Source organism: Triticum urartu, chromosome 2A (assembly GCF_056163025.1).
Source record: "Triticum urartu cultivar PI428250 chromosome 2A, HENAU_Tu73, whole genome shotgun sequence".
Classification (NCBI taxonomy): domain Eukaryota; kingdom Viridiplantae; phylum Streptophyta; class Magnoliopsida; order Poales; family Poaceae; genus Triticum; species Triticum urartu.
This window is the reverse complement of record NC_141874.1, coordinates 13,330,277-13,393,252: the sequence shown is the minus strand read 5'-3', so window position 1 is coordinate 13,393,252 and position 62,976 is coordinate 13,330,277. Positions and strand designations below refer to the sequence as shown.

The following is a 62,976-nucleotide window of genomic DNA, read 5'->3' as shown; positions in this document are numbered from 1 at the left end:
GATGCCACTGCTTCAAATATGACATGTTTGATGTGACCTTGGTACTAGTAGAGAAATGCCTAAACACATCCTATGCTAGTGGCGCGCCACACACTAGCCACTGGTATTATTCAAAATAAATGTGGCGTGGCCAAAATTGTGGTGTGCTAAAATATGCCCATGCCACTAGTAAGCTAGCCCCAGGGGTGGGACATGGCCCGAGTTACTAGTGGCATGCCAACATATAACAATGGCACTACTGATGTGTTGTTGGTGGTGTGCGAATAGTTTGCATGCCACTGGTATCAGCCAACTCAATTAAAAAAAAACGCCGACAAAATTTACTAGTGGCATGTGGCCTAGAAGCGACGCCACCAGGCCCGACCCAAAACCAAGCCCGACCTAGCCCGCTGTCCTCCTCGTCCTTCATTCTGTCTCGCGTCTCTCACCCGACTCTCTCACTAGTGACAATACATTTTCCCAAAGAATATACACTTCTCTTTTTGCGAGATCAGAGAGAACAAACTTTAGCTATGTGATGTTCACTCTAGAAGGTGGAGGTCAGACTGATCGACAGTAATATAAGAGAAATGGTAATTCGATTCCGATTCTTTGCTCTTCAATCATGCATCACAAGAGCTATGCATGGATGTCAGTTAGCGAGCAATATGCATGTGTAATAACCAGTCAACCAATAGTTTGAGCGTGGGTAAGTCGTCAACATCTCCCGCATGCTCATGGAAGCACAGGACTGAGACTAGCATGAGCCGTTGCCTGCAGCTAGTGCGTGTGTGGAAGAGAATGGATCCGGACACTCATGCATCATGTGCCACCTGCAGGCTGCAGCTAATGCGTGTGTGGATGAGAATGGCTCCGGACAGTGAACGTACGGGTCGACGGACACCCACAGAAAGAAAGGAAACAAAAAAAACAGAGGAAAGCATTGAAAAGCAAGAAAGAAAAAACCGAAGAAAAGAAAAGAAGAAATATGTGTAAAAGACGGTTCTTTTCCTTCTAGTAGGTCGCGTCCTACATATTGTACACGGACTCGATGTTGGAGCAGTGGCTAAGAGTGCTACCAAGCAACGAGGAGATCCCAAAACCGGTCCCTCGCGCGCACCTATTTTTAACTATTTTGTCGAAAATATGCGCTAGTGGGCCAGCCCGATTATCTAGCACTCGATGAGAGAGGTCCTTCTGCCTCGCTGAATGTGAGGTATAGCACTCGTGCAATTTCAGAGTAAAATAAAAAATTCGGATATGACGCTAAAAACCTCGAGGAAGCTTGAAGTGGGCCTTAGAAAAAAAATAAGCTACCTAATGTGGGCCCTCTAGGGAGCAAGGATTGGTGACTAGCGTCCTTCTCTAGCCGAACTGCGCTAAGCCCCTCCGCCCCCCCCCCCCCCCCTATATCTCTGTGTGAAATGAGGGCACTAGATAATGGGGCTCAGTGGACTCTTGTCCACAAACACGTCCGGACGTGTGGGCGGACAGTAGCCAATGGAGCCCATATTTCTGCCTGGGCAACGACGTCCTCATTTCCATGCATTCCCATACACATAGATGTAAAAAAAATCAGCAATAAATAATTCAAATTAAAAATGCATAGTTAATTCAGACATAAATACCATTCAGAGGATAACGATCAAATAGAAAACTAATGGTTTCCTACATGAATCCAGATATGCTTCACAAGATCATCGAGTAGTTACACATGCGGTTATTAATGTCGAAGTTTTTGACGCATCTATAGAAAGATGACGATATGCTCTGGATTTTCTTTTAGGAGGCGAACATGTATAAAATATCAGAGGTATGGCGAGCATCGTCAGCCTCTTCCTTTACATTTATGTTATGCATGATCATACAACAAGCCATCACTGTCCACAGCATCTCAAGATCCCATATATTTGCAGCTCCACGAACAATACCCCAACGAAGTTGGAGCACTCGAAATGCCAACCGCAAGGTCTCTTTAACAACGGAGATCGCTGAAGCATGTTGATATCATTGTGAGACCCTGGCATGCCAAATCCGTAAGTCATGTGGCGTGGCTTCTAGTCCGCATGCCACTAGTACATTTTTTCTCAAAGAGTACACACATTTTTTTGGCGGGATCAAATAAACAAACTTTAGCTATGTGACGCTCACTCTAGAAGGTGGAGGTCAGAATGATCGACAGACGACAGTACTATAAGAGAAAGGGTAATTGGATTCCGATTCTTTGCCCTTAAATCACGGATCACACGAGCTATGCATGTGTAATAACTAGTCAACCAATGGTTTGAGCGTTGGTAACTCGTCAACATCTCCCTCATGCTCTTGGAAGCACAGTACTGAGACTAGCAGGAGCCGTTGCCTGCAGCTAGTGCAGAATGGATCCGGACACTCGTCCATCATGGGCTACATACCTGCAGCTAGTGCGTGTGTGGAAGAGAATGGATGCGAAGACTCGTGCATCATGTGCTACCTGCAGCTAGTGCGTTTCTGTAGAGGAGAATGGCTCCGGACAGTGAACGTACGGGTCGACGGATACCCACGGAAACCCGGACAGCCTCAGTGCAAAATTCCAAAGCAAGACCGAACTGGCATCGGTATCAAATTTTGGCATGGCCAAGAGACTGCAGACAGGAGCAGTTGCCTCGGTTGGCTCCCATGAATAACACATTTTAGTGATGATACTTCCAGGAGTTTACTTCTGTCGAGTTCTTAATTTCTCTAACCTCTAAGCTCAGTTCAAAGCTAGGACACTTATTTTGAATCGGAGGAAGTAACATTTAGAGCATTTACAACTGGATACAACAAATCCGACCCTTCAAATGCCCGTGGACGCCGGGCAGTGACCGATGAGACCTCAAATTAGCGTTTCCAGAACCAGATACCTCAATTACGAATCCTCAAATCCATACAATTACATGCACATGAAACCTAAACTTCAGCGGACGTTGTCCGACAGCTGGCTGCGCCCCTTGAAATGTCGGTGCGATCGTCGACGAGGTATAGTAGGACATGGGACATGCACCGGCTCACGGGACTCGAGGCGCCGCCATCTCCCATGCCCTACTCTTCCTTGCCGGAGGTCGTCACCTGCACGTTGCCGATCAAAGTGAGGTCGACGATGGATCCGTCATGGTCAGAGGCCAAGAAATCCACCACGAGGCGGTTGCGGCACCTGGGGTTGTCCGCCATTTGAGGCGAGTATGAGGCGGCCGGCTGTAGATGCTCTTACTTCTGATGTTGAAACTTTCTGATAATAGACGGTTGTGTGCAACAATCGATAGAGGCCGGAAATGAGAAGGATTTCCATAAAACTCTGATGGTTCCTTCTCTGAATGAAGGAAAGACTCCATGTGAGCTAGCTCAGCAAAGGCCTTCTCTGACTATGCCAATCTGGAAGAGCTCCTGTAGATGATCAAGTGAAGAACGTCTCTAACTGAGTATCCAACATTCACTTAATTTGCTCTCCAGAATGCATTGAACATGCATGAGGCGACATGAATGGTATATGTGGCCACGTGGGGCAATGAAAGGAGTCACTAATTGATTAAATAACTAGTACGTCAAGGATCCTGGCTCCCCGGCTGTCCTATAAATACCCGCACAACTAACCAACAAAGATGCACCAAGCAAGAGTGTCTTCAAACACAACTGTTAAAACATCTGTCCATTACCTATCAGTTCCACAAATTGCCTTCTATCCTACTTCATATAACACCCTGCCCAGCTCATGCAATATGGCTCTTGGTACTCTGGTTATCATGGTCACCATGCTGGTGTATTTTCTCTGGAAAAATAAAAGAGTGCTATTGTCCCAGAAGCAACGGGGGCGACGATGCAGGCTGCCCCCGGGGCCTGCGGCACTGCCCATCATTGGCAACATGCATCAGGTGATTCTGAGCAAGCCGGCGGTGTTCCGATGGATCCATGGCCTGCTCAAGGAGATGACACAGACATCATGTGCCTCCGTCTCGGAGCTACTCATGTCATTGTTGTAGCATGTCCACAGATAGCCTCTGAGGTACTACGAAAAAATGATGAAGTTTTTGCCTCCCGTCCCACCACCTTCGCCTCGGGCATACTCAGCTTCGGGTACAAGGGCTCCATCTTCTCACCATACGGAGACCAGTGGAAGAAGATGAGGCGTGTCCTTACTGTTGAGATTCTCGCCTCGTCCATGGAGCGAAAGCTCCACCACCTCCGGAAAGAGGAGTACGACCACCTTGTGAGGTACATTAATAAAACTCATTGCAGCGACATGGCATGTCCAGGCAACATTGTCAACGTCCGTCATGTAACCCAACACTTCGTTGGTAACATGATAAGAAGGCTTGTGTTCGGTAAAAGATACTTTAGTGACCTACCAGCTTCATCCACTAGTGGGCCTGGACATGATGAGGTGGCACATGTTGCCGCTCTCTTCACGGCCCTCAACCATCTCTACAGCTTTTGTGTGTCCGACTACTTCCCTGCCCTCATAGGCCTCGACTTGGATGGCCATGAAAAGGTTTCCAAGGTTGCCATGCAAACAATCAACCAGTTGCATGATCCTATTATAGAGGAGTGGATGCGTGAAAGGTCATCCACTCTTGAGAAAGGGCCCCGAGACTTTTTGGACGTTCTGGTTCATCTTAAAGATGCAGAGGGACAACCAATGCTTTCCCTAGAAGACATTAGAGCACAAACAGCGGTTAGTATGTCATCTTAACCTCAATAAAAAGTTTCTTCATTGTTCTTCGATCCATTTTATCTGTGTATTGACCTTTTCTGTTGCGTTATACTGATTACTTTATTTATTCTCAAATCTATGGATGTACCTAGGAAATGATCTTTGCAGCAGTCGATAACCCATCTAATGCGGTTGAGTGGGCACTCGCTGAGATGATAAACATGCCAGAGATCATGCAGAAAGCAACCGACGAACTCGATGCCGTTGTCGGTAAAGATAGACTGGTGCAGGAGTCTGACATTCCTCAGCTAAACTATCTCAAATCGTGCATCCGGGAGGCCTTCCGCTTACACACATACCATGCTCTTAACGTACCCCATGTCACCATGGCAGACACAACAATTGCTGGCTACACCATCCCCAAGGATAGCCACATACTTTTAAGCCGGCTTGGACTTGGCCGCAATCCCAAGATTTGGACTGAACCACTGGAGTTTCACCCTGAGAGGCATTTGAACACTGGGAATGTACTTCTCACTGATCCAGGCCTACGTTTCATTTCATTTAGCAGTGGGAGGAGGGGTTGTCCTGGGATTTCACTTGGTACCTCTATGACAATGATGTTGTTCGCAAGGATGTTGCAGGGATTCACTTGGACAAAGCCTCCCGACGTTAAGAGTATGAGTCTCCAAGAACGCAATGCGGGCCTTGCACTAGCTGAACCCCTTGTTCTGCAAGCTACACCACGATTGGCTGCACATCTCTATATATGATCCAATTAAATAGATTTAATATGCGTTTTCTCATTTATGTGTCAATAAAATGTATCTGGAACTAGTGTATGTTACATGTTTCTGGCGCTACGTTCAGTTCTCTTTTAATATTATGACACTGCATGTGTGCAGAAACAAAGAAGCAATCGATGGTTGCATCACTAATGTAATGTGTGTACTTATCATTATGTAAAACAAAACCTCTGTATTTTCCATTATGGTGTACCATGAAATAATCCTTGGAATTGCACAAAAGTTTTATGTTTATGTTGTATACATGCCTGGCTGTACAATTTTGTGCCCAGCTTTGACCCCGTCTTACAATTATGTCATTCATGCATCAATATGTTATGTATTGCCAACTTATTGTTCTATGAACTAAGTTTTTTCATATTCTATTAACTAGGGTTTTTTTGTGAGAAATCTTTTCTTCTGAGATATAAAAGCTGTATCATGATGCATTTTAGTAGAAAGAAACTTATACACAATGATTAACGAGCCGGGCAGGTTCGCCATCACCGAAATGGCAAAAAAAGGGAAAATGCTCATCCTAATCAGGCTCAAGGCCCGGTTCATTTCCCTTTGAAACAACCAAAATTCTGAAGAACTAGACTGCGGCAGATTCTGCTTAATATTCAAGTTAAACAGGTTGTCCGAAGAAATGGCTTGGTGCTTGAAAACGATGTGAGAATTCTAATTTTGGAAGTAATTTTCTAGTTTTCATACGTTTAATGAATTGTATTATGCAGGACAGTGTATTGTCAGGCTAGTGGTTATTGTTGATAATGCTACGAGTAAGTTCTTGCTGTTTGGTTTGTACTGTCAGCTTTTCGTTTATTGCTGCAGGTCCTTCATTTCATTAATTTCACTTCATTTCATCAGTGCAACAACAAAGACAGAAAGAAAAATTTATTTCTGAATTACGCGGGCAAAGTTGCTATAGTAATTATACTTTTCGGCATAAACTGCAAACTGGTCTAAATAACAGAATCATCGTTATCCACAGGTGTTTATGGAATAGACTACCTACATGTGGCATAGATCATATCATACATCGTACAATTTGCATCCATGCAATGAATTCCATATCTAGTATTGCAAAAGGAAAAAAAATATCAGTTTTAAGTAGACTATAATAGGTGGGGATAGAGTTTCCAAGTTTATATTGTACCAATCTGCTCGTTTTTCTTTTAGGTTGCATGATATTCATTGCTTTACTAACTAGGGAATTAAAAAGGTGATTGTTCCTAAAGTATTTTCAGTTTTTTCTTAATTTTCTTAGATTAATTGTGCATTTTGTTGACTTTAATTTTTATTTTAATCATTAATTTCATATTATAAAAATGTGATAAGTTTTAATTTTGCTGGAAATTATAATCTAATATATTTGTATTGTTTTCTAAACACTTCTGGCCTTTCGGTTTATGTCTGTTTCTTTCTTTTTAAATTTTTGTCCAGCAGACAGTCAGACCTGCAAATCCGTTGGAATGCAATTTTTATCCGTTGTTGATTTATTTTATGTGTTTTCAAAAATTTAGTTATCTATATATTTCTTTATGCCCGGTGATCTGTCATGTGTTGCTGACGATTTAGTCGATGGTTAACTATGAATCCCTAATCCAATTGTGGAGCGATGTTAACACCAAATACAAAATAGTACATGTCTCCGGGGAAAGGGCAGGTCTGAGACTGGGACTCGCAGCCACCTCATTTAAGAAACTCGCACCGTACGTGGTCCTTACTCACTCCTATGGACTCCAGGGAGCCTTTGGTTACTGGGTGCAACCAATGGGAGATGGTAGCTCGGGATATCTTCAACCGGTTCGGATGGCGCTCGCATAACAGGATAGGAGTCTAGAGAGCTTATCCTTTTTATCTTCATTGTGCCGGTTGATATGGTTCACATGTATTTTTTTCCTTTTTTTGGTACTTTGATCTGCTCCGTTTTGTGAGCTGTAAGACTTTTATGATGATTATGGATTGTTAATAAGATGGATGCATGCATCATCATGATGCAGAGGCCAGGGGTATGCCTCCATTTAAAAAAAAGAAACCTCATTTAAGAAATAACTCCAACTGAGCTTAGAGCTAGCCAAGCTCGAGTTTTATTTGTTTTACAAGTTCTCTTTATTAGTTTCATTAACTTTAAAAATATGCAGAAACGATGTTTATAAATCATATGCATATATGTATCTGAAAAGGTATTTTTGAAATATGTAATTTTGTTGATTTCCGAAATATGCTATTATAAATTTTTGCTGGCTGATATAGTTTTGATGATGGATTTATTAATTCCTGTTTATAGCCTGCAGACGCGGAGAATGAATAGCTTGTGTTCTAGCTGTGACATGTGATCGCGCGGGCGAAACGCGCGGGGTTGAATCGTCGTCGGGAGCACGTACCTACGTACTAAAATGTCGGAGGTGGTCACATCTGCAGCAGCTGGCATATGTGACACCAGTACGTGACGTACATCTGAAAAATGAGCAAGTTAATCATGTACCGTATTAATGAGTGGCTCTGCGTTCGTGGATGAGAACGTCCACAAGATTAGTCGTCTCACAATGCGATTCGGTGTCCGTCGTAGCTCGTACGTAACTTGTCCATCATTGATTGTGTAGGATGTGCTGTGGATTGGACTGGAGAGAAGGCTTCAGGACCTTAACGTGTGATCCAAAACACGACAGTGAAGAGACAGACGACGGCGATGACAATGCGAACCTGTGCACCATCGAAAGGTCGACAAATCGAAATTCTCTTGGCTGTTCCAGATGCATGCAGTTGCCAATTTCAAATCGTTGAGAAGGTTTTTTTTCTTCTGTGACACCTATTAGCTCGCCTGTGCATTTTTTTAATGTAAAGGCGGTGAGTTGTTGCTCTCTCTTATGATTTCTAACTAAACTCTCCTTCCCGGGCGCTCCGGCGGTGGAAGGGTGGGGGAGGAGGAACCCCTCAGATCTGGCTGCCCGGTGTGGAAATAGGGTGTGGGCTTGCGTGTAAGGCGGTGCTGTGGTTGGGGCAGCAGCCTCGACGCGTATGGAAATAATGTCCTCCCAATCCTTGCTCCACCTCAACGACGGCGCTCCGGGCTTCAGCGCTGAAGGACCAGTCGATGTTTGGCATGGTGTTGTTGTGGAGGCAACGATGGCAGCAGTACCGTTGGCTGTTTTGTCCTCAAGCTTCGCAGGCGTCGTGGCAGCGACTTATGCAGCACCACTGGGAAGCTTCAAGAGTTTGTGTAGGCTTTGGGTGCGCTTGTTTGTTTTTGTCCTAGGGGGCAGTGCCGGTGTGCCATGTTCTCGTGCTTCCGCGTCGGCTTGGTTAGCATCGATGCTCTCAACGCTTGGACGTCGAATTTGGCTACAACAAGTTCATCTCTAAGATGTTTGACGGTGCGCGTTAGAGTACAATGCAATGCTCGCCCAAATCTAGAAGTGGGGAGCCTACCGGAGCGGCTGCGATGGCGCACCATCGGGCCATCTAGGAGATTGGAGGAGTGAAGCATCCTAGGGACCTAGTTGTAATATTTTTCTTTTTTAGGGTTGTCTTGTAATGTTGATCTGTGGCTAATAAATCTGGGGGTCTTTTGGGAAAAAAAATCTACTATACAACCTTATTTTTTTTATAAACATATTGTTTTCTAATAGTTTCTAGCTTATACTAATTTTCCAAAATTTATGATCTTCTTTTATGTTTGTCTCTGTCTTTTTGCACTGGAAGGGCCGTCGAGTATGCAATTCTTGTCAGGGTACCAAGAGGTAGTCGCGGAATTCATAGTCAGGTTGGAAAATCATCTTCTTGGATGATCACACCACTTTGATGAAGATCAAGGACGAGCCGAAGGCGCGTCGCTGTCATCGCCCCTCACCGAAGCCGTACAAACCTTGTTGTAGTAGATAGTGGGGAAGTCATTGTGTCAAGGCCTCATAGGGCTAGCGCACCAGAGTAGCGACCATGGCCGATGAAAACATTTGTAGTTCAAATGGATCAAACGTGTAAGCACCCAAACAAAGACGAAGGAAGACCGGTTCCAAATAGATCCACCAAAGACTAGCATAGGACGAATCCCATGAGATCCGACGGAGACACATCTCTACACACCCTCTGACGATGCTAGACGCACCATTCGGACGGGGATATAATGTGGAGAAATTATTCCTACTGAGGGACATCGTCGTCTCCACACAACCCCAACCAAGATGTTAAATCTAATAAAAAAGGCCATCAGTGGCGTTGATGGAAGGGAAGCCTTGGGTACTTTTGTTGTGGAGGAGGAAAGAGAATAATTTCATGATATTGATCATGTCACCTTGATTAAGTAGATGGGCGGCAACGAAGAACGCTATAACACTAACTTCTTCAAATTACAAGATTAAACTTTACATTCCTTATGGATCATTCATGCTCATGCACGATTAATAGTTAAGCTTGGGAAAAATGTATGAGCGGATCTTACACGCTTCGTTTCCACAGTTGGATCTTGATATTCCGAAGAATGTTCTTGGATTATCCCTTTAAATTTTCTATGAAAGAGTAATTAATTGCAATGCGCAAATCTGATATTTATTTTGTATTTCTTTATAGATATGCCTGAAAAGTTCAAGATTATGATATCTCCTAAATATGCTCGTGGAATAGCAATTTTTCATATGTGGTACATCACCAGACGAGCATCCAGAAGGAACGATGAGCACTGGTACTACGTCTGCCGCTACAAGCCCTAATACGCATGATTGAACATCTATTAAGGAAGATAGGTGGCACTGGAAATGGCTTGCCATTCCGAGTCACCGAGCTTTGTGAAGTCTACCATTCCATAGTAGGCACTATATCCAAAGTCCCTATAGTTATAAACATCGTCTTCGTCACCTCCATTTAGGTAAGCGGTAGTACTCGATCAATCGGATTAGACAAGTACAAAAACGACCATTAGAGGAGATCAACAGAGATGATTCCCATAGCTAAAACCTCTAGTCATGTAACATCCCACTTTTCCAAATTAGGATGTTAATAGAAGCATAGCACCTGCATATCATTGTTTCATGCAATGTTGGAATGTTCAAACTGGTTTTCAACTCAGACAAAAGCGGAGATATGACTTCTTGAAAGTAATGTTGGAATACCTTTGATAGAGCTTCATTGCATATACGGGTCTTCTAAAAGAAATTATGGGGACTATCTGAACCATAAAGTATTGTAGGAAACTATTATAAAGGCCCGTAATAGATATTCTAAATAAAATATTTTTAAAACATGCACGTGAGCTGAATTTTGTTCCTAAGCTCAATATTATTATTTTGATTTATTGTGATCTGTATGTATTTTTCTAAAATCGGGTTGTCAATTATATATATAGGCCATAATGAATTTAGGAAAAATATTAGAGATGCTCTTGTATTTGGACCGATCGACACCGTCCTGATAACCCAAATCCCAGTCCACACAGCCTTTAGAAAACTCCTTATAGGTGTGGTCACATTAGAAAACTCCTTATGGGGCTGAAAGAAGTAGTGTGAAAATTAAGTGTGTCAGAATCTCAAACTATCCATTATCCATGGCTGCGCGATTGAATGAGGAACTACTAATCCAACTTCTGTTAGATTGGCCAGCAAAATATCAACCCTTCTTAGTGTATCAAATACACATTTGTACATGTCTCCAGGTACAGGCCAACTTGACTGGGACACACGACCAACCTTGGCTCGTCTTCTAGCTGTGAGCCTGTGAGTGATTATCAGTCATGGTCATTGGCCGGTCTTCAATGGTTTGGCTACATATGACCGTGTACTGCAGAAAGATTCTCTGTGAGGAAGAATCAAAGCAACCACGCTCGCTCTATCACGCATTAATTATTGGTAGTCAGAGGACGTGCGAGTGTCATAATTTCACTCTATATATGGCTGCTCAATTTGTGGTCATGTACTGCAAACAAATAGCCTATGTTTGTGGACGAGAGAAAAAAAGAGAAGATTCAAAGCAGCATCGGTATGGACGAGAGAAGAGAAGATTCAAAGAAACCACACCCGCACGATCGAGAGTTGATTTGTGGACGTTAAGAGCGCGTACAAGGTTGTCACATCTGATGTACATATATATCACACGAGATACCTCTCTCCTGTGCCAACATATATGGAAACTTGGAAAGTGAGAGAGGGAGACATGTACGATGCCATGAAAAGGAGCAAGAGAGAGACATATGACCAAGCAAACCTCTCAGCGATGATGCTGCAACGAAACGTTTGGTGCATAGTTCATTTTATAAGAATCGCTAAAGTTAGCTGACAAATTTCATTTTTAGGCTTAGAGCCGAACTGTTTGTTCATCTATGTTGGTTTCTCCCTCCCAACTTTTATGTCGCTATAAATGCTTGAGGGTGGATTTAATGTTTCGTCTCCCGCTAAAAAAAGGAATTAATGTTTGGTCGTTATAGCCAACTAGAAGATACCCCGCGCGTTGCTGCGGGAACGATTATATAAAATGAATAGAAAATTTGGGCTTATAGAACTATTTTTTCAAGGGAAAAAGATTTACATAACATGTAATATAGATACATGAAGCAATTTAGTAACCCTCCTCAAGTGTTCCACTATGAAAAGAAGTAACATTCTCATAAGCCATCTCGGGCGCTGAGAGAAAGTGTTTACAAACTAATGGGTGGAAGCATACGATGAATCAGCTATTGTATGTACTCAATAATGAAAACTTTGATCAACTTTGCGATGAAAGGTCACAACCCTGATATACAGGATGTATTGGTGTAACCATTAACATATCACATGTTTCTTTTATTCCCAACAAAAGAAATCACCTGTGTGAGAGGACCCATGCATATGATTCCTACAATGGAAATACGAGTAGTAGTAACAATTAAATTTATGTAAACAGTGGACCAAATTGTTACTTTGTGAAGTCAATTAATCTATTTATTTTTTCCATGCAGAAGGAGAATAATTGCCCAATATTTTTTTCAGAAAATTAACCCAATGTTTAAGAAAGTTCGTATGGGTGCTGCAAGATTATCTGTTAGGCTGTGTAGCACACATAAGAAATAACATGATTTGGCTATCTAAGATATGCAGAATGCAATGCAATGCATGTGTAGTGCAGATAAAAATCAAAATTTTGTAAAAGATGGGGCTCGTACGTACCAAACCTGCCAGATGGTTTTATATGAAATCAGAATTAGGATTAGGCTGCACATCAAGAAGCGCTAATTCATTCTCAGTCATTTATACTTATCCGGAGAACAACATGGAATTGGGCTGCACAGTGTTCCAGCATGTACATCTTCGTAGGAAAATAACAAACTGAAGATCAACACAGGAGCACTTGACCTTAAACTGCAGAAGCGTTGTTGTTGTAGTCCGTAGGTCGCCGTTCTCGCCAAGTTCAAGCTAGCAAGCACCTCGGAACTACCAGCAAGCGGCACAAAACGTGCAAACACAACATAAGAACAGGAAATTAATCTGATCACAAAGAAAGAAATCCAGAACATATAGGAGGCTCGAGCTCACCATTGGTACTGATCTTCATCGGAGCTGTGCAGACCATGGAAATCCATCAAAAAATACAGAAGATTAATCCTCCAAATCACCATCACAAATCCAAAAATACAACAGCTAATAAGTGCATGCACTGACGGCCTGACGGGCCAATCGCAAGGAGAAGAGATGCTCATGCTCTTTTTTAGTTGGGCTTGCGTGTGTTCATAGCGACATAAAGATTTGCAGATTTGAAGATTAATCCAAAAAAGAATTAATGTTTGGTCGTTCTAGCCCATAACCAACTAGACCAACAACTTTTTTTCTAAGTTTTGTAACTGATAGCTTATTTGTACGTAAGCAAAAACCCAAGAATAAGCGACCCAATTTAAACGAAAAAAATCATGAAATGGGATGAGCAGGTGATAACCCATATGACAATTTGTTCATCGCCCTAGGAACGAGGTTGATGTCGGTGTTTGTCGTCAGATTTAACGGTCATGGTCTACCAGGTCAAGATGGTGATTATGTGAACCATACTGTTACCGGCATTCTTATGTTCATATGCTACAACTATCAACTTGGCAATAATGTACTAGTTACCATGTGCCTATGCTGAACTCACCAACACGACAATTATTTAGTTACCTAGTTGTAAATTCTACAGTTAGCAACATGATTATTATTATGTAGTTACACAATTGCATATATCATCGTTACCCACATGGCAATTATGTAGTTACCCAGTTGTTCGGGCTATAATTAGTAACATCACACAAATATGTTACCAAGTTGCCCACGTTACAGTTACCAACCCAACACAACTCACTACACCATAATTGTTGATTGGTAGCAATTAACTGTAGGGAGAAATATCTGAATAAAGGCAACCAAAATCATGTTACTGCCACCAGAAATACTTAAGGGCAGAGAATTGCCGGCGGGAGTTGACAAATGAGGACATATACACTGCAAACAATATTGTTTTTCATTGCAACTGCTGGCAAAGCTCAAGCATGGCCCACTGCTTGCCGGGACCGTCTGTGGCGCGGGAATGAAATAATTGGGTCAATACGCGCTGGCAAGAAAGAGGACGCAAGAGTCGAAAACAACGAAAAATAGTAATATCCATGGCCATAACCAGTTCTACCCAAATTAGAGCCTCCTCTCCAGACCCCCACCCCGACCAATGTCATTGTCGACCCCCTCCACCCTCGACCGAATCCACCATGGCCGAACCCCTCCTCCAACATGTCTGGCCGTGGATCTTTTTGTGAGGTCTCATGATATTTACCTTCGTGTATTGTGTGAAAGTATGTACGATAGGCTGAACTAGAGAGAGGGGATGCACCATCTTCCATAGCTAGCCATATGTTGGAGAATAGCTTGATGAGCAAGAGTCTCGAAAAGCTATGAAGACCATACCATGGATGATTCGTCATCAATTAACAAAGACACCTACCAACATTGCTGGTTTTCTAGACCTTTTGCCAACACATCCGTGACTATGGCCTGAATATCGCACTGTGTTTACCAAGGTGGGGTCGAATTGTTCTTGGGGCCTTTCATAAGCGAGAAACAATAGAACATTTTTCATAACAGTAGAACTATTAATTTGCAAAAAAATAACAGTAACTATTGGTAGGTGTCTAATTTCTTTGAATGCATAGTAGGAGTAGATACTATTTCATCTTGGTGGGTGGTGTACAGGGCTAATTTATTTGTAGGTATTGATTTTGTTTCATAATAGAGCAATATAAATGAGGACGCCTTTGCTCAAGAATTTCAGCAGTGATTCAAGAGACCGTGTATTCGATTGATGTACGTAATTTATCGTGGGGCAATATTTACCTTTTTTAGTTTATTTTAACACAGACGCTCATACACGCGCACATACATTCATCCCTATGAATGCACGCACGCACACCCTATCCCTATGAGCATCCTGAGAGATTGAGTCGGCACATCATCTTGAGATTGACGAAGTCGCCACAGACGCCTTCGTAGTCGGCGGGGACATATCTCCCACTAAACGCACATTGTTGGAAAGCATGAAATAAACTCAGGAAAATCCGAGAACCTCTAGGACATGAACTCTGATGGGTTATGGCTAGCATTGTCCTCCTAATCATCCAACCACGGATTAGTTTGTTGGGAATATGATCAATTTACCGAATGATTTTATTGACAGAAATACTAGATAAAACATGACTAGTATAGCAGTGATAAAACAAGCCATGCGATTTGACAAAGAGAAGGTAAACAACATCTTCATATATGAACCATAACTAAACATATCTAGAGCAGACAGTATAGCATGTTGCATATATGAAATATAGTCTAACATATCTAGGGCAAATACTAGAACAAGGAACTGTAGCAGGACCTCCAATAGAAAGAGGAAGAACACGTACAGGACAGCAACAGCAGAAGCGCTGGACTTGGGGTCAGTATCCTCGCCAGCCATGTCGTCGAGGAGGTCGTGGACGTCGGGGAAGAAGTCATCGTCGGGGAAGTAGTCGTCAGAGTCCGGGGTGTCCGTGACGAAGAAGTCCGTAGTTGCGCGAAGTGCTCCCCCAAAACCTTATCATCCTTCTCCCGTGCAGGACTCAAAAGGTGCGGTTTTGGAGGCCTACTGTCCCGACCTGCGGTGCATGCCGCAAGCCGGGATGGGGAAGATCATAGCAGTAGCTTAGTGGTCGGGAACTCTGAGGCGGGAGGGTTGTGTTGTTCTGGTGCGTCTCTCTCAGAAGAGCGACCTCCCTTTTATAGGCGCAAGAGAAGGAGGCGAGAGGGCTGCACCATTCGCATTCGAACTCCACTTTCGCAAAAAATCTCTTCAGCTTCCGTGTGACCTTTCGTATACTAGTCGTGTGTGGCAAAAATTTAGACATCGGCTCATTCCGCGCCGCAGCGCCGGCGGGCGGCGGAGGAGGAGCGCGTGTGGACGTCCCTCTTATTCTCATGCTCATACAAGTGGGGAAAGAACCTCCCTTATAAAAAGGTACAACTCCCTCTAAACTAGCAATGTGGGACTAAACTTTAGTTCCACCTCTTGCCTTTCATGAATGGGCTGCATGGGCCTCTAGGACTTATTAGGAATTTCTGAAACTGCTATTGGACTAGGCTCAAAATAAACAAAATTCCAGCATGGTTCACTCATTTTTAGTTGTACTCCCTCCGTCCAAAAATACTTGTCATCAAAATGAACAAAAAGGGATGTATCTAAAACTAAAATACATCTAGATGCATCCCCTTTTATTCAGTTTGATGACAAGTATTTCCGGACGGAGGGAGTATATGGCAATATTTTAGCTAACCATTCAGCATAACGATTTGTTTCTTCTGTGTAGGCATGAGCATCAAGTACGTCAGTTACTTACGTTTGCATCAAGTCTATGGCTTACATATGCGCTTGCGTCTATGGCAATAGAGAAGATCGAGACAAACAGCGACGATTGTAGGACCTCCTGGCTCCTGTGCATATAGTAGGATCGACAAGATGAGGCCCTCGTATTTTGCGTGCATGCGAATCGTAAAGGGAAAATTCTGGTTGTACCCCATACCATTGTACACTCTATCCTCCCCGTTCATTTTTGCATCAAAATTTGTGCAAGCAATTTTTTTATTTCTCCCAAATAAAAGAACCTTTGAACTCGAAACTTTGCAGATCAATATCACACATGTACTACTATGTGCAAAAAAGTTTTTCGACTTTTTCGCGTAACATAATTGGTAAAATACGACTCATTCAGAATTTGAAATTTGAATAATTTATGTTTCATCAAAAAATCAAAAACATTTTACACAATGAGATTCACTTGTGTATAGTTGACCGGTAAAGTTTCATGGTCAAATGATCTCTTGTTTCAAAGAAACAAAAAAGATAACTTTTTATATAAGAAGAGCATGAATCTTGACGCAAACTAGACAGACAAGGGTGCACCACTATTGGGATACAACAAATCAACACTTGATTGTAAATGAGTCAATTACACCGGCGGTGCCAGAACTTGACGCAACCGGTCACTTTGGTATTAGAACTTGTGGCATACATTGAACTAGTACAATAACTTGGTTCGGACGTGCAAATACGGTGCAAAATCATGTTTGATATGAAATCGATGCTGACTTGGCACGTGAGCATGGCGTGGGGCCTGTTGTCAGTTACTGTAAAGCAGACAGGAGGTCGTATGGCCTTTTTTTTTGTGCAAAACCCCCCTTGGTTTTTTATTCCTTATAAAGAAAACTTGTCTACGTGTCAAGTGGCATTTTTTCACCTCTATGAGGCACGGATCCCATCTGTCAGTACATCAGTATAGGAATTAAACAGGAAAAGGATGGCCTCGACGTATCGGAAATACGATCTGCTGCTTGATGTAGTATAAACTGGACGCATGTGGGGCTTAAAAATATTGCAAATAGTCCCGCCCATTTTGCACGCACTAGTTTTTTAAGAATTTGTAAAAAGTAATTAATGAAAATAATGTTCAAATATATATTCCTATGTTATAATTTTTTTTGAGGATATAAATATTATACATAAAGACAATGATTAGTAAATAAAAACATTTCAATATACAGCCATGTATTATATAAAAATGTTTAGTAAATAAGGTCATTTAAATGTTTTTTAATAGAAACTAATTAATAAAAAAATACATTTGCAGATTATATTTAAATTTCACAAAATTTGCATATAATTATTGAAATGTTTGTAATTATACAAACATTTTTATATGTATGCATATAATTTTATTACACAACCATTGTTTTTCAAAATTGTAACTACTAATATTCACATTGCATTGCTTTAAATTATACAAACATTTTTATAATACATAACAATTATTTTAAATACATGAATATTTTTAAAATAGTACTTGTGTTTTTAAAAGCAAGTTATTTCATTTGTATGTTATCTTAATACAGAGATCAGAATTTACATACCTTTTACAAATTTCCAAAAGAAACAAGCTGGTGCAAATGGGCCGCACCGGCTGCCCATTTAACCTCCAAGAGCCCCTTTTGTTCCATTACATAAAGAATAGTTATCCATTGACGATATGACTGTTGAACGGGTGTAATGGGCAAGACTGACTGTGTGCTAGCCACAGGTCGTGGTTTGAGTCGCAGAAGACTCCTTTTTTGTGTTAATTTTTCAGAAAAACTGAAACTCTACCTTTGCAACATCGGCAGGGGCTCTTTGTGAGACACAGAAAATCGAGGGAGTTTTCACAAAAAATCCCCCCCCCTTTGCCTTTCAATCACCGACAGCTAGTCCCATGCCACGCTAGCATGCCTAGTTAGCGGCTCGGGCGTACACAAACGAAATTTGCATGGTATTTGTATACTAGAGCCAAGTTATTGCACCAGTTCAATGTATGCCGGAAGTTCTAGCATCAAAGTGGTCATTTGCACCAACTTCTAGCACCACCAGTGTAATTGACTCATTGTAAATCGATGATAACTTTTGTTTTTTTTAATCAAGTCGATCGACGAGAGTTGTGGGGTTCAGTGTTTCCTATTCGGCGACCTTTCCGTCAAGTAGTCGCTGAAAAACACAGGCTAGCCACAAGTGTTATATGGACGGGCCCATTTAGGGCTAGTTAGTTGCTGAAGGAACCCCTATTTTTTGAACTTTTTGGTTGGTTCCTGAAGGGTTTTGGAAACCTTCCAGATGGTTCCTCAACTGTTTTTTTCTATCTTGTTAATTGGGTTCTTTTGTCCTTTTTTCTTTTTTGTTTCAGTTTTTTTTCTTTCATCATTTTGTTTCAAAAATTCTCAAATTTCAAAAAATGTTCATAAAACTGAAAATATCCGTGTTTTCAAAGAATATTGGCAAATTTAAAATATGATCGTGATTAGCAAATGCAAATAATATTGTTTGCATAATTTATTTATTTTCGCATTTTCAAAAAAAGTTTGTGATTTTCAAAGAACTTTTCAGAATTTTTAGAAAACAATTCAAAATATTAAAATTGTGTTTTTGATTTATAAAATGTTTGGAATAATCAAAAAGTGTTAGAAATTTTTTAATTGTTTGGGATTTTGAAAAAAAAAATCATATTTTTCAAAATAAAATTTTGATTTTAAATTATTTTGAAATTGTAAAAAATGTTCGTGTTTTCAAAGCTTGTTGTCAATTGTTTTCCTAAAAAAATCACAACAATAAATCAGGTCAGTTCGCTATACTGCCTCGCTCCAGTTTGCTACAGTAGTCAGTTCAATATGTGTCAGTGTTCGTCTGGTTTTGCTACAGTACCTTGTTTCAAGCTAGCTTCACTGCATGCACGAGTTGGCCGACCGTCTGTGTGTTTCCCCGCCAATCACCCGCAAAGGGCAGCAGATAGTACATGGGTCTTTAGCACGTTGGCCCAATCCTCTCCCTCATTTTTCTTCCATTTTTTGGACAATGGAAGGTAATGCTCAGCTTTTTCTGCCCGTATCATTGGTCTTTTTGGATGATGGACTTCCTTTTTTTAGGGGAGGACTTCCTATTTGATACTCATTGTGTGAACATGTCGAGCAAAGCCAACTACTAGGCCACCCCAAGTAGGGTAACTGATAGTTGTCCATTCATTGACTTTCTCATTTTTTGGTTGGATATATATAATGAATTTCTCCTTTTTCTCATTTCATTTCTTTCTCCATTCTCCATTTTTACTTTTTTTTTGTTTTGTTTTTTTCCTTTTTTATAATTCAAGAATATTCTGTAAAATTCATAAAGAATTTTTATGTAGCGAACATATGTAAATCCTTGAGAATTTTCTAAATGCATTAATATTTATATAAAATAAATCTGAGGTTTTTTAAAATCTGGGGGTCAATTTTGAAATACATGTAAATCTTTAAATTTGTGAGTATTTATTAAATTCATACACTTTTTAAAAATTTGTCATAAGTTTTTTAATACACAATCATGTTTAAAATACCAAAATGTTTGCTAAATTTCTGGTTTTTGAAAAAATATTAGTGATCATTTTTGGAATTCATATTCATTTTTTAAAGTCAAGAACATTTTTCAATGTAAGAATTTTTAATTCATGATTTTTTTGGCAGATTTTGGGAATAAATCTAACATAGAAAATATGAGAAAACCATTTGAAAATAGGAAGAAAACAAAAAAAACCTAAGACAAAACCATTGGAAAACCGTATGAAGTGAGGAGAACAATACAGGTGCTTGAACTGGGCTAGCCCACAGAATTCATGCACGTGTGTTTGGTCGTCAAATTGAATCATAGTGTGTCATAGACGGGGTGTTTGAAGTGACCTTGGGCCTTGTAGACACAACAACAGTCCATATACAAAAGAGAAAACTTAGAAAATTAACATAAAAGGGGAATAAAGAAGAGTCCCAAGGACCATGGGCCTTCTTGCCGTCCATTATTTCACTCCTCCTTGTCAATGGCCTCTTGGTGCTCCCACATCTCGTTCCTCGGCTATCACTTCATGTACTTTAGTTCCTTTTTTCTTCTACTTCTTGTGAGTTACTTTGCATTCATTTGACTTATGCATCGTTTTTTTCATAGGTGAAATGGCTCATCATGGTTCTCCCTAATTGTTCGACAATGCATAAATGTCATTGAGCAAGTCGACGGGTGTGTGTGATTGAGACCAAGTAGACATTCAAAGCCTTTTTTAGAACTTCACAAGCTTTATTGATCAACATTAACAAACATAGGGGTCCATAGGGACCCAGGCAGTTGCCCAATCCATAGGTGGTAACCATGATCAAGAGAAAGGGGTTACTTAGCAATATTATGAGCTTCAGCATTGGACTCCCACACTTCAGAAATGTCTAAGTTGTAACTGCTGAATGCTCTTTCCCATAGTAAACTTTAGATCATCTGTACCAACACCATGAATAGAAGCATGGGACATGTTTCCGATCAGCACGGTTGCAGTCCTTGTGACCTGATAAGAAAAAAACATGGAGATATCAAAACACACATGTATATTGGCACTCATGTCAATCCACTAAGCATAATAATGACATATTGAAAGAATCAGTAGGAAATTTACCACAATGGTCATGGAGAGATCAACCATCTTGTCGCCAGCAACACTCAAAACAACACATGCAAAAAAGGCGTTTGTAGCCTAGAAAAATTGCTCTGTTTGCGAGTTAGTGGTCCCTCCGGTATGCCCTTGGAAGCATCAAAATAGTTCATGGTGGTTAACCAAAGAACTACCCTGACATGCCATCTCTTGTAATTCACATCCTTGGACGTGGCAGGTTTGAGGGTTGCGGGAAAAGCAATTGGAGAAAACTGCCTAAACAAATCAGGTTTTTGGATTGTTGAAGAGCTATTTCCCATTAAGTTTAATTCAAAAAAATAGACCAAACATGAAATCATAATAGAAATGATAATTGGTTCCAGTAACAAAGTACTGAACAAGTCGTGCAATTGGGTAAATAAGCGAGAAGCATCGTATCAATGTCTATTCCTAGTAGTCCAAACACAATCCCTAGTTGGAGGGACAAGAACACATATAGTGTGGTGAAAGAAGAGGAATTTGTGTTAGTAGCCATATCGCCGAAGAGATTGTTGGTGTCGGGGAAGTGGTTGTGCGCATCCATATGGTGGAGAAGAATCTAGAAGTCGCACGAGAACGATCCCCAAAAAACTTCAACGCCTGTCTCTCTTACATGATCACAAGTCAGTCTTTCGGAGCCATGTTATCACAACGCGGCACACACAAAGAAGCAAATGGGAAAGCACTAGGTGGCACATAGCTCTGAAACCGAAGTGGCAGTGTTGGTGGAAGAGAAGCAACCTATAGACTCTAGAAGGCTACACTTATAGAGACAAAGAGGAGAGTGAAACAGCCACAACCATTTAGGCTCGTTTTTCAGTAGTACGAAAATGTTTCGACGCCTTTATTGCGTGATAAAAAGATAAAAAACACATACATATGCCATGAAAAATCACTAAACTGGCCCTTTGGCTAAAGTTCAGCACAAAATGGCCCTCTTTTGAAAAAAATTCATAAAATGGCCCTACACGCATGACGCCTGCACCAGGGGCGCCATGCTAGATATCATAACGCCTCGGTCAGGGGCGCCATATTGGTCAGCGCTGACTTGCCACGTTGGCAGGGCTTGCCACCATGGCGCCCCAGGCCAGGGCGCCGTGTTGATGGTCATGACGCCCCTGCTCAGGGCGCCATGCCCCTTGCGTGAACAAAATAGAGTCTCCCCTGTTTTCCCCTCCACAAACCCTCACTTTTCCCCTTCTCCACCCCGGCCGCCCCAATCAAGCCCCTACCTAATGCCCACAAAATTTCGTGAATCGGAACTCCAAATCGGCGATTTATCCTTCCCTTCGACCCCTCAAGGTATTCTCCTGTTGGGCTTCGTAGTAATTTCAAAAAAATTCCTACGCACACGCAAGATCATGTGATGCATAGCAACGAGAGGGGAGAGTGCTGTCTACATACCCACGCAGACCGACTGCGGAAGCGTTGACACAACGTAGAGGAAGTAGTCGTACGTCTTCACGATCCAACCGATCAAGCACCAAAACTACGGCACCTCCGAGTTCGAGCACACGTTCAGCTCGATGACGATCCCCGGACTCCGATCCAGCAAAGTGTCGGGGAAGAGTTCCGTCAACACGACGGCGTGGTGACGATCTTGATGTACTACAGCAGCAGGGCTTCACCTAAACTCCGCTACAGTATTATCGAGGAATACGGTGGCTGGGGGCACCTCACACGGCTAAGGAATAGATCACGTGGATCAACTTGTCTGTTTCTGGGGTGCCTCTGCCTCAGTATATAAAGGAGCCAAGGGGGAGGGGGCGCCGGCCAGGAGGAGGGCGCAGGAGGAGTCCTACTCCTTCCAGGAGTAGGACTCCCCCCCCCCCCAATCCTAGTTGGACTAGGATTCCCCGAGGGGGAAAGAGGGAGAGGGGGGCCGACCACCTCTCCTAGTCCTAATAGGACTAGGGGAGGGGGGAGGCGCGCGGCCACCTTGGGCTGCCCCTTTCTCCTTTCCACTAAAGCCCATTAAGGCCCATATGGCTCCCGGGGGGTTCCGGTAACCTCCCGGTACTCCGGTAAAATCCCGATTTCACCCGGAACACTTCCGATATCCAAACATAGGCTTCCAATATATCAATCTTTACGTCTCGACCATTTCGAGACTCCTCGTCATGTCCGTGATCACATCCGGGACTCCGAACAACCTTTGGTACATCAAAATGCATAAACTCATAATATAACTGTCATCGTAACCTTAAGCGTGCGGACCCTACGGGTTGGAGAACAATGTAGACATGACCGAGACACGTCTCCGGTCAATAACCAATAGCGGGACCTGGATGCCCATATTGGCTCCTACATATTCTACGAAGATCTTTATCGGTCATACCGCATAACAACATACGTTGTTCCCTTTGTCATCGGTATGTTACTTGCCCGAGATTCGATCGTCGGTATCCAATACCTAGTTCAATCTCGTTACCGGCAAGTCTCTTTACTCGTTCTGTAATACATCATCTCGCAACTAACTCATTAGTTGCAATGCTTGCAAGGCTTATGTGATGTGCATTACCGAGAGGGCCCAGAGATACCTCTCCGACAATCGGAATGACAAAACCTAATCTCGAAATACACCAACCTAACATGTACCTTTGGAGACACCTGTAGTACTCCTTTATAATCACCCAGTTACGTTGTGACGTTTGGTAGTACCCAAAGTGTTCCTCCGGTAAACGGGAGTTGCATAATCTCATAGTTATAGGAACATGTATAAGTCATGAAGAAAGCAATAGCAACATACTAAACGATCGGGTGCTAAGCTAATGGAATGGGTCATGTCAATCAGATCATTCTCTTAACGATGTGATCCCGTTAATCAAATAACAACTCATTGTTCATGGTTAGGAAACATAACCATCTTTGATTAACGAGCTAGTCAAGTAGAGGCATACTAGTGACACTCTGTTTGTCTATGTATTCACACATGTATTATGTTTCCGGTTAATACAATTCTAGCATGAATAATAAACATTTATCATGATATAAGGAAATAAATAATAACTTTATTATTGCCTCTAGGGCATATTTCCTTCAGTCTCCCACTTGCACTAGAGTCAATAATCTAGTTCACATCTCCATGTGATTTAACAGCAATAGTTCACATCACCATGTGATTAACACCCATAGTCCACATCGATATGTGACCAACACCCAAAGGGTTTACTAGAGTCAATAATCTAGTTCACATTGTTTTATGTGATTAACACCCAAAGAGTACTAAGGTGTGATCATGTTTTGCTTGTGAGATAATATTAGTCAACGGGTCTGTCACATACAGATCCGTAAGTATTTTGCGAATTATATGTCTACAATGCTCTACATGGAGCTACTCTAGCTAATTGCTCCCACTTTCAATATGTATCTAGATCGAGACTTAGAGTCATCCAGATCTGTGTCAAAACTTGCATTGACGTAACTTTTTACGACGAACCTTTTTGTCACGTCCATAATCGAGAAACATATCCTTATTTTACTAAGGATAATTCTGACCGCTGTCCAGTGATCTACTCCTAGATCACTATCGTACTCCCTTGCTAAATCAGTGCAGGGTATACAATAGATCTAGTATACAGCATGACATACTTTATAGAACCTATGGCCAAGGCATAGGGATGACTTTCATTCTCTTTCTATCTTCTGCCGTGGTTGGGTTTTGAGTCTTACTCAACTTCACACCTTGTAATACAGGCAAGAACTCTTTCTTTGACTGCTCTATTTTGAACTACTTCAAAATTTTTGTCAAGGTATGTACTCATTGAAAAAACTTATCAAGCGTCTTGATCTATCTTTATAGATCTTGAAGCTCAATATGTAAGCAGCTTCACTGAAGTCTTTCTTTGAAAAAACTCCTTTCAAATACTCCTTTATGCTTTACAGAATAATTCTACATTATTTCCGATCAACAATATGTCATTCACATATACTTATCAGAAATGCTGTAGTGCTCCCACTCACTTTCTTGTAAATATAGGCTTCACCGCAAGTCTGTATAAAACTATATGCTTTGATCAACTCATCAAAGCGTATATTCCACGTCCGAGATGTTTGTACCAGTCCATAGATTGATTGCTGGAGCTTGCATATTTTGTTAACACCTTTAGGATCGACAAAACCTTCTAGTTGCATCGTATACAACTCTTCTTTAATAAATCCATTAAGGAATGCAGTTTTGTTTATCCATTTGCCAGATTTCATAAAATGTGGCAATTGCTAACATGATTCGAACAGACTTAAGCATAGATACGAGTGAGAAACTCTCATCGTAGTCAACACCTTGAACTTGTCGAAAACCTTTTGCGACAATTCTAGCTTTGTAGATAGTAACACTACTATCAGCGTCCGTCTTCCTCTTGAAGATCCATTTATTTTCTATGGCTTGCCGATCATCGGGCAAATCCATCAAAGTCCATACTTTGTTCTCATACATGGATCATATCTCAGATTTCATGGCCTCAAACCATTTTGCGGAATCTGGGCTCATCATCGCTTCCTCATAGTTCGCAAGTTCGTCATGGTCTAGTAACATGACTTCCAGAATAGGATTACCGTACCACTCTGGTCCGGATCTCACTCTGGTTTACCTACGAGATTCGGTAGTAACTTGATCTGAAGTTTCATGATCATCATCATTAGCTTCCTCACTAATTGGTGTAGGTGTCACAGAAACCGGTTTCTGTGATGTACTACTTTCCAATAAGGGAGGAGGTACAGTTACCTCATTAAGTTCTACTTTCCTCCCACTCACTTCTTTCGAGAGAAACTCCTTCTCCAGAAAGTTTCCGAATTTAGCAATAAAATTCTTGCCTTCGGATCTGTGATAGAAGGTGTACCCAACAATCTCCTTTGGGTATCCTATGAAGACATATTTCTCCGATTTGGGTTTGAGCTTATCAGGTTGAAACTTTTTCACATAAGCATTGCAACCTCAAACTTTAAGAAACGACAGCTTAGGTTTCTTGCTAAACCATAGTTCATACGGTGTCGTCTCAACGGATTTAGATGGTGCCCTATTTAACGTGAATGCAGCTGTCTCTAATGCATAACCCTAAAACGATAGTGGTAGATCGGTAAGATACATCATAGATTGCACTATATCCAATAAAGTACGGTTATGACGTTCGGACACACCATTACATTGTGGTGTTCCAGGTGGCATGAGTAGTGAAACTATTTCACATTATTTTTAACTGAAGGCCAAAATCGTAACTCAAATACTCTTCTCCACGATCAGATTTATTTTCTTGTTACGATGATTTTCAACTTCACTCTGAAATTCTTTGAACTTTTCAAATGTTTCAGACTTATGTTTCATTAAGTAGATATACTCATATCTGCTCAAATCATCTGTGAAGATCAGAAAATAATGATACTTGTCGCGAGCCTCAATATTCATCAGACCATATACATCAGTATGTATGATTTCCAACAAATCCGTTGCTCGCTCCATTGTTCCGAAGAACAGAGTCTTAGTCATCTTGCCCATGAGGCATGGTTCGCAAGCATCAACTGATTCATAATCAAGTGATTCCAAAAGCCCATCAGCATGGAGTTTCTTCATGCGCTTTACACCAATATGACCTAAACAACAGTGCTACAAATAAGTTGCACTATCATTATTAACTTTGCATCTTTTGGTTTCAATATTATGATTATGTGTATCACTACGATCGAGATCCAACGAACTATTTTCATTGGGTGTGTAACCATATAAGGTTTATTCATATAAACAGAACAACAATTTATTCTCTTACTTAAATGAATAACCGTATTACAATAAACATGATCAAATCATATTCATGCTCAACGCAAACACCAAATAACACTTATTTAGGTTCAACACTAATCTCAAAATTATAGGGAGTGTGCGATGATGATCATATCAATCTTGCAACCACTTCCAACACACATCGTCACTTCACCCTTAACTAGTCTCTGTTTATTCTGCAACTCCCGTTTCGAGTTACTAATCATAGCAACTGAACTAGTATCAAATACTGAGGGTTTGCTATAAACACTAGTAAAGTACACCAATAACATGTATATCAAATATACTTATGTTCACTTTGCCATCCTTCTTATCCGCCAATCACTTGGGGTAGTTCCGCTTCCAGTGACCAGTCCCTTTGTAGTAGAAGCACTTAGTCTCAGGCTTAGGACCAGACTTGGGCTTCTTCACTTGAGCAGCAACTTGCTTGCTGTTTTTCTTGAAGTTCCCCTTCTTCCCTCTGCCCTTTTCTTGAAACTAGTGATCTTGTCAACCATCAACACTTGATGTTTTTCTTGATTTCTATCTTCGCTGATTTCAGCATCACGAAGAGCTTGGGAGTTGTTTCCGTTATCCCTTGCATATTATAGTTCATCACGAAGTTCTACTAACTTGGTGATGGTGACTAGAGAATTCTGTCAATCACTATCTTATCTGGAAGATTAACTCCCACTTGATTCAAGCGATTGTAGTACCCAGACAATCTGAGCACATGCTCACTAGTTGAGCGATTCTCCTCCATCTTTTAGCTATAGAACTTGTTGGAGACTTCATATCTCTCAACTCGGGTATTTGCTTGAAATATTAACTTCAACTCCTGGAACATCTCATATGGTCCATGACGTTCAAAACGTCTTTGAAGTCCCGATTCTAAGCCGTTAAGCATGGTGCACTTAAAGCATCAAGTAGCCTTAGTCTCTCAGCCTTTGCACGGACTGTCCTTTTAAGCAGTCCTACCCTAGACAATGTTGGGAAGTACTCCTCCACCTTGAACCCTCCTAGCAGCAGTGACGTATCATTGGTGAGGTCTTGGAACAACTTGCTCTGTCCTTCTTTTAGGAAGAATTCTCCGGACACGATGTGACATGCCATGTCATATGTGAATGTCTTGAGCAGCTCACTCATGTCCACCACACCAACGACTGCGGCGGCCTCATGAATCTTGGCCATCACCATGCTCACCTATGATGGCATGCACAATTGTTAGCAGAGGGCACAATGAAAGTGAATTTTATTTATTTTGTTTCTGACATGGTAAGTTTCTGAAAATGCTAAGAAGATTACCAACAAGGCTTGACAGTAGGAAATCATTGAATAAAAAGGGACGTCCTATCTGATGGTAACTGACATATTAACTAGAAAAAATCAAGCTCCCAATTTTTTTTAGAAATGTGGAATATCCTAACTAGTGGATGTTGTTTATTCATCAGTTAACTGGAGACCGTCTAAGCCCTGACCTCTCTTTTCTTGATTGTTGCTGGTGTTGAGTAGTATGAGCGTTTCCACGTTCCTATGTCTGATGGATTTTCAAGCCATGACCTTTCCTCTCGCAATTGCTAGGACCTCAGTGTGCCAATTGGATTGAGTTGGTTTCGAGACGAGAGTAGTTTTCCAGCTCCCGGGTACCTAGGCACCCTCTATGAACATTAAAATCAAAACAAATAGGAAAAAATCTAAAACTTTGCAGAATCAAAGATGGTCAAACTTTGTAGGCGCTTGCCAGTTTTCATACCAAAAAACCATTCGAGGAGCTCTACACACGAAAAAGATCTCAGTGCTTGAAGTTTTGAGCATTTTTAGCACTGAAATCTGAAACTCGTTCATACACCTTTCTCTACATAATATTTTGGCATGAAAACTTGCAAGAACCTACAAAGTTTGATCATCTTTGATGTTACAAAGTTTCAGAATTTTTTTTTTTGATTTTACTATTGGTAGACGGTGCCTAGGCACCGGGAGCTGTCACACCTTTCTATTTCGAGATTTCTTAATGAAGCACAAGCTATATTATTTACCCTCATGATCTATGGATAGCTTTTCTTTCAAATTATGTTAAATATTAATTAAATATGATGATATATTTTTGTCCGACGGACCTGCACTACGCCGCCTTGTGGATAGACAGACCAGCCCATTTTCTAATTTTCTTCTGGTCAACTCGCCATCTAATTTTGATTTTTAACAATCCACAATTTTCTTCATCATCTTAAATATTAAGTTTTTTTGGTTTGGAAAGGATGAAGTTTATGCATTTTTCAATTTTATGTCTTCATAATGTTTTTCACGCCGAGATATTAAAAATAATTCTATCAAATGTGGTGTGGCGAAAACTAGAAAGTCATTGAAAGTTACCTCCTCCATGACGGCGCTGCGGAAAGACTGCACCTTTCTAACGCTCAGCATGTGGTTGGTGAGGAGCTTCCTTGCCTGCCGCCAGCCTTGGCCATATGGCGCAAAGCCGATGTTGGACGAGCCGTACATGAGGATGTCCGTGACCATGGAGTGTGGCCGTGATGCCAAGACATGGTCGTGCGTGCGCAGCACGGCCTCTGCGGCACGCGGCGACGATACGACGAGCGTTGGCACGGCGCCGAGACGGAGGAGCATCACGTCAGGGCCATACTTCCTGGCGAGGCTGCGGAGCGAGACGTGCGGGAGCGAGCCGAGGAGGTGCAGGTGGCCGATGATGGGCAGCGCCGGTGGTGATGGCGGGAGTCTGCCTGCAAGCTGTTGCCTTTTTCCTGTCTTCCAAGTGAACCAGTAATAAAACACAAACAAGAGGAAGAGCGGGAAGAGGAATAGAAACCATCCCGTCGGAGGCGTCTCTAGCATGACGAGATCTGCCATGGGAAGTTAATGTCTAGCACAGCACTTTCAGAAGCTATGCGGCGCAATTGTTCTTCTGAACCAGCTTAGTTTTATCATCGCAAACTCGATCAGTTGCTTATAAGCTAGCCAGGCAGAGTACTTGAAACGACAACCGCTGTGGGGTGCACTGAACTTGGAGCAATTAGTTAGGCGACAACGTAGCTTTCATTCTTAAAAACATACTGTACAAGGTAGTCTTTGGGTCTTGGTTACATGTTTTATGAACTTTCTGTGACCGCTCAAAAAAGAAAAAGTGGAAAATATAAGGGACCGGTTAGGGACAAGTTGGCTGAAAAAATAATTTGGGCACGTCCACTTTTCTCAGTGCAGCAAAATCAAAATCGACTTGCAATTATTTGGGCCAGTAAATTTTCTAGAGGAGCACTCGACTCTTTGCAACCACCAAACGGAAGCCTACTAAATACATGGGCATGGTCTGAAACATAACAGAAATTGACCCAATACCTGTTAAGACACAAGGCAAAAATAAAAATAAATGAACAGAAATAAAGGGAACAAAATAGGAAGTTTCCTAAAGAAGAATGAATTAGTGGCGTTGGTATTACCCGTTATGAAGAAAGAAAATAAAAAATAACAAAAATTACACACAATTTACATAGAAATTGCGCATTTTACATTAGCAAAAAATACACACATATAATACAACCGCTGGAGCTCTCGGCGCAATTGTTCTTCTGAACCAGCTTAGTTTATCATCACAAGCTCGATCGGTTGCTTATAAGCTAGTCAAGCAGAGTACTAAAACCAACAACCACTGTGGGGTGCACTGAACTTGGAGCAATTAATAAGGCGACAACGTAGCATTCATTCCTACACACATAGATCAATCAAGGATATAAATAGTTCAAACAATAAAAATTTAAAAAAAATAACAAGAAGTAATTCAATTTAAAAATGCAGTTAATTAAAAGATAAATATTATTCAGAGGATAAAGTTCAAACATAAAACTAATGGTTTCCAGTATAAATACGCGTATGCTTCAGAAAATTACTGAGTAGTTACACGTGCGCTTATTAATGTCGAAGTTGTGGATGCATCTCTAGAAAGTTGACAACATGCTCTGGAACATGTACCTTAGGCCTCTAAATATAAGAGGTATGGCGAGCATCGTCAGCCTCATCCTCGACAATATATTATGCATGATCGTAGAACAAGTCATCACCTCCCACAACGTCTCAAGTTCCCACCTATTTGCAGCTCCACGAACAATAACCCAACGAAGTTGGAGCACTCGAAATGACCCCTCCACATCCTTCCTAGCAGCTCCTTGCATTTATGCCAAGAGAAAACTTTTGCTACCTAGGCTCGGGGATAGTCATCATAAACTGCTGCCAGTAAGGATACATACTATCGGCAAGGTAGTACCCCATGATGTAATCATGGCCATTGACGGTGTAGTTGCACGACAGAGCATCTCGGCCCATCACAAGGTCTCTTAAACATCAGAGATCGCTGAAGCACGTTAATATCATTGTGAGACCCTGGCACAAAGAAAGCATGCCAAATCCAAAAGTCGTTTGATGCCACTGCTTCAAATATGACATGTTTGATGTGACCTTGGTACTAGTAGAGAAATGCCTAAACACATCCTATGCTAGTGGCGCGCCACACACTAGCCACTGGTATTATTCAAAATAAATGTGGTGTGGCCAAAATTGTGGTGTGCTAAAATATGCCCATGCCACTAGTAAGCTAGCCCCAGGGGTGGGACATGGCCCGAGTTACTAGTGGCATGCCAACATATAACAATGGCACTACTGATGTGTTGTTGGTGGTGTGCGAATAGTTTGCATGCCACTGGTATCAGCCAACTCAATTAAAAAAAAACGCCGACAAAATTTACTAGTGGCATGTGGCCTAGAAGCGACGCCACCAGGCCCGACCCAAAACCAAGCCCGACCTAGCCCGCTGTCCTCCTCGTCCTTCATTCTGTCTCGCGTCTCTCACCCGACTCTCTCACTAGTGACAATACATTTTCCCAAAGAATATACACTTCTCTTTTTGCGAGATCAGAGAGAACAAACTTTAGCTATGTGATGTTCACTCTAGAAGGTGGAGGTCAGACTGATCGACAGTAATATAAGAGAAATGGTAATTCGATTCCGATTCTTTGCTCTTCAATCATGCATCACAAGAGCTATGCATGGATGTCAGTTAGCGAGCAATATGCATGTGTAATAACCAGTCAACCAATAGTTTGAGCGTGGGTAAGTCGTCAACATCTCCCGCATGCTCATGGAAGCACAGGACTGAGACTAGCATGAGCCGTTGCCTGCAGCTAGTGCGTGTGTGGAAGAGAATGGATCCGGACACTCATGCATCATGTGCCACCTGCAGGCTGCAGCTAATGCGTGTGTGGATGAGAATGGCTCCGGACAGTGAACGTACGGGTCGACGGACACCCACAGAAAGAAAGGAAACAAAAAAAACAGAGGAAAGCATTGAAAAGCAAGAAAGAAAAAACCGAAGAAAAGAAAAGAAGAAATATGTGTAAAAGACGGTTCTTTTCCTTCTAGTAGGTCGCGTCCTACATATTGTACACGGACTCGATGTTGGAGCAGTGGCTAAGAGTGCTACCAAGCAACGAGGAGATCCCAAAACCGGTCCCTCGCGCGCACCTATTTTTAACTATTTTGTCGAAAATATGCGCTAGTGGGCCAGCCCGATTATCTAGCACTCGATGAGAGAGGTCCTTCTGCCTCGCTGAATGTGAGGTATAGCACTCGTGCAATTTCAGAGTAAAATAAAAAATTCGGATATGACGCTAAAAACCTCGAGGAAGCTTGAAGTGGGCCTTAGAAAAAAAATAAGCTACCTAATGTGGGCCCTCTAGGGAGCAAGGATTGGTGACTAGCGTCCTTCTCTAGCCGAACTGCGCTAAGCCCCTCCGCCCCCCCCCCCCCCCCCTCTATCTCTGTGTGAAATGAGGGCACTAGATAATGGGGCTCAGTGGACTCTTGTTCACAAACACGTCCGGACGTGTGGGCGGACAGTAGCCAATGGAGCCCATATTTCTGCCTGGGCAACGACGTCCTCATTTCCATGCATTCCCATACACATAGATGTAAAAAAAATCAGCAATAAATAATTCAAATTAAAAATGCATAGTTAATTCAGACATAAATACCATTCAGAGGATAACGCTCAAATAGAAAACTAATGGTTTCCTACATGAATCCAGATATGCTTCACAAGATCATCGAGTAGTTACACATGCGGTTATTAATGTCGAAGTTTTTGACGCATCTATAGAAAGATGACGATATGCTCTGGATTTTCTTTTAGGAGGCGAACATGTATAAAATATCAGAGGTATGGCGAGCATCGTCAGCCTCTTCCTTTACATTTATGTTATGCATGATCATACAACAAGCCATCACTGTCCACAGCATCTCAAGATCCCATATATTTGCAGCTCCACGAACAATACCCCAACGAAGTTGGAGCACTCGAAATGCCAACCGCAAGGTCTCTTTAACAACGGAGATCGCTGAAGCATGTTGATATCATTGTGAGACCCTGGCATGCCAAATCCGTAAGTCATGTGGCGTGGCTTCTAGTCCGCATGCCACTAGTACATTTTTTCTCAAAGAGTACACACATTTTTTTGGCGGGATCAAATAAACAAACTTTAGCTATGTGACGCTCACTCTAGAAGGTGGAGGTCAGAATGATCGACAGACGACAGTACTATAAGAGAAAGGGTAATTGGATTCCGATTCTTTGCCCTTAAATCACGGATCACACGAGCTATGCATGTGTAATAACTAGTCAACCAATGGTTTGAGCGTTGGTAACTCGTCAACATCTCCCTCATGCTCTTGGAAGCACAGTACTGAGACTAGCAGGAGCCGTTGCCTGCAGCTAGTGCAGAATGGATCCGGACACTCGTCCATCATGGGCTACATACCTGCAGCTAGTGCGTGTGTGGAAGAGAATGGATGCGAAGACTCGTGCATCATGTGCTACCTGCAGCTAGTGCGTTTCTGTAGAGGAGAATGGCTCCGCACAGTGAACGTACGGGTCGACGGATACCCACGGAAACCCGGACAGCCTCAGTGCAAAATTCCAAAGCAAGACCGAACTGGCATCGGTATCAAATTTTGGCATGGCCAAGAGACTGCAGACAGGAGCAGTTGCCTCGGTTGGCTCCCATGAATAACACATTTTAGTGATGATACTTCCAGGAGTTTACTTCTGTCGAGTTCTTAATTTCTCTAACCTCTAAGCTCAGTTCAAAGCTAGGACACTTATTTTGAATCGGAGGAAGTAACATTTAGAGCATTTACAACTGGATACAACAAATCCGACCCTTCAAATGCCCGTGGACGCCGGGCAGTGACCGATGAGACCTCAAATTAGCGTTTCCAGAACCAGATACCTCAATTACGAATCCTCAAATCCATACAATTACATGCACATGAAACCTAAACTTCAGCGGACGTTGTCCGACAGCTGGCTGCGCCCCTTGAAATGTCGGTGCGATCGTCGACGAGGTATAGTAGGACATGGGACATGCACCGGCTCACGGGACTCGAGGCGCCGCCATCTCCCATGCCCTACTCTTCCTTGCCGGAGGTCGTCACCTGCACGTTGCCGATCAAAGTGAGGTCGACGATGGATCCGTCATGGTCAGAGGCCAAGAAATCCACCACGAGGCGGTTGCGGCACCTGGGGTTGTCCGCCATTTGAGGCGAGTATGAGGCGGCCGGCTGTAGATGCTCTTACTTCTGATGTTGAAACTTTCTGATAATAGACGGTTGTGTGCAACAATCGATAGAGGCCGGAAATGAGAAGGATTTCCATAAAACTCTGATGGTTCCTTCTCTGAATGAAGGAAAGACTCCATGTGAGCTAGCTCAGCAAAGGCCTTCTCTGACTATGCCAATCTGGAAGAGCTCCTGTAGATGATCAAGGGAAGAACATCTCTAACTGAGTATCCAACATTCACTTAATTTGCTCTCCAGAATGCATTGAACATGCATGAGGCGACATGAATGGTATATGTGGCCACGTGGGGCAATGAAAGGAGTCACTAATTGATTAAATAACTAGTACGTCAAGGATCCTGGCTCCCCGGCTGTCCTATAAATACCCGCACAACTAACCAACAAAGATGCACCAAGCAAGAGTGTCTTCAAACACAACTGTTAAAACATCTGTCCATTACCTATCAGTTCCACAAATTGCCTTCTATCCTACTTCATATAACACCCTGCCCAGCTCATGCAATATGGCTCTTGGTACTCTGGTTATCATGGTCACCATGCTGGTGTATTTTCTCTGGAAAAATAAAAGAGTGCTATTGTCCCAGAAGCAACGGGGGCGACGATGCAGGCTGCCCCCGGGGCCTGCGGCACTGCCCATCATTGGCAACATGCATCAGGTGATTCTGAGCAAGCCGGCGGTGTTCCGATGGATCCATGGCCTGCTCAAGGAGATGACACAGACATCATGTGCCTCCGTCTCGGAGCTACCCATGTCATTGTTGTAGCATGTCCACAGATAGCCTCTGAGGTACTACGAAAAAATGATGAAGTTTTTGCCTCCCGTCCCACCACCTTCGCCTCGGGCATATTCAGCTTCGGGTACAAGGGCTCCATCTTCTCACCATACGGAGACCAGTGGAAGAAGATGAGGCGTGTCCTTACTGTTGAGATTCTCGCCTCGTCCATGGAGCGAAAGCTCCACCACCTCCGGAAAGAGGAGTACGACCACCTTGTGAGGTACATTAATAAAACTCATTGCAGCGACATGGCATGTCCAGGCAACATTGTCAACGTCCGTCATGTAACCCAACACTTCGTTGGTAACATGATAAGAAGGCTTGTGTTCGGTAAAAGATACTTTAGTGACCTACCAGCTTCATCCACTAGTGGGCCTGGACATGATGAGGTGGCACATGTTGCCGCTCTCTTCACGGCCCTCAACCATCTCTACAGCTTTTGTGTGTCCGACTACTTCCCTGCCCTCATAGGCCTCGACTTGGATGGCCATGAAAAGGTTTCCAAGGTTGCCATGCAAACAATCAACCAGTTGCATGATCCTATTATAGAGGAGTGGATGCGTGAAAGGTCATCCACTCTTGAGAAAGGGCCCCGAGACTTTTTGGACGTTCTGGTTCATCTTAAAGATGCAGAGGGACAACCAATGCTTTCCCTAGAAGACATTAGAGCACAAACAGCGGTTAGTATGTCATCTTAACCTCAATAAAAAGTTTCTTCATTGTTCTTCGATCCATTTTATCTGTGTATTGACCTTTTCTGTTGCGTTATACTGATTACTTTATTTATTCTCAAATCTATGGATGTACCTAGGAAATGATCTTTGCAGCAGTCGATAACCCATCTAATGCGGTTGAGTGGGCACTCCCTGAGATGATAAACATGCCAGAGATCATGCAGAAAGCAACCGACGAACTCGATGCCGTTGTCGGTAAAGATAGACTGGTGCAGGAGTCTGACATTCCTCAGCTAAACTATCTCAAATCGTGCATCCGGGAGGCCTTCCGCTTACACACATACCATGCTCTTAACGTACCCCATGTCACCATGGCGGACACAACAATTGCTGGCTACACCATCCCCAAGGATAGCCACATACTTTTAAGCCGGCTTGGACTTGGCCGCAATCCCAAGATTTGGACTGAACCACTGGAGTTTCACCCTGAGAGGCATTTGAACACTGGGAATGTACTTCTCACTGATCCAGGCCTACGTTTCATTTCATTTAGCAGTGGGAGGAGGGGTTGTCCTGGGATTTCACTTGGTACCTCTATGACAATGATGTTGTTCGCAAGGATGTTGCAGGGATTCACTTGGACAAAGCCTCCCGACGTTAAGAGTATGAGTCTCCAAGAACGCAATGCGGGCCTTGCACTAGCTGAACCCCTTGTTCTGCAAGCTACACCACGATTGGCTGCACATCTCTATATATGATCCAATTAAATAGATTTAATATGCGTTTTCTCATTTATGTGTCAATAAAATGTATCTGGAACTAGTGTATGTTACATGTTTCCGGCGCTACGTTCAGTTCTCTTTTAATATTATGACACTGCATGTGTGCAGAAACAAAGAAGCAATCGATGGTTGCATCACTAATGTAATGTGTGTACTTATCATTATGTAAAACAAAACCTCTGTATTTTCCATTATGGTGTACCATGAAATAATCCTTGGAATTGCACAAAAGTTTTATGTTTATGTTGTATACATGCCTGGCTGTACAATTGTGTGCCCAGCTTTGACCCCGTCTTACAATTATGTCATTCATGCATCAATATGTTATGTATTGCCAACTTATTGTTCTATGAACTAAGTTTTTTCATATTCTATTAACTAGGGTTTTTTTGTGAGAAATCTTTTCTTCTGAGATATAAAAGCTGTATCATGATGCATTTTAGTAGAAAGAAACTTATACACAATGATTAACGAGCCGGGCAGGTTCGCCATCACCGAAATGGCGAAAAAAGGGAAAATGCTCATCCTAATCAGGCTCAAGGCCCGGTTCATTTCCCTTTGAAACAACCAAAATTCTGAAGAACTAGACTGCGGCAGATTCTGCTTAATATTCAAGTTAAACAGGTTGTCCGAAGAAATGGCTTGGTGCTTGAAAACGATGTGAGAATTCTAATTTTGGAAGTAATTTTCTAGTTTTCATACGTTTAATGAATTGTATTATGCAGGACAGTGTATTGTCAGGCTAGTGGTTATTGTTGATAATGCTACGAGTAAGTTCTTGCTGTTTGGTTTGTACTGTCAGCTTTTCGTTTATTGCTGCAGGTCCTTCATTTCATTAATTTCACTTCATTTCATCAGTGCAACAACAAAGACAGAAAGAAAAATTTATTTCTGAATTACGCGGGCAAAGTTGCTATACTAATTATACTTTTCGGCATAAACTGCAAACTGGTCTAAATAACAGAATCATCATTATCCACAGGTGTTTATGGAATAGACTACCTACATGTGGCATAGATCATATCATACATCGTACAATTTGCATCCATGCAATGAATTCCATATCTAGTATTGCAAAAGGAAAAAAAATATCAGTTTTAAGTAGACTATAATAGGTGGGGATAGAGTTTCCAAGTTTATATTGTACCAATCTGCTCGTTTTTCTTTTAGGTTGCATGATATTCATTGCTTTACTAACTAGGGAATTAAAAAGGTGATTGTTCCTAAAGTATTTTCAGTTTTTTCTTAATTTTCTTAGATTAATTGTGCATTTTGTTGACTTTAATTTTTATTTTAATCATTAATTTCATATTATAAAAATGTGATAAGTTTTAATTTTGCTGGAAATTATAATCTAATATATTTGTATTGTTTTCTAAACACTTCTGGCCTTTCGGTTTATGTCTGTTTCTTTCTTTTTAAATTTTTGTCCAGCAGACAGTCAGACCTGCAAATCCGTTGGAATGCAATTTTTATCCGTTGTTGATTTATTTTATGTGTTTTCAAGAATTTAGTTATCTATATATTTCTTTATGCCCGGTGATCTGTCATGTGTTGCTGACGATTTAGTCGATGGTTAACTATGAATCCCTAATCCAATTGTGGAGCGATGTTAACACCAAATACAAAATAGTACATGTCTCCGGGGAAAGGGCAGGTCTGAGACTGGGACTCGCAGCCACCTCATTTAAGAAACTCGCACCGTACGTGGTCCTTACTCACTCCTATGGACTCCAGGGAGCCTTTGGTTACTGGGTGCAACCAATGGGAGATGGTAGCTCGGGATATCTTCAACCGGTTCGGATGGCGCTCGCATAACAGGATAGGAGTCTAGAGAGCTTATCCTTTTTATCTTCATTGTGCCGGTTGATATGGTTCACATGTATTTTTTTCCTTTTTTTTGGTACTTTGATCTGCTCCGTTTTGTGAGCTGTAAGACTTTTATGACGATTATGGATTGTTAATAAGATGGATGCATGCATCATCATGATGCAGAAGCCAGGGGTATGCCTCCATTTAAAAAAAAGAAACCTCATTTAAGAAATAACTCCAACTGAGCTTAGAGCTAGCCAAGCTCGAGTTTTATTTGTTTTACAAGTTCTCTTTATTAGTTTCATTAACTTTAAAAATATGCAGAAACGATGTTTATAAATCATATGCATATATGTATCTGAAAAGGTATTTTTGAAATATGTAATTTTGTTGATTTCCGAAATATGCTATTATAAATTTTTGCTGGCTGATATAGTTTTGATGATGGATTTATTAATTCCTGTTTATAGCCTGCAGACGCGGAGAATGAATAGCTTGTGTTCTAGCTGTGACATGTGATCGCGCGGGCGAAACGCGCGGGGTTGAATCGTCGTCGGGAGCACGTACCTACGTACTAAAATGTCGGAGGTGGTCACATCTGCAGCAGCTGGCATATGTGACACCAGTACGTGACGTACATCTGAAAAACGAGCAAGTTAATCATGTACCGTATTAATGAGTGGCTCTGCGTTCGTGGATGAGAACGTCCACAAGATTAGTCTCACAATGCGATTCGGTGTCCGTCGTAGCTCGTACGTAACTTGTCCATCATTGATTGTGTAGGATGTGCTGTGGATTGGACTGGAGAGAAGGCTTCAGGACCTTAACGTGTGATCCAAAACACGACAGTGAAGAGACAGACGACGGTGATGACAATGCGAACCTGTGCACCATCGAAAGGTCGACAAATCAAAATTCTCTTGGCTGTTCCAGATGCATGCAGTTGCCAATTTCAAATCGTTGAGAAGGTTTTTTTTCTTCTGTGACACCTATTAGCTCGCCTGTGCATTTTTTTAATGTAAAGGCGGTGAGTTGTTGCTCTCTCTTATGATTTCTAATTAAACTCTCCTTCCCGGGCGCTCCGGCGGTGGAAGGGTGGGGGAGGAGGAACCCCTCGGATCTGGCTGCCCGGTGTGGAAATAGGGTGTGGGCTTGCGTGTAAGGCGGTGCTGTGGTTGGGGCAGCAGCCTCGACGCGTATGGAAATAATGTCCTCCCAATCCTTGCTCCACCTCAACGACGGCGCTCCGGGCTTCAGCGCTGAAGGACCAGTCGATGTTTGGCATGGTGTTGTTGTGGAGGCAACGATGGCAGCAGTACCGTTGGCTGTTTTGTCCTCAAGCTTCACAGGCGTCGTGGCAGCGACTTATGCAGCACCACTGGGAAGCTTCAAGAGTTTGTGTAGGCTTTGGGTGCGCTTGTTTGTTTTTGTCCTAGGGGGCAGTGCCGGTGTGCCATGTTCTCGTGCTTCCGCGTCGGCTTGGTTAGCATCGATGCTCTCAACGCTTGGACGTCGAATTTGGCTACAACAAGTTCATCTCTAAGATGTTTGACGGTGCGCGTTAGAGTACAATGCAATGCTCGCCCAAATCTAGAAGTGGGGAGCCTACCGGAGCGGCTGCGATGGCGCACCATCGGGCCATCTAGGAGATTGGAGGAGTGAAGCATCCTAGGGACCTAGTTGTAATATTTTTCTTTTTTAGGGTTGTCTTGTAATGTTGATCTGTGGCTAATAAATCTGGGGGTCTTTTGGGAAAAAAATCTACTATACAACCTTATTTTTTTATAAACATATTGTTTTCTAATAGTTTCTAGCTTATACTAATTTTCCAAAATTTATGATCTTCTTTTATGTTTGTCTCTGTCTTTTTGCACTGGAAGGGCCGTCGAGTATGCAATTCTTGTCAGGGTACCAAGAGGTAGTCGCGGAATTGATAGTCAGGTTGGAAAATCATCTTCTTGGATGATCACACCACTTTGATGAAGATCAAGGACGAGCCGAAGGCGCGTCGCTGTCATCGCCCCTCACCGAAGCCGTACAAACCTTGTTGTAGTAGATAGTGGGGAAGTCATTGTGTCAAGGCCTCATAGGGCTAGCGCACCAGAGTAGCGACCATGGCCGATGAAAACATTTGTAGTTCAAATGGATCAAACGTGTAAGCACCCAAACAAAGACGAAGGAAGACCGGTTCCAAATAGATCCACCAAAGACTAGCATAGGACGAATCCCATGAGATCCGACGGAGACACATCTCTACACACCCTCTGATGATGCTAGACGCACCATTCGGACGGGGATATAATGTGGAGAAATTATTCCTACTGAGGGACATCGTCGTCTCCACACAACCCCAACCAAGATGTTAAATCTAATAAAAAAGGCCATCAGTGGCGTTGATGGAAGGGAAGCCTTGGGTACTTTTGTTGTGGAGGAGGAAAGAGAATAATTTCACGATATTGATCATGTCACCTTGATTAAGTAGATGGGCGGCAACGAAGAACGCTATAACACTAACTTCTTCAAATTACAAGATTAAACTTTACATTCCTTATGGATCATTCATGCTCATGCACGATTAATAGTTAAGCTTGGGAAAAATGTATGAGCGGATCTTACACGCTTCGTTTCCACAGTTGGATCTTGATATTCCGAAGAATGTTCTTGGATTATCCCTTTAAATTTTCTATGAAAGAGTAATTAATTGCAATGCGCAAATCTGATATTTATTTTGTATTTCTTTATAGATATGCCTGAAAAGTTCAAGATTATGATATCTCCTAAATATGCTCATGGAATAGCAATTTTTCATATGTGGTACATCACCAGACGAGCATCCAGAAGGAACGATGAGCACTGGTACTACGTCTGCCGCTACAAGCCCTAATACGCATGATTGAACATCTATTAAGGAAGATAGGTGGCACTGGAAATGGCTTGCCATTCCGAGTCACCGAGCTTTGTGAAGTCTACCATTCCATAGTAGGCACTATATCCAAAGTCCCTATAGTTATAAACATCGTCTTCGTCACCTCCATTTAGGTAAGCGGTAGTACTCGATCAATCGGATTAGACAAGTACAAAAACGACCATTAGAGGAGATCAACAGAGATGATTCCCATAGCTAAAACCTCTAGTCATGTAACATCCCACTTTTCCAAATTAGGATGTTAATAGAAGCATAGCACCTGCATATCATTGTTTCATGCAATGTTGGAATGTTCAAACTGGTTTTCAACTCAGACAAAAGCGGAGATATGACTTCTTGAAAGTAATGTTGGAATACCTTTGATAGAGCTTCATTGCATATACGGGTCTTCTAAAAGAAATTATGGGGACTATCTGAACCATAAAGTATTGTAGGAAACTATTATAAAGGCCCGTAATAGATATTCTAAATAAAATATTTTTAAAACATGCACGTGAGCTGAATTTTGTTCCTAAGCTCAATATTATTATTTTGATTTATTGTGATCTGTATGTATTTTTCTAAAATCGGGTTGTCAATTATATATATAGGCCATAATGAATTTAGGAAAAATATTAGAGATGCTCTTGTATTTGGACCGATCGACACCGTCCTGATAACCCAAATCCCAGTCCACACAGCCTTTAGAAAACTCCTTATAGGTGTGGTCACATTAGAAAACTCCTTATGGGGCTGAAAGAAGTAGTGTGAAAATTAAGTGTGTCAGAATCTCAAACTATCCATTATCCATGGCCGCGCGATTGAATGAGGAACTACTAATCCAACTTCTGTTAGATTGGCCAGCAAAATATCAACCCTTCTTAGTGTATCAAATACACATTTGTACATGTCTCCAGGTACAGGCCAACTTGACTGGGACACACGACCAACCTTGGCTCGTCTTCTAGCTGTGAGCCTGTGAGTGATTATCAGTCATGGTCATTGGCCGGTCTTCAATGGTTTGGCTACATATGACCGTGTACTGCAGAAAGATTCTCTGTGAGGAAGAATCAAAGCAACCACGCTCTCTCTATCACGCATTAATTATTGGTAGTCAGAGGACGTGCGAGTGTCATAATTTCACTCTATATATGGCTGCTCAATTTGTGGTCATGTACTGCAAACAAATAGCCTATGTTTGTGGACGAGAGAAAAAAAGAGAAGATTCAAAGCAGCATCGGTATGGACGAGAGAAGAGAAGATTCAAAGAAACCACACCCGCACGATCGAGAGTTGATTTGTGGACGTTAAGAGCGCGTACAAGGTTGTCACATCTGATGTACATATATATCACACGAGATACCTCTCTCCTGTGCCAACATATATGGAAACTTGGAAAGTGAGAGAGGGAGACATGTACGATGCCATGAAAAGGAGCAAGAGAGAGACATATGACCAAGCAAACCTCTCAGCGACGATGCTGCAACGAAACGTTTGGTGCATAGTTCATTTTATAAGAATCGCTAAAGTTAGCTGACAAATTTCATTTTTAGGCTTAGAGCCAAACTGTTTGTTCATCTATGTTGGTTTCTCCCTCCCAACTTTTATGTCGCTATAAATGCTTGAGGGTGGATTTAATGTTTCGTCTCCCGCTAAAAAAAGGAATTAATGTTTGGTCGTTATAGCCAACTAGAAGATACCCCGCGCGTTGCTGCGGGAACGATTATATAAAATGAATAGAAAATTTGGGCTTATAGAACTATTTTTTCAAGGGAAAAAGATTTACATAACATGTAATATAGATACATGAAGCAATTTAGTAACCCTCCTCAAGTGTTCCACTATGAAAAGAAGTAACATTCTCATAAGCCATCTCGGGCGCTGAGAGAAAGTGTTTACAAACTAATGGGTGGAAGCATACGATGAATCAGCTATTGTATGTACTCAATAATGAAAACTTTGATCAACTTTGCGATGAAAGGTCACAACCCTGATATACAGGATGTATTGGTGTAACCATTAACATATCACATGTTTCTTTTATTCCCAACAAAAGAAATCACCTGTGTGAGAGGACCCATGCATATGATTCCTACAATGGAAATACGAGTAGTAGTAACAATTAAATTTATGTAAACAGTGGACCAAATTGTTACTTTGTGAAGTCAATTAATCTATTTATTTTTTCCATGCAGAAGGAGAATAATTGCCCAATATTTTTTTCAGAAAATTAACCCAATGTTTAAGAAAGTTCGTATGGGTGCTGCAAGATTATCTGTTAGGCTGTGTAGCACACATAAGAAATAACATGATTTGGCTATCTAAGATATGCAGAATGCAATGCAATGCATGTGTAGTGCAGATAAAAATCAAAATTTTGTAAAAGATGGGGCTCGTACGTACCAAACCTGCCAGATGGTTTTATATGAAATCAGAATTAGGATTAGGCTGCACATCAAGAAGCGCTAATTCATTCTCAGTCATTTATACTTATCCAGAGAACAACATGGAATTGGGCTGCACAGTGTTCCAGCATGTACATCTTCGTAGGAAAATAACAAACTGAAGATCAACACAAGAGCACTTGACCTTAAACTGTAGAAGCGTTGTTGTTGTAGTCCGTAGGTCGCCGTTCTCGCCAAGTTCAAGCTAGCAAGCACCTCGGAACTACCAGCAAGCGGCACAAAACGTGCAAACACAACATAAGAACAGGAAATTAATCTGATCACAAAGAAAGAAATCCAGAACATATAGAAGGCTCGAGCTCACCATTGGTACTGATCTTCATCGGAGCTGTGCAGACCATGGAAATCCATCAAAAAATACAGAAGATTAATCCTCCAAATCACCATCACAAATCCAAAAATACAACAGCTAATAAGTGCATGCACTGACGGCCTGACGGGCCAATCGCAAGGAGAAGAGATGCTCATGCTCTTTTTTAGTTGGGCTTGCATGTGTTCATAGCGACATAAAGATTTGCAGATTTGAAGATTAATCCAAAAAAGAATTAATGTTTGGTCGTTCTAGCCCATAACCAACTAGACCAACAACTTTTTTTCTAAGTTTTGTAACTGATAGCTTATTTGTACGTAAGCAAAAACCCAAGAATAAGCGACCCAATTTAAACGAAAAAAATCATGAAATGGGATGAGCAGGTGATAACCCATATGACAATTTGTTCATCGCCCTAGGAACGAGGTTGATGTCGGTGTTTGTCGTCAGATTTAACGGTCATGGTCTACCAGGTCAAGATGGTGATTATGTGAACCATACTGTTACCGGCATTCTTATGTTCATATGCTACAACTATCAACTTGGCAATAATGTACTAGTTACCATGTGCCTATGCTGAACTCACCAACACGACAATTATTTAGTTACCTAGTTGTAAATTCTACAGTTAGCAACATGATTATTATTATGTAGTTACACAATTGCATATATCATCGTTACCCACATGGCAATTATGTAGTTACCCAGTTGTTCGGGCTATAATTAGTAACATCACACAAATATGTTACCAAGTTGCCCACGTTACAGTTACCAACCCAACACAACTCACTACACCATAATTGTTGATTGGTAGCAATTAACTGTAGGGAGAAATATCTGAATAAAGGCAACCAAAATCATGTTACTGCCACCAGAAATACTTAAGGGCAGAGAATTGCCGGCGGGAGTTGACAAATGAGGACATATACACTGCAAACAATATTGTTTTTCATTGCAACTGCTGGCAAAGCTCAAGCATGGCCCACTGCTTGCCGGGACCGTCTGTGGCGCGGGAATGAAATAATTGGGTCAATACGCGCTGGCAAGAAAGAGGACGCAAGAGTCGAAAACAACGAAAAATAGTAATATTCATGGCCATAACCAGTTCTACCCAAATTAGAGCCTCCTCTCCAGACCCCCACCCCGACCAATGTCATTGTCGACCCCCTCCACCCTCGACCGAATCCACCATGGCCGAACCCCTCCTCCAACATGTCTGGCCGTGGATCTTTTTGTGAGGTCTCATGATATTTACCTTCGTGTATTGTGTGAAAGTATGTACGATAGGCTGAACTAGAGAGAGGGGATGCACCATCTTCCATAGCTAGCCATATGTTGGAGAATAGCTTGATGAGCAAGAGTCTCGAAAAGCTATGAAGACCATACCATGGATGATTCGTCATCAATTAACAAAGACACCTACCAACATTGCTGGTTTTCTAGACCTTTTGCCAACACATCCGTGACTATGGCCTGAATATCGCACTGTGTTTACCAAGGTGGGGTCGAATTGTTCTTGGGGCCTTTCATAAGCGAGAAACAATAGAACATTTTTCATAACAGTAGAACTATTAATTTGCAAAAAAATAACAGTAACTATTGGTAGGTGTCTAATTTCTTTGAATGCATAGTAGGAGTAGATACTATTTCATCTTGGTGGGTGGTGTACAGGGCTAATTTATTTGTAGGTATTGATTTTGTTTCATAATAGAGCAATATAAATGAGGACGCCTTTGCTCAAGAATTTCAGCAGTGATTCAAGAGAAGGTGTATTCGATTGATGTACGTAATTTATCGTGGGGCAATATTTACCTTTTTTAGTTTATTTTAACACAGACGCTCATACACGCGCACATACATTCATCCCTATGAATGCACGCACGCACACCCTATCCCTATGAGCATCCTGAGAGATTGAGTCGGCACATCATCTTGAGATTGACGAAGTCGCCACAGACGCCTTCGTAGTCGGCGGGGACATATCTCCCACTAAACGCACATTGTTGGAAAGCATGAAATAAACTCAGGAAAATCCGAGAACCTCTAGGACATGAACTCTGATGGGTTATGGCTAGCATTGTCCTCCTAATCATCCAACCACGGATTAGTTTGTTGGGAATATGATCAATTTACCGAATGATTTTATTGACAGAAATACTAGATAAAACATGACTAGTATAGCAGTGATAAAACAAGCCATGCGATTTGACAAAGAGAAGGTAAACAACATCTTCATATATGAACCATAACTAAACATATCTAGAGCAGACAGTATAGCATGTTGCATATATGAAATATAGTCTAACATATCTAGGGCAAATACTAGAACAAGGAACTGTAGCAGGACCTCCAATAGAAAGAGGAAGAACACGTACAGGACAGCAACAGCAGAAGCGCTGGACTTGGGGTCAGTATCCTCGCCAGCCATGTCGTCGAGGAGGTCGTGGACGTCGGGGAAGAAGTCATCGTCGGGGAAGTAGTCGTCAGAGTCCGGGGTGTCCGTGACGAAGAAGTCCGTAGTTCCGCGAAGTGCTCCCCCAAAACCTTATCATCCTTCTCCCGTGCAGGACTCAAAAGGTGCGGTTTTGGAGGCCTACTGTCCCGACCTGCGGTGCATGCCGCAAGCCGGGATGGGGAAGATCATAGCAGTAGCTTAGTGGTCGGGAACTCTGAGGCGGGAGGGTTGTGTTGTTCTGGTGCGTCTCTCTCAGAAGAGCGACCTCCCTTTTATAGGCGCAAGAGAAGGAGGCGAGAGGGCTGCACCATTCGCATTCGAACTCCACTTTCGCAAAAAATCTCTTCAGCTTCCGTGTGACCTTTCGTATACTAGTCGTGTGTGGCAAAAATTTAGACATCGGCTCATTCCGCGCCGCAGCGCCGGCGGACGGCGGAGGAGGAGCGCGTGTGGACGTCCCTCTTATTCTCATGCTCATACAAGTGGGGAAAGAACCTCCCTTATAAAAAGGTACAACTCCCTCTAAACTAGCAATGTGGGACTAAACTTTAGTTCCACCTCTTGCCTTTCATGAATGGGCTGCATGGGCCTCTAGGACTTATTAGGAATTTCTGAAACTGCTATTGGACTAGGCTCAAAATAAACAAAATTCCAGCATGGTTCACTCATTTTTAGTTGTACTCCCTCCGTCCAAAAATACTTGTCATCAAAATGAACAAAAAGGGATGTATCTAAAACTAAAATACATCTAGATGCATCCCCTTTTATTCAGTTTGATGACAAGTATTTCCGGACGGAGGGAGTATATGGCAATATTTTAGCTAACCATTCAGCATAACGATTTGTTTCTTCTGTGTAGGCATGAGCATCAAGTACGTCAGTTACTTACGTTTGCATCAAGTCTATGGCTTACATATGCGCTTGCGTCTATGGCAATAGAGAAGATCGAGACAAACAGCGACGATTGTAGGACCTCCTGGCTCCTGTGCATATAGTAGGATCGACAAGATGAGGCCCTCGTATTTTGCGTGCATGCGAATCGTAAAGGGAAAATTCTGGTTGTACCCCATACCATTGTACACTCTATCCTCCCCGTTCATTTTTGCATCAAAATTTGTGCAAGCAATTTTTTTATTTCTCCCAAATAAAAGAACCTTTGAACTCGAAACTTTGCAGATCAATATCACACATGTACTACTATGTGCAAAAAAGTTTTTCGACTTTTTCGCGTAACATAATTGGTAAAATACGACTCATTCAGAATTTGAAATTTGAATAATTTATGTTTCATCAAAAAATCAAAAACATTTTACACAATGAGATTCACTTGTGTATAGTTGACCGGTAAAGTTTCATGGTCAAATGATCTCTTGTTTCAAAGAAACAAAAAAGATAACTTTTTATATAAGAAGAGCATGAATCTTGACGCAAACTAGACAGACAAGGGTGCACCACTATTGGGATACAACAAATCAACACTTGATTGTAAATGAGTCAATTACACCGGCGGTGCCAGAACTTGACGCAACCGGTCACTTTGGTATTAGAACTTGTGGCATACATTGAACTAGTACAATAACTTGGTTCGGACGTGCAAATACGGTGCAAAATCATGTTTGATATGAAATCGATGCTGACTTGGCACGTGAGCATGGCGTGGGGCCTGTTGTCAGTTACTGTAAAGCAGACAGGAGGTCGTATGGCCTTTTTTTTGTGCAAAACCCCCCTTGGTTTTTTATTCCTTATAAAGAAATCTCCATCATAGCATCGTTGTCGTTTCGCCACCTATTGATTCTACGACTATCGCTACCGCTTAGTGATAAAGTAAAGCAATTACAGGGCGATTGCATTGCATACAATAAAGCGACAACCATATGGCTCCTGCCAGTTGCCGATAACTCGGTTACAAAACATGATCATCTCATACAATAAAATATAGAATCACGTCTTGACCATATCACATCACAACATGCCCTGCAAAAACAAGTTAGACGTCCTCTACTTTGTTGTTGCAAGTTTTACGTGGCTGCTACGGGCAGAGAAAGAACCGTTCTCACCTACGCATCAAAGACCACAACGATAGTTCGTCAAGTTAGTGTTGTTTTAACCTTCTCAAAGACCGGGCGTAGCCACACTCGGTTCAACTAAAGTTGGAGAAACTTACACCTGCCAGCCACCTATGTGCAAAGCACGTCGGTAGAACCAGTCTCGCGTAAGTGTACGCGTAATGTCGGTCCGGGCCGCTTCATCCAACAATGCCGCCGAACCAAAGTATGACATGCTGGTAAGCAGTATGACTTGTATCGCCCACAACTCACTTGTGTTCTACTCGTGCATATAACATCTACGCATGCATCAAACCAGGCTCGGATGCCACTGTTGGGGAACGTAGTAATTTCATAAAATTTCCTACGCACACGCAAGATCATGGTGATGCATAGCAACGAGAGGGGAGAGTGTTGTCCACATACCCTCGTAGACCGAAAGCGGAAGTGTTAGCACAACGCGGTTGATGTAGTCGTACGTCTTCACGATCTGACCGATCAAGTTCCGAACGCACGGCACCTCCGAGTTCAGCATACGTTCAGCTCGATGACGTCCCTCGAACTCCGATCCAGCCGAGCTTTGAGGGAGAGTTCCGTCAGCACGACGGCGTGGTGACAATAATGATGTTCTACCGACGCAGGGCTTCGCCTAAGCACCACTATGATATTATCGAGGTGGAATATGGTGGAGGGGGGCACCGCACACGGCTAATAGATCTCAAGGATCAATTGTTGTGTCTAGAGGTGCCCCCCATGCCCCCGTATATAAAGGAGCAAGGGGGGGGCGTCCAGGAGGAGGCGCGCCAGGGAGGAGTCCTACTCCCACCAGGAGTAGGACTCCCTCCTTTCCTTGTCCAAGTAGGAGAGGGGGAAGGAAGGGAAGAGAGGAGAGGAAGGAAAGGGGGGCGCCGGTCCCCTCCTTGTCCTATTCGAACTAGAGGGGGAGGGGGCACGCGGCCTGCCCTGGCCGCCCCTCCTCTGCTCCACTTTGGGCCCATGAGGCCCATTAACCCCCCCGGGGTTCCGGTAACCCCCCGGTACTCCGGTATACATCTGATAACCCTCGGAACCATTCCGGTGTCCGAATATAGTCGTCCAATATATCAATCTTTATGTCTTGACCATTTCGAGACTCCTCGTCATGTCCGTGATCACATCCGGGACTCCGAACTATCTTCGGTACATCAAAACATATAAACTCATAATATAACCATCATCTAACTTTAAGCGTGCGGACCCTACGGGTTCGAGAACTATGTAGACATGACCGAGACACGTCTCCGGTCAATAACCAATAGCAGAACATGGATGCTCATATTGTCTCCCACATATTCTACGAAGATTTTTATCGGTCAAACCGCATAACAACATATGTTGTTCCCTTTGTCATCGGTATGTTACTTGCCCGAGATTCGATCGTCGGTATCTCAATACCTAGTTCAATCTCGTTACCGGCAAGTCTCTTTACTCATTACGTAATGCATCATCCCGTAACTAACTCATTAGCTACATTGCTTGCAAGGCTTATAGTGATGTGCATTACCGAGAGGGCCCAGAGATACCTCTCCGACAATCAGAGTGACAAATCCTAATCTCGAAATACGCCAACTCAACATGTACCTTCGGAGACACCTGTAGAGCTCCTTTATAATCACCCAGTTACGTTGTGACGTTTAGTAGCACACAAAGTGTTCCTGCGCTAAACTGGAGTTGCATAATCTCATAGTTGTAGGAACATGTATAAGTCATGAAGAAAGCAATAGCAACATACTAAACGATCAAGTGCTAAGCTAACAGAATGGGTCAAGTCAATCACATCATTCTCCTAATGATGTGATCCCGTTAATCAAATGACAACTCATGTATATGGTTTAGGAAACACAACCATCTTTGATTAACGAGCTAGTCAAGTAGAGGCATACCGGTGACACTATGTTTGTCCATGTATTCACACATGTATTATGTTTCCGGTTAATACAATTTTAGCATGAATAATAAAATTTTATCATGATATAAGGAAATAAAAAATAACTTTATTATTGCCTATAGGGCATATTTCCTTCAGAGGCTTCTTCTCAATGGACTGAGTTGAAACATGTTGCGGATAATTTTACCTTGCCTAGAGATAAGGATAGGGCAAGGTGGAAGCTAAATCAGAAAGGTGATTTCAGAGTTAAAAACTTGTTTTGCACCTCAAATCCGGGTTACTTATGAATACAATATCATTTTGAACTTAAAGATATGAATGACGATTAAGATCTTTCTGTGGGCGATGTTAAAGTGTAGAATCCTGACTGAGATAATTTGGTGCAGAGAGGATGGGATGGTAATGAGTAGTGCCACTTATGTTGCAATAAAGATACAATGGATCACCTCTTTCTTTGGATGTAACATGACTAGATTAACTTAGCAGATTGATGCTTATGCTCTTGACTTAAATAGATGCCCCGAACACACATCTGCTATGGTTGGTGATTGGATACAATATTTTCCTAGATCCCAACATATACCCGTGCTCTGTGGAGGACCAACATTTTGTTGAACTATCTAGAAAACTAGAAACAAAGCTTGCTTTGATAAAAAAAATCCTTGTTGATCTTGTAGAGGAAATATATAGTAAATGTCATAGCATTAGCTACAAGGGTATGTTGCGGAAAATCCATGAGTAAAGAAGCATTGATGCTAGTGTGGAGACGATCAAACAGTCGGTGCAAGAGGCTTTCGCAAGAGGTGATGGCTAGATGACGAGGAGAAGAATTGTAGGATGATTTGCTAGATCAAGATGCTTGTTTGATAATATTATGTACTCAATTTGGGTGAAAAATTTTGAGGCCCCACCTTCGTGTCGTGCTTATGTTGCTAGGGCATTTCCAAATACTTTTCAGCTTATTTATTATGAGCTAGGATAGAGGAACTAGCCTTTTAGATTGGCTGATGCTGGTGATGTGCTGCAGATGGCAGCTTCTACTTTCTCTTCTTTCCTGTTTCAGTGTGTAAGGACCATGTTATGCTAGGGGTTTCTCTAATAGAAATCAATGAGGGAAGGCTCATAGGTTCATATTTAAAATACTAATTAAATCGGTTCGAACAACCAGTTAGGTAGTTTCGACAAAACTACTAATTATGTACCTTTAGCATGGCTTGTATATACTGTCGTAGAGCCACACAAGGAAAAAAACCAAAGATTCATTTGGAAGTCTATTTCGTTTCTTTTCCTAATAATAAAAGATGGAGGCTTTCATAGTTCTCCATACGTCATGTATTTATCACCGTTGATTTTATGGTAACCAATAAATATTGACGGTTGAGATTTGAAAGATGGATGGATCTGTTCCGATAAAAAAGCGATTGATCTTTCCTCAGGCACGACCTATCGATGGATGGATCCGTTCCCTCAAGAAAAAAAATCAATGTGAGTGATCTGTTCCTGCAAAAGACGCATGTCGATGGATCGGTCCGTTCCTGCAAAAGAAAAAGGAAATTTGATAATGTTTCTGAGGCGCACATGTTGTACACAACTTGAAAAACACCCTTGCTATGTTGCTACCAAAACAGACACGTCCAGCCCATATCGTATATGGTATACCACTATCAAAAGAGAGAGGAGGTAGAAACCATGGTGGGGACCAAGCCTCACGAGGAGGAGGAAAACGTGCGACTGTCGTCGACTGGGCGAGGGGTGCACTAGACTGGATCTCGGTGCTCACGTCCCCTCCCCGCATCGCCCTGTTGCTTCGCCGCCTTACTGCCGCGCATCGGCACCAGCCCGACACCTCTTTCATGGCTCGGAATCTTCTGCCCTCTAGGCTTTTCTTATTCAATCTGATCGTCTCTCCTTTGACCTATTTTGTTGTACGTGCAACTCGCGCTAGACCCGAGAGAGGCAAGGAAGGAGAGGTCGGTGACAAGAAAGACAGAGCGTAGGGGTTGGGGTGGATGAAGATGTCAGAGACGGTGGAGACGCCGTACTCGACGAGGCCGCCCCGTTGAATTTGATGGCCCTATGATGGCTGATAAACAGGGAGATGGTTTGCTCATGTATAAGAAACCGATGCATCATCGAGTGCCAACCATCGAGGATGACTCTGAGTACTAGCATCCTGTCTGTCCATACTAACTCGCCTGTCATGATCAGTGCCGCCTCCCTGTTCTCCACAGTCTCCGCTGCCACCACAGACCGTAAGAGCTGCCTACATCGCGACCATCAAGGTGTTTGCCCATTCTACAGTGCTGGTGGCGAGTGTGCGAGCGTGTTGCCTCCTGAACCAGATTTTCAAGGTGAGGTCTTACTATCAGCGTCATGAATATTTATTGCTCTCGATGCACATGTCCATGCAGTGCTTAACAAAAATCTGAGGATACACGCAATTGCAGGTTAGATAGAGCACAACAGCACACCGACGTTATCTTTTTGTGCGACTTTCTCAGTTTGTCTCATGATAGTTGGAGGATGGGTTTGGAGGATCTAAGCATCTAGATGGAAGATAAAGAACAACCTTCTCAAACTCACATACTCCAGTGTTGTTCTCCTAAAGACTTTGCTATTCTGGCATCTGGATGGGGGATAAAGAACAAGATTCATCATTAGTGCATGAAAGGCCTTGCCTGGTTGGGGCTGAACGGGGTCAGCTGTAGTGTATCACTGTATGCCACTTGACCGGTCATTGTACAACATAAATAATTCAAGTTTTTCGCAGATTCCTTGCCTGGTCGGGGCCGAACGAGATCTGCTGTAGTGTATCAGTGTAAGCAATTCTTGTGTGTGTTTTCTTGCACTTTTTGGTCATGATTCTACAATTCTCCTTACGGACTTGCTTATGGTATTCTTGATTTACTAGATCCAATGGTAAGCTATTCTCAGTTTTTATTAAGGCTTGGTCATGAATTGATGGAATGCTACAAAATAGGCTGAAGGTATTTGTAGTCTATCCTTTTACACTCTCCATCCTTCCAGGCATTTTGGTTTTACAATTCGATTTGCTCATGTGCATGATACTGCAATGCATATGTTTATTTGTTAAAGTAGTCCATGTTGTCTCTGTAAAGTGAGTTTTGTGCGTAAGCACACCGCATGAGAGGTCCTAGATAAACCACTTGATATTATAAGTGATTAGTTTATAGGAATTTCTAGGCAATGAAGAAGCTAAGAAGGTTGCTGACAAGGTGTTCCATTGATCTGACCTTTAAGCTTTGCTTTCTTACTTGGCAGTCTCTATTATCTATTGTGTGTTTAAGCGAAATGTTTAAATCCTTGGACACAATTAACAATGGGATAATTAGTCTTGAAAAAGTAAGGGTATGTTTACGCTTATTATGATTGGGAGCGGCATTTTAACAGGTGTAATCCCGTTGCAACGCACATGCATATGTGCTAGTATTTTTTTAAGTTTGTTACATTTCAAGAATAAAAATAAAATAGCAGAATGAGTCCTTACTTTTCAATTTGTAAATTTAAATGAGAAGATGGAGCTAATCCGGATCGGATCTCATTTCAGTTGATATGCCAACTTAATAAAACACTGTGCCAATAATAAAAAAACCACAGTAAGCTCAAACGAAAAGTACATCACATGCATGGTATACTTGTGTGGTTATTACTTTCTTTCCCACGCCTAGGATGAAAACCCTGACTCCTTTGATGGCTAGAATTAACCTTTATTTTATAGTGGCTACATACGGGTAACATAAATTTACTTAGAAGATTTTGTTCCGTTACATGCATGATTTTGGAACTAACCATAATTTCTCCTTCAGGCGCACAGTGAGTCCAAACACCTCTGTCATATCAATGTCTTTCCTCTCAACCCCTATTGGCAGTTCCCAGTCGAAATGGTACATCAAGTTTGCCAACATAAGCTCAACAGTCATGATTCCAAGGTTTATACCAGGGCATATCCTGCGTCCTGCCCCGAACGGCAAGAGTTTAAAATTACTCCCTACAAAGTTGACATGCACATCACGGCCTTCCTCTGTAAATCTTTCAGGTATGAATTCTTCACTTTCCTCCCATGAGCTAGAGTCTCTACCAATGGCCCATACATTGACAAAGACATGCGTCCCAGCAGGAATCATGTACCCATCGATGCTGCAGTCAGCCATGGCAAGGTGTGGAGCAAGTAAAGGTGCAACAGGATGAAATCGGAATGACTCCTTTAGGACTGCTCTTAGGTATGTCATACTGCTAATGTCGGCTTCATCAACAATTTCCTGTCCCTGGGGTACGATACTCCTTACCTCGTCTTGTAGCTTCCCAATCAGGCGGGGCCTCCTCATGAGCTCAGCCATTGTGAATTCGAGGGTGTTAGATGATGTGTCAGTTAAACCGAAAAATACATCCTGTGGATATCAATTAATTAGTACACTATAATAATTTTTATTTGTAATAATCTGGAAGGTATTATATTTACTTACGGTTAGGAGAGCTTTCATCTGCTCTCTTGTGAGACCATACTCGAGCTGAACAGACAAGAGAATATCGACGAAATTACTACCCTGGTTATCTAACACTGACTTGTCCTTGTTCTCATGATAATCGATCACCTTGTCCAGCAGATCGGCCCATCTATGCCTTAGTCTCTCAGCCTTTGCACGGACTGTCCTTTTAAGCAGTCCTACCCTAGACAATGTTGGGAAGTACTCCTCCACCTTGAACCCTCCTAGCAGCAGTGACGTATCATTGGTGAGGTCTTGGAACAACTTGCTCTGTCCTTCTTTTAGGAAGAATTCTCCGGACACGATGTGACATGCCATGTCATATGTGAATGTCTTGAGCAGCTCACTCATGTCCACCACACCAACGACTGCGGCGGCCTCATGAATCTTGGCCATCACCATGCTCACCTATGATGGCATGCACAATTGTTAGCAGAGGGCACAATGAAAGTGAATTTTATTTATTTTGTTTCTGACATGGTAAGTTTCTGAAAATGCTAAGAAGATTACCAACAAGGCTTGACAGTAGGAAATCATTGAATAAAAAGGGACGTCCTATCTGATGGTAACTGACATATTAACTAGAAAAAATCAAGCTCCCAATTTTTTTTAGAAATGTGGAATATCCTAACTAGTGGATGTTGTTTATTCATCAGTTAACTGGAGACCGTCTAAGCCCTGACCTCTCTTTTCTTGATTGTTGCTGGTGTTGAGTAGTATGAGCGTTTCCACGTTCCTATGTCTGATGGATTTTCAAGCCATGACCTTTCCTCTCGCAATTGCTAGGACCTCAGTGTGCCAATTGGATTGAGTTGGTTTCGAGACGAGAGTAGTTTTCCAGCTCCCGGGTACCTAGGCACCCTCTATGAACATTAAAATCAAAACAAATAGGAAAAAATCTAAAACTTTGCAGAATCAAAGATGGTCAAACTTTGTAGGCGCTTGCCAGTTTTCATACCAAAAAACCATTCGAGGAGCTCTACACACGAAAAAGATCTCAGTGCTTGAAGTTTTGAGCATTTTTAGCACTGAAATCTGAAACTCGTTCATACACCTTTCTCTACATAATATTTTGGCATGAAAACTTGCAAGAACCTACAAAGTTTGATCATCTTTGATGTTACAAAGTTTCAGAATTTTTTTTTTTGATTTTACTATTGGTAGACGGTGCCTAGGCACCGGGAGCTGTCACACCTTTCTATTTCGAGATTTCTTAATGAAGCACAAGCTATATTATTTACCCTCATGATCTATGGATAGCTTTTCTTTCAAATTATGTTAAATATTAATTAAATATGATGATATATTTTTGTCCGACGGACCTGCACTACGCCGCCTTGTGGATAGACAGACCAGCCCATTTTCTAATTTTCTTCTGGTCAACTCGCCATCTAATTTTGATTTTTAACAATCCACAATTTTCTTCATCATCTTAAATATTAAGTTTTTTTGGTTTGGAAAGGATGAAGTTTATGCATTTTTCAATTTTATGTCTTCATAATGTTTTTCACGCCGAGATATTAAAAATAATTCTATCAAATGTGGTGTGGCGAAAACTAGAAAGTCATTGAAAGTTACCTCCTCCATGACGGCGCTGCGGAAAGACTGCACCTTTCTAACGCTCAGCATGTGGTTGGTGAGGAGCTTCCTTGCCTGCCGCCAGCCTTGGCCATATGGCGCAAAGCCGATGTTGGACGAGCCGTACATGAGGATGTCCGTGACCATGGAGTGTGGCCGTGATGCCAAGACATGGTCGTGCGTGCGCAGCACGGCCTCTGCGGCACGCGGCGACGATACGACGAGCGTTGGCACGGCGCCGAGACGGAGGAGCATCACGTCAGGGCCATACTTCCTGGCGAGGCTGCGGAGCGAGACGTGCGGGAGCGAGCCGAGGAGGTGCAGGTGGCCGATGATGGGCAGCGCCGGTGGTGATGGCGGGAGTCTGCCTGCAAGCTGTTGCCTTTTTCCTGTCTTCCAAGTGAACCAGTAATAAAACACAAACAAGAGGAAGAGCGGGAAGAGGAATAGAAACCATCCCGTCGGAGGCGTCTCTAGCATGACGAGATCTGCCATGGGAAGTTAATGTCTAGCACAGCACTTTCAGAAGCTATGCGGCGCAATTGTTCTTCTGAACCAGCTTAGTTTTATCATCGCAAACTCGATCAGTTGCTTATAAGCTAGCCAGGCAGAGTACTTGAAACGACAACCGCTGTGGGGTGCACTGAACTTGGAGCAATTAGTTAGGCGACAACGTAGCTTTCATTCTTAAAAACATACTGTACAAGGTAGTCTTTGGGTCTTGGTTACATGTTTTATGAACTTTCTGTGACCGCTCAAAAAAGAAAAAGTGGAAAATATAAGGGACCGGTTAGGGACAAGTTGGCTGAAAAAATAATTTGGGCACGTCCACTTTTCTCAGTGCAGCAAAATCAAAATCGACTTGCAATTATTTGGGCCAGTAAATTTTCTAGAGGAGCACTCGACTCTTTGCAACCACCAAACGGAAGCCTACTAAATACATGGGCATGGTCTGAAACATAACAGAAATTGACCCAATACCTGTTAAGACACAAGGAAAAAATAAAAATAAATGAACAGAAATAAAGGGAACAAAATAGGAAGTTTCCTAAAGAAGAATGAATTAGTGGCGTTGGTATTACCCGTTATGAAGAAAGAAAATAAAAAATAACAAAAATTACACACAATTTACATAGAAATTGCGCATTTTACATTAGCAAAAAATACACACATATAATACAACCGCTGGAGCTCTCGGCGCAATTGTTCTTCTGAACCAGCTTAGTTTATCATCACAAGCTCGATCGGTTGCTTATAAGCTAGTCAAGCAGAGTACTAAAACCAACAACCACTGTGGGGTGCACTGAACTTGGAGCAATTAATAAGGCGACAACGTAGCATTCATTCCTACACACATAGATCAATCAAGGATATAAATAGTTCAAACAATAAAAATTTAAAAAAAATAACAAGAAGTAATTCAATTTAAAAATGCAGTTAATTAAAAGATAAATATTATTCAGAGGATAAAGTTCAAACATAAAACTAATGGTTTCCAGTATAAATACGCGTATGCTTCAGAAAATTACTGAGTAGTTACACGTGCGCTTATTAATGTCGAAGTTGTGGATGCATCTCTAGAAAGTTGACAACATGCTCTGGAACATGTACCTTAGGCCTCTAAATATAAGAGGTATGGCGAGCATCGTCAGCCTCATCCTCGACAATATATTATGCATGATCGTAGAACAAGTCATCACCTCCCACAACGTCTCAAGTTCCCACCTATTTGCAGCTCCACGAACAATAACCCAACGAAGTTGGAGCACTCGAAATGACCCCTCCACATCCTTCCTAGCAGCTCCTTGCATTTATGCCAAGAGAAAACTTTTGCTACCTAGGCTCGGGGATAGTCATCATAAACTGCTGCCAGTAAGGATACATACTATCGGCAAGGTAGTACCCCATGATGTAATCATGGCCATTGACGGTGTAGTTGCACGACAGAGCATCTCGGCCCATCACAAGGTCTCTTAAACATCAGAGATCGCTGAAGCACGTTAATATCATTGTGAGACCCTGGCACAAAGAAAGCATGCCAAATCCAAAAGTCGTTTGATGCCACTGCTTCAAATATGACATGTTTGATGTGACCTTGGTACTAGTAGAGAAATGCCTAAACACATCCTATGCTAGTGGCGCGCCACACACTAGCCACTGGTATTATTCAAAATAAATGTGGTGTGGCCAAAATTGTGGTGTGCTAAAATATGCCCATGCCACTAGTAAGCTAGCCCCAGGGGTGGGACATGGCCCGAGTTACTAGTGGCATGCCAACATATAACAATGGCACTACTGATGTGTTGTTGGTGGTGTGCGAATAGTTTGCATGCCACTGGTATCAGCCAACTCAATTAAAAAAAAACGCCGACAAAATTTACTAGTGGCATGTGGCCTAGAAGCGACGCCACCAGGCCCGACCCAAAACCAAGCCCGACCTAGCCCGCTGTCCTCCTCGTCCTTCATTCTGTCTCGCGTCTCTCACCCGACTCTCTCACTAGTGACAATACATTTTCCCAAAGAATATACACTTCTCTTTTTGCGAGATCAGAGAGAACAAACTTTAGCTATGTGATGTTCACTCTAGAAGGTGGAGGTCAGACTGATCGACAGTAATATAAGAGAAATGGTAATTCGATTCCGATTCTTTGCTCTTCAATCATGCATCACAAGAGCTATGCATGGATGTCAGTTAGCGAGCAATATGCATGTGTAATAACCAGTCAACCAATAGTTTGAGCGTGGGTAAGTCGTCAACATCTCCCGCATGCTCATGGAAGCACAGGACTGAGACTAGCATGAGCCGTTGCCTGCAGCTAGTGCGTGTGTGGAAGAGAATGGATCCGGACACTCATGCATCATGTGCCACCTGCAGGCTGCAGCTAATGCGTGTGTGGATGAGAATGGCTCCGGACAGTGAACGTACGGGTCGACGGACACCCACAGAAAGAAAGGAAACAAAAAAAACAGAGGAAAGCATTGAAAAGCAAGAAAGAAAAAACCGAAGAAAAGAAAAGAAGAAATATGTGTAAAAGACGGTTCTTTTCCTTCTAGTAGGTCGCGTCCTACATATTGTACACGGACTCGATGTTGGCGCAGTGGCTAAGAGTGCTACCAAGCAACGAGGAGATCCCAAAACCGGTCCCTCGCGCGCACCTATTTTTAACTATTTTGTCGAAAATATGCGCTAGTGGGCCAGCCCGATTATCTAGCACTCGATGAGAGAGGTCCTTCTGCCTCGCTGAATGTGAGGTATAGCACTCGTGCAATTTCAGAGTAAAATAAAAAATTCGGATATGACGCTAAAAACCTCGAGGAAGCTTGAAGTGGGCCTTAGAAAAAAAATAAGCTACCTAATGTGGGCCCTCTAGGGAGCAAGGATTGGTGACTAGCGTCCTTCTCTAGCCGAACTGCGCTAAGCCCCTCCGCCCCCCCCCCCCCCCCCCCCCCCTCTATCTCTGTGTGAAATGAGGGCACTAGATAATGGGGCTCAGTGGACTCTTGTTCACAAACACGTCCGGACGTGTGGGCGGACAGTAGCCAATGGAGCCCATATTTCTGCCTGGGCAACGACGTCCTCATTTCCATGCATTCCCATACACATAGATGTAAAAAAAATCAGCAATAAATAATTCAAATTAAAAATGCATAGTTAATTCAGACATAAATACCATTCAGAGGATAACGCTCAAATAGAAAACTAATGGTTTCCTACATGAATCCAGATATGCTTCACAAGATCATCGAGTAGTTACACATGCGGTTATTAATGTCGAAGTTTTTGACGCATCTATAGAAAGATGACGATATGCTCTGGATTTTCTTTTAGGAGGCGAACATGTATAAAATATCAGAGGTATGGCGAGCATCGTCAGCCTCTTCCTTTACATTTATGTTATGCATGATCATACAACAAGCCATCACTGTCCACAGCATCTCAAGATCCCATATATTTGCAGCTCCACGAACAATACCCCAACGAAGTTGGAGCACTCGAAATGCCAACCGCAAGGTCTCTTTAACAACGGAGATCGCTGAAGCATGTTGATATCATTGTGAGACCCTGGCATGCCAAATCCGTAAGTCATGTGGCGTGGCTTCTAGTCCGCATGCCACTAGTACATTTTTTCTCAAAGAGTACACACATTTTTTTGGCGGGATCAAATAAACAAACTTTAGCTATGTGACGCTCACTCTAGAAGGTGGAGGTCAGAATGATCGACAGACGACAGTACTATAAGAGAAAGGGTAATTGGATTCCGATTCTTTGCCCTTAAATCACGGATCACACGAGCTATGCATGTGTAATAACTAGTCAACCAATGGTTTGAGCGTTGGTAACTCGTCAACATCTCCCTCATGCTCTTGGAAGCACAGTACTGAGACTAGCAGGAGCCGTTGCCTGCAGCTAGTGCAGAATGGATCCGGACACTCGTCCATCATGGGCTACATACCTGCAGCTAGTGCGTGTGTGGAAGAGAATGGATGCGAAGACTCGTGCATCATGTGCTACCTGCAGCTAGTGCGTTTCTGTAGAGGAGAATGGCTCCGCACAGTGAACGTACGGGTCGACGGATACCCACGGAAACCCGGACAGCCTCAGTGCAAAATTCCAAAGCAAGACCGAACTGGCATCGGTATCAAATTTTGGCATGGCCAAGAGACTGCAGACAGGAGCAGTTGCCTCGGTTGGCTCCCATGAATAACACATTTTAGTGATGATACTTCCAGGAGTTTACTTCTGTCGAGTTCTTAATTTCTCTAACCTCTAAGCTCAGTTCAAAGCTAGGACACTTATTTTGAATCGGAGGAAGTAACATTTAGAGCATTTACAACTGGATACAACAAATCCGACCCTTCAAATGCCCGTGGACGCCGGGCAGTGACCGATGAGACCTCAAATTAGCGTTTCCAGAACCAGATACCTCAATTACGAATCCTCAAATCCATACAATTACATGCACATGAAACCTAAACTTCAGCGGACGTTGTCCGACAGCTGGCTGCGCCCCTTGAAATGTCGGTGCGATCGTCGACGAGGTATAGTAGGACATGGGACATGCACCGGCTCACGGGACTCGAGGCGCCGCCATCTCCCATGCCCTACTCTTCCTTGCCGGAGGTCGTCACCTGCACGTTGCCGATCAAAGTGAGGTCGACGATGGATCCGTCATGGTCAGAGGCCAAGAAATCCACCACGAGGCGGTTGCGGCACCTGGGGTTGTCCGCCATTTGAGGCGAGTATGAGGCGGCCGGCTGTAGATGCTCTTACTTCTGATGTTGAAACTTTCTGATAATAGACGGTTGTGTGCAACAATCGATAGAGGCCGGAAATGAGAAGGATTTCCATAAAACTCTGATGGTTCCTTCTCTGAATGAAGGAAAGACTCCATGTGAGCTAGCTCAGCAAAGGCCTTCTCTGACTATGCCAATCTGGAAGAGCTCCTGTAGATGATCAAGTGAAGAACGTCTCTAACTGAGTATCCAACATTCACTTAATTTGCTCTCCAGAATGCATTGAACATGCATGAGGCGACATGAATGGTATATGTGGCCACGTGGGGCAATGAAAGGAGTCACTAATTGATTAAATAACTAGTACGTCAAGGATCCTGGCTCCCCGGCTGTCCTATAAATACCCGCACAACTAACCAACAAAGATGCACCAAGCAAGAGTGTCTTCAAACACAACTGTTAAAACATCTGTCCATTACCTATCAGTTCCACAAATTGCCTTCTATCCTACTTCATATAACACCCTGCCCAGCTCATGCAATATGGCTCTTGGTACTCTGGTTATCATGGTCACCATGCTGGTGTATTTTCTCTGGAAAAATAAAAGAGTGCTATTGTCCCAGAAGCAACGGGGGCGACGATGCAGGCTGCCCCCGGGGCCTGCGGCACTGCCCATCATTGGCAACATGCATCAGGTGATTCTGAGCAAGCCGGCGGTGTTCCGATGGATCCATGGCCTGCTCAAGGAGATGACACAGACATCATGTGCCTCCGTCTCGGAGCTACCCATGTCATTGTTGTAGCATGTCCACAGATAGCCTCTGAGGTACTACGAAAAAATGATGAAGTTTTTGCCTCCCGTCCCACCACCTTCGCCTCGGGCATATTCAGCTTCGGGTACAAGGGCTCCATCTTCTCACCATATGGAGACCAGTGGAAGAAGATGAGGCGTGTCCTTACTGTTGAGATTCTCGCCTCGTCCATGGAGCGAAAGCTCCACCACCTCCGGAAAGAGGAGTACGACCACCTTGTGAGGTACATTAATAAAACTCATTGCAGCGACATGGCATGTCCAGGCAACATTGTCAACGTCCGTCATGTAACCCAACACTTCGTTGGTAACATGATAAGAAGGCTTGTGTTCGGTAAAAGATACTTTAGTGACCTACCAGC

The 62,976-nt window shown here is 42.4% G+C and overlaps 1 protein-coding gene and 4 pseudogenes across 1 annotated transcript; 3 read left to right on the top strand and 2 right to left on the bottom strand.

Annotated features, from left to right (window-relative positions):
• The first annotated feature begins 3,617 nt into the window (after positions 1-3,617).
• On the top strand, positions 3,618-5,418 carry LOC147982894 (tyrosine N-monooxygenase-like; annotated as a pseudogene).
• A 22,166-nt stretch (positions 5,419-27,584) lies between these two features.
• LOC147982893 (indole-2-monooxygenase pseudogene) lies at positions 27,585-29,662 on the bottom strand (annotated as a pseudogene).
• A 5,175-nt stretch (positions 29,663-34,837) lies between these two features.
• Positions 34,838-36,542, top strand: LOC147982892 (tyrosine N-monooxygenase-like; annotated as a pseudogene).
• A 17,652-nt stretch (positions 36,543-54,194) lies between these two features.
• LOC147982891 (indole-2-monooxygenase-like) lies at positions 54,195-57,159 on the bottom strand. Its single transcript, XM_087539389.1, has 3 exons — positions 56,569-57,159; positions 54,970-55,398; positions 54,195-54,894 (listed from the first exon to the last, which is right to left on the bottom strand). Exons 1-3 carry the CDS (start codon positions 57,061-57,063, stop codon positions 54,271-54,273), a joined length of 1,548 nt encoding a protein of 515 aa, XP_087395515.1. The 5' UTR covers positions 57,064-57,159; the 3' UTR covers positions 54,195-54,270.
• Positions 57,160-62,271: 5,112 nt separating this feature from the next.
• Positions 62,272-62,976, top strand: part of LOC147982890 (tyrosine N-monooxygenase-like) — a 1,779-nt pseudogene continuing 1,074 nt past the window's right edge.

What these genes read in the sequence shown, in the direction of transcription:
- LOC147982891 (XM_087539389.1), bottom strand. Translation starts at nt 57,063, where the DNA reads ATGGCAGATCTCGTCATGCTAGAGACGCCTCCGACGGGATGGTTTCTA. An exon ending in GCAGCGCCGTCATGGAGGAG is followed by an intron (nt 55,399 to 56,568) that starts GTAACTTTCAAT and finishes ATGCCATCATAG; the next exon opens with GTGAGCATGGTGATGGCCAA. An exon ending in AGATGAAAGCTCTCCTAACC is followed by an intron (nt 54,895 to 54,969) that starts GTAAGTAAATAT and finishes TGATATCCACAG; the next exon opens with GATGTATTTTTCGGTTTAAC.